The sequence below is a fragment of the Gymnoscopelus microlampas genome (genome assembly GCF_963454915.1).
Source record: "Gymnoscopelus microlampas genome assembly, chromosome: 13".
Lineage (NCBI taxonomy): Eukaryota > Metazoa > Chordata > Actinopteri > Myctophiformes > Myctophidae > Gymnoscopelus > Gymnoscopelus microlampas.
The window spans coordinates 41,190,477-41,262,565 of record NC_139950.1 but is presented as its reverse complement, the minus strand read 5'-3'; the positions used below and the strand labels follow the sequence as shown (position 1 = coordinate 41,262,565).

The following is a 72,089-nucleotide window of genomic DNA, read 5'->3' as shown; positions in this document are numbered from 1 at the left end:
CACTTCATTATTATGGAGGTTTATTTGTAGTATCATGTCAGAAGGCTGCGTCATAAATGGTAAATGGTGCATTTATATAGCGCTTTTATGCAAAGCACTTTACATAGATTGTGCATTACATTCACCCATTCACACACACATTCATACACAGATGGCGGAGGAAACCATGCAAGGCACCAACCTGCTCACCGGGAGCAATTAGGGGTTCAATGTCTTGCTCAAGGACACTACTTCGACACTAACTCTGGGGGAGCCTGGGATCGAACTGGGAACCTTGCGGTCTCCAGTTCATTCTACCCAGCCACTCTACCGCTGAGCCACTGCCACCCCTCATACAGGGCCTATTCTAAGGTCAGGGCCCAGTCTAATGTCTATTTAATCTCCCTTAATCTGACGGGACTATACTGACATGGCCATAAGAAATGAACTGTTTCCCTTTAACTCTGGTCTAGAGAAATGTTAATTATTTGCATGTATTAAACCTTTTCCTATCATGCTACTTCCTATCACTGCTTCTCCTGTTCCTTTAAGTGAACTTACTAGGTACATTATGTAACTGCATGAAAGACAGACAGAAAGACAGAAAGACAGAAAGACAGAAAGACAGAAATCTAAGTAAGAAAGAAAGAAATCTAAGAAAGAAAGAAAGGAAGGTCCTCTGGTTAATCAGATGGAGGTGGTAGCTATTATGAGGACAGATAACACATGGGAGCATGTGGAACAAATCACAAACACAGAGAGCAACACACGCAAGTGCAGGAACACAAACTTCCTGTCACAAACACTTGTTCCGCGCATGTACTCACGCAATACGAAATCAAACCCATCCAAGACCATTCATGCTCCCACCATAAACAGTAAAATCTCCCCCCAAAAACTGCTGTGGTCAAGCATATAATTGTGCCCAAAACTTAAAATCTCTCAATAGCAACCCTTGGGACAAACGCTCACATGGACACATGCACACACATGCACACGCATATACACACACAGGGCAGTTTTTCTCCTGCATTGGAGCATGGACAGGGCAAAAGCTCACTTTTCAAGAGGGGATGCTTGGAGTTCCAGAGGGGTGCACATGAAAGAGCACCACACAGTATAAAGGAGTGCCCAAGGATACACTGCAGTGCTGCAATGTGAGGACAATTTAGCCCTGATGGAAAACCTGGATCAAAGGCCCGGCCTCCATAATTGCACATTCCCCAACAAACACCGTGCCATTTGAAGAGTGGGCCAGACCTCAGGACTCCTGAGACCTGTGCCTGCACTCCACAGAAACAAGCAAAAGCCCCATTCCCTCTCCAACCTGCTATGTTCAGTTCCCTCTCTATCTCAATGCGTGCTAACAGATTAGAGAAACGCTATCATTCCTAAACGCCAACATGGCTTCCCTTTGAATGTCAAGATACTGTCTGCCTACGGTGCCTTCAAAGTCTCTTTGTGTATTACTCCTTTGTTGCAAGGAACAAAGGTCGTACAATAAATTGTACGAAGAATTTAACAATATGAAGTTATCGAATTTGACATCAAATACCAAATACTTGTGGCCATGACTCATTCAGAATCAGAATCACATTATTTGTCAATTTCCCTATATGAAATATGAAATACCGTTCCCCCTCAGCCACTTTCAGAACAACATAAAGCATCAAACCATCTAAAAGAACTTCATAAAAAGATCAAAACATTGACAAACATTTTTTAAGAAACTCCAATATGTATGACGTCACGTGCAGTTCATCTAAAAGTTACCAGCTCAGCACATATTATTAGGTAAAGTACCATGATGCAATCCTTTAAAACGTTACCAGCACAGTGTAGTAAAGTGCCGTTGTGCATTTCAAAATGTCCAATTAAGTACAGTCCAATCAGTTTAGGTCAGGTCATTCCCACCAGGTTTCATGAAAATCCACCTACACTATACATTCTTGATTTTGACCAAATGTGAATTGATTGTGACCATGACCTTTGAACCTTTTAGTCCCAAAAGTATTTTTTTTAAAGGTATAGCCCCTCGCCTCCCACCTCATTTCATGAAATTCCACCCATCCACTTCTGAGTTTTTTTGTTCACAGACAGAATTAGCAAATTATGACATAATACGAAGGCACACTGTGACATCACAGCAGTGTTGATTTCATCGACTAAAACTATGACGAAAAATATTGGTCGACTACCTTTTTTCTCTGACGAAAACGAAATAAAAACTAAGCAACGATGACTAAAACTAAGACTAAATACATTGACAATTTCGTCAACAAATAAAAACTAGACTAAAGGGAGGGACGAGTGGAGAAGAGATCCAGATGAACTAGAAGACAAGCCATTTTATGTTTGGTTGCACTCGAGTGTTGCGCTCTGAAAATAGCAGATCTACAAGCTCACAACGCGTCGCGCTGCGACGCGTTGTGAGCTTGTAGATCGGCTATTTTCTGCATGCAACCAAGCCAAAATACATTTAGTCGACTATATCAACTGTAGATTTAATAGACTAAAACTAGACAAAAACTAACACATTTCAGATGACTAAAATATGACAAAAACTAAATGGAATTTTATTCAAAAGAGTATTGGGTGTGACTATAGCGCCGGTCCCTCTACTCACGCTGCAGCTTGGTGGTGCGAAGGCTCTTCTTCGGCCTCTCAACCTCGTTCTTCAGGAAACGGATGTGTCGCATCATGTTCTCTGGCGAGTCGATCTCCATGGACATATCTCCGGGGGAGGGAGGAGCCGAAACGGGCTGGTCCAACTTCTCCTGAAGGATTCTGGAGGACCAAAGAAAGCACACGCACAAACACAATGAATGTGGCGAGTCGGGCGAAAACTAAATAAAAGAAATCTGTCAAAATCAACACTGCATCACAGACGGCAAATGATTAAATCATTTGATTTCATTTTCCCATGAGGAATCCAATGCATCAAACCACATCTTACTTATTTATTAATTATTACAGTACGTCTCTCTCCATTCCTGAGGTCATCTTGACCTTAGCCTCGGAAACCCAGCCTTTTTTTTTGTTTCAAAAGAAAAAAGTCTGGGCGAACGGTGCAGGAACGATGGTCTTAGGACCTTGTTAACTCCTAACCAACCAGAGTGCAGAGGGGCGTCGCTCTAAATTTGGTGACGTCAGCCTGCTCCGTGCACAGACCGGGGGGGGGGTGGAGGGGGGAGGGGAGGGGAGGCGGGGACATAGATTGGTGAAGCAATCGGAGGACGCGGCTGCTCCGGGCGCCTGGGTTTGGATCCGCCCTTCGAGACCATGGATTGCTCTCGTTCTCTCAGTCTATCTTGACCTTAACCTTGATTTTGACCCATATATATTTCAACCCAATAGTCAATTGTCTCCTTGGGGGCAGCCAGCCTGATCATTCCCACCAAGTCTTATGAAAATCCAGCCATCCGTTGTCGAGCCTATTTAACTCACAGACAAGAATGATTACAATACCCTGCCACACAATTGCTGTGTGGGTAGGGTAAATAAGTGCTTGGTTTCATATCTTGGTCTGGAAATTATCTTTAACTTCCTTGTTGATGTTCAGTTCCTCTTTAAATGCTAATGTTATTATTCTAGACAATTCACAATGAGCCTGCTGGAGCATGTAGGGAACATTATCTGTATCCTCACTGTCGGGTGGGAACTTGTATATTTTTTAACTCTATGGGTAGAAACCTTGTATGTCCAAAAATGGTAGTAAATAGTAAATATTCCAAAATTGCAGATTGGTTATTTTTGCACGTATAAGATAGGTAGGCTAATTCATTTACGGAGGAAAGAAACAAACATAAAAAGACGACATTATGGAGATACAAGGTTTCTGCCTGACAGCAAGGATATGTTCCCTAACAAGAGAAGGATAGTCAGACATGCCATTCTTTTTAACCCATTAAGACCGGGAACGCAACTCGTTTTTTGATTTCTTCGGCTATTCAAAAATAGCAGATATACAAGCTCATAGCGCGGCACCGAGTGCCGTGCTATGAGCTTGTATATCTGCTATTTTCTGGAAAAATCGTGGACATTTTGTGCAAATCTTTGAATATATATATTTTTTTTTTTAAGCGAACACTTTTAACTCAAATCTTTGCTTCTGGGCATTCTACAAATATCTTCAAAATCCTAACAGCTTTTTGAAAAAAAATGTCAAGGACCACCCAAAATGATACGTATTTGGCCGTGGACCCCCATTTCAAAATAGTTTGTGCCAGGGACCCCCAGAAGTTGTAACAGAGTTAAAAATGTTCGCTAAAAAAAACAAAAACATATTCAAAGATTTGCACAAATGTTGTTCAAAAACAGCAGATCTACAAGCTCATAGCTCTATGAGCTTGTATATCTGCTATTTTCTGAATAACCCAAAGAAATCTAAAAATGACACACAGATGCGTTCCCGATCTTAAAGGGTTAAAAGGAAAAAGCTTTTTCTCTGCACATATTTCCCACTCCTTGAACATGCAGGTCCAGTCATTGGAAACACAGATTTAGAGCCTGTAAAAAATAAAGAGTTTGGATTTCCTCCCGTTACTGCAGGTGGGGGACCTCTCTCTCTGGATATTGAAGCATGTCTTGGCATCAGCAAACGGGGGAAACCATCAGCAATATAATGACTATCTCTGAGAGTTGTAAAAAAGTCACAAGGGGGCATTTTCCATGAGAGGCGGGCTTTACTGTATGTTAACACGTGACCACTATAGCGTCCTTATTCTGGGGGTGAACAGTAAATAGCAGATCTACAAGCTCAAGCACGATGTGGGCTTGTATCGGCCAATTTTCTGCCAAAGAGATTTGGTGTTGAAGGGGGGAAAAAGGAGTGGACCTAGTAGTATAGAGCCCTGGGGGGGATTCTGGTCAAATAAGTACAGTACATGGGGTTTAAGTGGTTATAAAACAACAGAAATTGGGAACGGGACAGCGTTTTTTATTCTATGTGCACATACACATACCAAAGGCCTCCTTCAGTCAGATGTAAAGGAGCTAAAGGCCTGTCTCCTTACTGTCTGTCTCCAAATCCCCCCAGGTCCAGAGACTCTGCAGACAGTGTGTTTAACTCATTAAGACCGGGAACCGCATCTGTGCGTGTCATTTTTAAGATTTATTTGGGCTATTCAAAAAATAGCAGATCTACAAGCTCATAGAGCGGCACTTGTAGATCAGCTATTTTTTTTTTAAATCGTGGAAAATGTGTGCAAAACTTTATTTTTAAGCGAACACATGTAACTGTCAAATGTCTCAAACAAATGTCTTAATTGTTCGGAAAAACTATTGTTGCTATATCAGTTGTGCTCAAACTTTTTTTTGTCAAGGACCCTAAAAATGATATGTATTTGGCCGTGGACCCCCCCATCTCAAAATATGTTGTTCCAGGGACCCCCCCAGAAGCAAAGATTTGAGTTACAAATGTTCACTTAAAAAAATATATATTCAAAGATTTACACAAATTTTCAAGATTTTTCAAAAATAGCAGATCTACGAGCTCATAGCGCGGCACTCGGTGCCGCGCTATGAGCTTGTATATCTGCTATTTTTGAATAGCCCAAAGTATAAAACAACGGCTATAATGACACAGATGCGTTCCCGGTCTTAGCGGGTTAAGCACAGCTCGTATTGTTCAATCTGGTAGACCGCTCGAGTGACCCCGGCACGCCATATTTAGCTTTGGTTTTTATTTGTCCTCTCCTTGTTCTCGGTATGATATATCTGGTTAAAGTGACTTCCTTTGCTCCCGTCGTCAGCGATTAGAAGAGAACTGTATTGATGTGTGCACTAAATCTCCTCCTAACACGGCACAGACAGCTATAGCGGGTGGAAAACCAACCCAGGGGGTGGTTGAATGAAGGAGATACTGACAGTATATATGCTTGTCCATGAGAGAGAGAGCAGCCTGTGAGTGCTTACACCAGGACTTCTCATGGCTTTATGTAGCGTCTAGACTTTAATAAGTGGTTGTGTTTTTTTTTTCCTGAAATCACACCCCTTTCTCTCTCCCCTGCGAGTCCAGCGGTGATGCTTTAGTAATGAAATCCTATATGCAATGTGTTTGTTAAAGCCGGACTTGAATAAACACGGACCTAATAGAGCCATGTATAGGCCGGTTAGAAAGGTGTCACCAGAAATATCACTCATTCACTCATAGGGGTGTGTGTGTGTGTGTGTGTGTGTGTGTGTGTGTGTGTGTGTGTGTGTGTGTGTGTGTGTGTGTGTGTGTGTGTGTGTGTGTGTGTGTGTGTGTGTGTGTGTGTGTGTGTGTGTGTGTGTGTGTGTCTGACACATTTTGAGGTTGGAATGTAGAAATGTGTCTTCTGTGTAGACAAGATAAAAAGGAGCAATACAGTAATTGCATATCAGAAAATTCCTTTCCAGAAAAAACACTCCTAAACTAAGGCCGCTAGAAAGGTGTCACCAGAAATATCACTCATATGGGTGTGTGTGTGTGTGTGTGTGTGCGCGCGCGCGCGCGTGCGTGCGTGCGTGTGCATGTGTGCATGTGTGCATGTGTGTGTGTCTGACAGACACATTTTGAGGTTGGAATGTAGAAATGTGTCTTCTGTGTTGACAAGATAAAAGGAGCAATGCAGCAGTAATTGCATATCAGAAAATTCCTTCCAGAAACAACACTCCTAATCTATAATACCGTAACAACTGACCTTAAAAACAATATCGTTTTAAATGCAAGGGGCAAGCATAAATTCCAGTAGTAGGTATTTAAGCCTTGGAGGTATTTTGTTGGCATGTGAAATGTAACTCTGGTCATGTGTCTACTAGTCTATGAATTCCTTGATATGAAGTGTTATATAAAAGGGAAAAAATCTAATTTAACCCATTAAGACCTGGAACGCATCTGTGTCACTTTAGATTTCTTTGGCTATTCAAAAATAGCAGATATACAAGCTCATGAGTGCCGCGCTATGAGCTTGTAGATCTGCTATTTTTTTTCAAATCTTGAATTTTTGGGGATTTAGAGAACATTTGAAATAAAACCTAGCTGCCCTGAAAACATACTCTGTGAAATGTTGAGGCCATTAAAATGAAGATACACTGATAATATATGTAAATATCCACATCTCCCATCTGTGGCTCACCTGTGTGCTCTAGTCTGATTATACCTGCTAAGCAGATGGACCATCAGATAGGACCTCTCTCTGGGGACTGGGTAAGTGCAACAGGCCCAAATCCCCCCCATTCACTGGTGACCTTCCGCTAACCTGGAGGAGATTTTCTTCAGTTTGTCGATGAAAACCATCCAAGTGGGTCAGAGATCCAATTTCGATCCCTCGATTTTTTTCATCTGCCATTCAAGTTCAAAGCAGTCGCATTCAGCTATAGTACAACCGTCCAAGATAATAACTGACGCTGAGATGTTTGTTTTGACAGGTTTTTACAAAAAAAAAGGATGAGGAAGAGGGTAATGAAACAGAACAACGTTTGTATTTAATTGTGTTCTAAATCTTATTCAAGTATTCAATGTGTTGTGCTCCAGCCTTAGTGAAAAAATAAAAAATAAAAAAGGTGTTAACCCATTCAAGCCGGGAACGCGTCTCTGTCATTTTAGATTTCTTTGGCTATTCAAAAATAGCAGATATACAAGCTCAGTATGAGCTTGTACATCTGCTATTTTCTTGGAAAAATCGTGGACATTCTGTGCAAATCTTTGAATGTATATATTTTTAAAGCCAACATTTGTAACTCAAATCTTTGCTTTTGGGGGATTCTACCAGTTTCTTCTAAATCCTAACAGTTAAAAAAAAAAAAAAGTATGTTGCTGTAATATCAGTGGGGCTCAAACATTTTCATGTCAAGGACCCCCAAAATGATATGTATTTGGCCGCGGACCCCCATCTCAAAATATTTTTGTTCCAGGGACCCCCAGAAGCAAAGATCTGAGTTACAAATGTTCACTTTAAAATATATATATATATTCAGAGATTTGCACAAATTTTCACGATTTTTTTAAAATAGCAGATATACAAGCTCGAGTGCCGCACTATGAACTTATATATCTGCTATTTTTGAATAGCCCAAAGAAATCTTAAAAATGACACCGACACGTTCCCGGTCTTAGAGGGTTAATAGCTAGGACACAGACTGTCCCACTGATGAGGTTTTGACAAGGTCCAAAAAGTCTCCGTTTCATTCAAGAGGGCAAGAACACCGTGGAGATGAAAGCCGGGGAGGGGGAGCGAGGACCGAAGCCTTTGGTGTTAATCAGGTGTTGATTGGCAGCATGGGAGCCCTTTAAAGAGGTTGGAAAGGGGTTGGTAGACCGTAGAGAGAGAAGGGTCATTATCCCACAAACACCATCCCTGCTGTTTCCTCTTCTATATCACAGCTCGGCGACTTGCAGAGGGAACCGGGTCACAGATCTGGTTTCATGTTTATCCTCCCAGGCTCCCACCAACCTTTAGAGAGTCAAGCTGCATCTGTCACTTTGTGTTTGCACGTTGTCCCAGAAATCCCCTCCTCTAACCGATAGCTGTTTGTAAACCGTGTCGAGTTTGTATCCAATTGGCTCCCATTTACCACAAACCTGAACATTAACCCGTTCAAACCGGGAACGCATCTGTGTGTCATTTTAAGATTTCTTTGGCTATTCAAAAAATAGTAGATGTACAAGCTCCTAGCACGGCATACAAGCTTGTAAATGTGCTATTTATTTTTTTGTGAAAGATCATGAAAACTTTGTGCAAATCTTTGAATATATGTTTTAAAACTATAATTTTTAACTCCGATCTGTGCTTCTGGGGGTCCCTAGAAAAACATATTTTGAGATGGGGGTCCGCGCCAAAAATACATATAATTTTGGGTGGTCCTTGACATGGAAAAGTTTGAGAACCGCTCATATAGCGACATACGTTTTTCAGTAAACTGTTAGGATTTAGAAGACATTTTGTAGAATCCCCAGAAGCAAAGATTTGAGTTACAAATGTTTGCTGAAAAATGACACCGATTCTTTCCCGGTCTAAATAGGTTAAACAGCGGTCTTCCTCCGTGCAACAAAACCAACCAGTTCCACACGCAACGGTGTGTGTGCTTATCTATGCCTTTTATCTGTACAAACAAGTTACACGCAAGTTCTGTTCCTTTCACAATCAAGACATAAAACTGCTGTGCTGTGCAAATGACTTAAGGGACATATTTTTGGTATTTGCTCATAATAAAAGCCCTTCATCTCCATAGTATGTTATGCCCCCACAGCTCAACGGGGAAATGGGGACACAAGCTGGCTAATTGGAAGGGTGGCGGGGTTAAATACTTCCCTCACTGTTACAATCTGTCACTCCACACACAGACCCAGGGGCTGAGGGAGGCCGGGGACTGGACCTATGGGTGTGGAAGAAGTCCGACAGAGAGCTCTATACCAGCGCAGAGACTTGCAGAGTCAGACACCCCAGAGAGGCCGCCGCAAGAGAGAAACATAGAAACCAGCTGTGTGCTGTTAGCCACCCACTCAACCACCCCCCCCCCCCACCCCCAACCAGTGGTGGAAAAAGTACTCAAATTCTTTACTTAAGTAAAAGTACCAATACTGCAATATAGAAATACTTTGTTACAAGTAAAAGTCCAGAATAAAAAAATTACTTGAGTACCCAAAAATATTGGCATCAAAATGTACTTAAAGTACCAAAAGTAAAAAGTACTACAATGTTTGAAAATAGCAGATCTACAAGCTCACTTGTAGATCGGCTATTTTCAAATAGTCTAGGTATAAAATAGGGCTGAAGTGGTTAATGTATGTTTTATAATATCATAATTTATGTCTGAAAAGTAACTTGTAACTAAAGTTTTCAAATAATTGTAGTGGAGTAAAAGTACAATATTTGCCTCTGAGATGGATGAGTGGGGTAGAAGTAAAAGTATTGGAAATTGGAAATACTCCAGTAAAGTACAAATACCTCAAAATTGTACTTAAGTAAATGTACTTTCCACCACTGCCCCCACCCCCGCCTCCCCACCCCACCCAACCCAATCCATCACCTCAGCGTACACCTTGCCTGCCGTCTCAGACATTTGTCATTTTGTCAATTACTTCTTCCCCTTTATCTCAACATCTCTCACCTTTCAGTTCCCCAAAACCTGAAATGCATAATTGTAATACATGACATGCTGTAGGTGATACGTGTATCGTGTAACGAACCCGTTGCCCTCTGCCAGAAAAGGTGATCAGTGGTGGAAACAGTACTCAAATGTAAAAGTATCAATACTGCAATGTGGAAACACTCTGTTACAAGTAACAGTACGGAATTAAAAGTTTACAGGAGTAAAAGCACAAAAGTGTTGGTATAAAAATGGACTTAAAGTACCAAAAGTAAAAGTACTCATTATGCAAAATGTCCCATTTCACAAGTTTTCAAATGTATAAAATGTATAAATATCTTTTGAATATATCAGATCTATGCGACACATTGTGAGCTTGTAGATCGGCTATTTTCAAATGGATGTCGAAATGTATATCGGGCTGAAGTATGTTTTCTGATAATAATCAAAATCTACAAAGTAACTAGTAACGTAAGTTGTCAAATAATTGTAGTGGAGTAAAACAATATTGTCTCTGAGATGTAGTGGAGTAGAGGTAAACGTTTTTTATTTGAAATACTCCACTTAAGTAAAAAAAAGTACCTCAAAATTGTACTTAAGTACAGTACTTGAGTAACTTGTAAATGTTAGTTACTTTACACCACTGAAGGTGATACTGCGGTGTCTGACCCATCTGACAACATTACAAATACACAGATAGAGACGGGAAACATCACAGACAGTACTAACATTTGAGAGAAAAATCCCCCAGGACAAAAGAAAAACCCATTTACTCATTTTAAGTGTGGATTTACTCATTTTTAATGCAGAACTGAGAGTCACTCAGTGGCGCATTAACCGTAAATGTTAATTCTTACAAAATGCAGAACAATCCCACCTCGACACTTTCAGCTTATAATTTCCTTCAAAACTAATAACTAACCGCCTGCAGCGAATTCCCCCGTTTTATCCTATTTGGGCCTCACAGTGATTGAAGTGTCATACATGTTACTGTAGCTTAAGTATGGCTGTTTAACCCCAGGCCTTGACAGGATGAGGAATGAATTACATGCACACACACCGCACTGCTTAGATTGTGATCTTTTGATAATATACAAGGCAATTTTCACCCAGTTACATAGCTGATTGTTACTCAACTCAGTTATAGGAGCAGACCTGGTGGGCTGCTTGAAGTATAGCCCCGTCCCTCCCTGCCATGAGTGGCGAGCCAGGACCCTATAACCACTTTAACCTGGCATGGACAGACTAATATCACAGCGTAGAGTGTTCAAGGTCATTATGATTATGCATGCACTTCATGGTATCACAACACCTCCAAGGCCTTAAAAACAAGGCTCCAAACATCCCAAAACAAACTTGTAAGGCTACTACTTGGCCTCAATCACAAAACCCATCTAACCCCTGCTCATTTTGCTAGGATTGGATGGCTTAGGGTTGAGGACAGAGTACAGCAACTTGTTATGGGCCTGGTCTTCAAGATACACCACAACATTGGGATCCCCCTGTATTTGTCAAAATACTTCCAAAATGTTAATCAAGTCCATGATCATAACACCAGAGGCAGATCCACAAATCATGTTCAACCCAGATTTGGCTCAACAAAGGGAATGAACTCGTTCTCATGCTATTCATCAAAAATGTGGAATGCCCTACCAAAAGGAGTAAAGGAGTGTAAAACCCTACTCACTACTACTTCAAAACTGCCCTAAAGATACACCTTCAGGAGGCTGCAATTCAAAAATGGCCCCTGTCCAAGTCCTAACCTACCCCATGTCCTAACCTAACCTACCCCCCTACCCCCCCCTCTCTTTCTTCTTTTGTACATATTTTTCACTCTTCATACCAGTAACCTGTAAACTGATTGTGTGACATTCTGTATAGTAGTGTGTATATCTGTCTGTCTCTTATATGTCATTATGATTTGTGTGCATGGGGATCTCATCTTAAACAAGCTTAGTGCTTAATGAGCTTTCCAGTTTAGTAGACCTTGTATTGTGAATTTGTACTTCCATGTACTGTTATGTAGTGTCCTGAACTGTTCTCATGTCTTACTAAATAAAGTACATCAATCAATCAATAGATATTAGTCAAGCTCACAACGCGTCGCCATGCGACGTATTGTGGGCTTGCAGGTCGCCTAACCCTATAGGAAATAAAAACCTTACAATGATATACAGTAGGGGTAAAGGGGTAAAGTTCTTGCCCACCACCGTGGAGACTGCGGGTTTGAATCCCTCACAGTGCCTATGTGGCTTGGCTGGGAGCTCCAACCATTGGACACATTCGAGCGAGGGAAGCCGAACGGGGAGAGCGATCTGTGTCACTGCACTATAGCGACTCCTACGGGTTGGTCAGGGTGGCTGTTCGGCAGAGAGCAGAACGGTGAGGGATAGCGTGATCCACCACATGCACTATATAGGGTGCGGCCAATACAAACTAATAGGCGAGTGCGAGTGCGGACCGATCTGTCCGTCAGCCCCTCCTCCTCCCCAATGTGTCGCATTGAGAGCTCTGACGTCACAACATTTGTAGCGACGCCCACTGCACTCTGGTTGGTTGGGGAAATGAAACACTTCCTATTCCAGGAACGTCAACAGGCTGGTCCAGGCTTTTATTTTTTAGCAAAAATAGAAAATAAAAGCCTGGAGATCGAGGCTAGTCCTCCCGGTGACAACTCCTCATTGTCAGGTGAAAAGAAGCGTCTCCATGTGTATCAGAGGTGCCACAAACTCGTCCACACCCTCTCCCACATGACCAACTGTGGGGTTTTATTGTGTTTCTTTTTTTAGCACCTTAACTAACGTCCACAAGTATAGACGAATCCACAAACGCGCTGCCTGCAGGCAATCATAACTGCGGTGTCAAGCGGCTGCCGCTCGGAACCGCGACACCGCAGTTATGATTGCCTACAGGCAGCGTGTCTGTGGATTCGTCTACATCAGGGGTTTTCAACTGATTGTGAACCAGGGACCACCACCCTGACTAAGAATCAACCTGGGGACCACTGTTGTGTTAGGTGGGGATATGAGCTAAGATTAGTGCTTTGGTAACACTTGCTATGCATCCGTTGTCTACATACAGTACCACTGTTTCTCAACCAATGGTCCGAGGACTACTAGTGGTGCAGGGTATAATTAGGCCTGCAAGTTGTCAATGGGAAAATGTTTAAAAATGTAAATACAAAAATAAAATACCTTTGTTAAATGTATCAAAATATGTTTAAATAATATTTCATAAGTCCATCAAAAACATTTGAATTAATAGGCGCGGTGTGGGGGAAAAAAGCTTGAAATTAAATAATGACTGTCCAGCCCAGGCATTATTTAACTAAATAATATGAAATATGTCAGTGGTCCAGAGCTATAAAAAAAAAGGTTGAGAACCATGTTCTATTCCTATCACAATTACCCGTATTCCATTCTCTTGCTTTATCCAACCTTCCACTCATGTTAACCGATATACTGATTTGTATTTTATGTATGAGTGCGCAGACACATGCAATTACATGGGAACGTTTCCTAATAATGACTTAATCAGGCAATCCGGTACAACTTCCCCTTCTTGAGATTCTAAATCCCTTTTCTGTTTCCCTTTCTTGACCTCCCGACTTCCCAACTGTAACTGACTACATTGACATGTCATCATAGGTCACCCTGGGTGACATTTATGCACTGTTCCGTGGAACAAGAAGAAAAAATGTGTCACTTTCCTACATTACTAAATGCATGGTCAGGGACCACATGCAATACCTTCCACGGACCACAAGTGGTCCCCGGACCACCTGTTGAAAACCCCTGGTCTACCTCATGCACAGTATACGTCTGCTGCTGTGCTTACGCACGTTTATACCTTATCTCAGGTACCCATATGTAAATATGTAGATAACTTTTGATTACGTTTGATCTCCTTTCCCCCTTGGTCACCCCCCCCCCCCCAACACCCCCAACACCCCCCTCTTCTTCCCTCTCTTTTTTTCTTGGAAATAACGATACGATGGGAACTATGCACGAAAACTAATTTCACACACTTTTTAAACCTGTGATGTGACAATAACGCTGGTTCTGATTCTGTGGGAGTTGGCATAACAACTAAATTGGGACAAAAAAAAGGGGGGGGCGGGGTCATCATAAGAAAGATAAAGCAAAAAGAAACCTTGCAACTCTAGCGTAACCCTCTAAAGCTACATCACGCTTGATTGTTCACAGAAACCGTCCCGCAAAGACATGTCTCTTCCCACGGTTTTTAAAATTAAAGCAAACAAATAAACCACCAACACACTTCCTCACACTTGCAATTGTGGCTTTTAATGTGTAATTTACATTCATATTAACTTTCCATTGCGATGTCACTGCGTGCAGCGATAGGGGGGTCATATATAATATTATTTGTGGCTGTCTGTCAGCACTCTCAGGGAGGAGCTTTTTACGGTTTTAAAGGCAGTGTAACCACTAGTATGGAGGGGACTCTACCCATTGGCTAAGTCCCCATCTGTCTGTCACATTCCTCCATTAATCATCATTTCATATTACTTCAAATTGCCTCCCCTGAGCAATCTTATGACAATTTAACGTTGACATATTGTACAGTAACTCGTTTTTCTGCCACTGATGTATTCCATTGCTTTATTACATTGATCTACTGTAATTCATTTTTGAACTAAATTATTGCTCAATTTTAATATGAGAGTTCGGGACGCATCCTGGTTACAGGAGTCTGTGGAGATAGTGAAGGAACACTGACACGTCGTAAAATCGCGCGGGTGTTAATCCAATTGTAACTGAAGAGAGGCTACAAATGATGGTCACATTTGTACCCTCTGTTAGTTAAATTATCACTGAGGATTTCACTGGTTTCACTGTCTGAGGCTAGCCTGTGCATAGTCTCACACATGGTGGAAAAAGTACTAAATTGTTTTACTCGAGTAAAAGTATCAATACTGCAATGTAGAAGCACTCCGTTACAAGGAAATGTCCGGAATTCAAAATTGACTTGAGTAAAAGTACAAAAGTATTGGTATCAAAATGTACTTAAAGTACCAAAAGTAAAAGTACAAAAATGTTTGAAAATAGCAAATCTACAAGCTCACAACGATGCGACGCGTTGTGAGCTTGTAGATCGGCTATTTTCAAATAGCCTAGGTATAAAATAGGGCTGAAGTGGTTAATGTATGTTTTATAATGTAATAATCTATATCTGCAAAGTAACTAGTAACTAAAGTTTTCAAATACTTGTAGTGGAGTAACATATTTGCCTCTGAGATGTAGTGGAGTAGAAGTAGAAGTGTTGACAATTGTAAATACTCCAGTAAAGTAAAAGTACCTCAAAGTTGTACTTAAGTAAATGTACTTAGTTACTTTCCACCACTGGTACATTGGTTTGACTGTCTGAGGCTAGCCTGTGCATACATATAGTCTCACACAGCGGAGGGACCTGGTGGGCCAGGCCAGCTGTGGTTGTGAACCAGGCCATGGTTGTGTGTGTGTGTGTGTGTGTGTGTGTGTGTGTGTGTGTGTGTGTGTGTGTGTGTGTGTGTGTGTGTGTGTGTGTGTGTGTGTGTGTGTGTGTGTGTGTGTGTGTGTGTGTGTGTGTGTGTGTGTGTGTGTGTGTGTGTGTGTGTGTGTGTGTGTGTGTGTGTGTCCAGACACACAGATCAATGTTAAGGAAGGGTTCGCTGCTGTGAGCGCGCTCCACCTAATCCCTGGCTGCATTACTCAACCGTCCAGGCGAACGGTGCACAGACGCGGGGACTTCCCCTTTCCCTTTCTCTCTCCAAAGAAGTACAGGAACACTGTATTGCCTCACAGCGCTGAGGTCATTACATCAACTCAATTGGAAGTAATGCTAAGTGAGTCTAACATGAATATCATGTTAAGCCCAAATTCTGTGAGAAACCCTGCATGCCAGCAGCAATTTTTCCCCCAATAAGATTTTGGAGGTAGTAACTCGAGCAGAAACCTTGGACAATGGCAGCAATGCGGGATTATGAATCTAATTTAGTGACACAGCTGTCCCCTGACAGTGTTATTGCTGCCTATTGAGACGTCACCGCCTTAAGCTAACCTTACTTTGAGTCCTGCCACATATCCACTCTCCAGTAATACTTATGTAATTATTTTCCTTAACACGTTACGACCGGGAAATTATCTGTGTCATTTTTAGATTTATTCTTTGGCTATTTAAAAAAAAAGCAGATAAACAAGCTCATAGTGCGCCACCGAGTGCAGCGCTATGAGCTTGTATATCTGCAATTTTTTTTAAGAATTGTGGAACTTTTGTGCAGACCTTTGAATATATAATTTTTTTAAGCAAACATTTGTAACTCAAATCTTTGCTTCTGGGGGATTCTACAAATGTCCTAACAGTTTTAAGAAAAAACATATGTTGCTGTAATATCAGTGGTTCTCAAACTTTTTCATGTCAAGGACCACTCAAATTAATATGTATTTGGCCGTGGACCCCATTCTCAAAATATTTTTGTTCCAGGGACCCCCAGAAGTTGTAACATGAGTTAAAAATGTTCGCTTTAAAAAATATATATATTCAAAGATTTGCACAAATTTTCACGATTTTACAAAAATAGCAGATCTCGGTGCCGCACTATGAGCTTGTACATCTGCTATTTTTGAATAGCCAAAAAAATCTAAAAAATGACACACAGATACGTCCCCGGATTGAATGGGTTAATAGGCTACCAATTAAAGTCTCTCAAGGTGGGGGAAAAAAAGTAGTGGCACCTAGTGTCTCTTGCACGCAACTCTGTGAAATGACTGGCTTTTAAACTCACTGGCACCCTCATCTCTGCACCTAGAGGGGGCTGGAGGAGAATGTCACTTTGAGCCGGAGGGTATAACAGTGTTCATATCTGTTGGGACATGGCTTTAAACACCTAACACCTCTAATCTTCACGCAGTTCAGAGAGGCTTAATCCTAAACAAGCATGTTCCTTTGGCCCGGCTTCAGTTTAAGGAGCCACCAAGCAGACGATCATAAGTGGAAATATTGTGAGCATGCGTATCACATTTCAACAATTAGATGAATTAATCCCTTAACATGAAGACATTTGTGCAACACGAAACCTCATGATGATAATGTTGTGGTTTTAAGTAATTCGATCAACCAACACGGTGTTCGAGATTAGAATTGAATCTCTTACCCACGTATAACAATAACCATCAACCTTTCCCATCAACCGCAAAACACAATTGTTTATTGCTGATCGGTGTCTCTCTGGATGGGACGAACAAAGTGTGCGAAAGTGCAATTTGGCTCAGTGCTGACATATTTCCCACATTGGATAAATATGAACTTGAAGCAAAGTGTTGGGGCTATCAATGAAAACAAACAGGGCCATATATTTCACTTGGAACAACAAGGATCAGCTGTGTCAACACTGATCCACCTACTGCAGCCCAGCCACCTCAACTGAGAATAGTCTGAGAATCTTCTGAGTGCATCTGATCAATGGCAAAGGCAAGGCAACGTCTCCTTTCACATGGGTAACTTAGAAGTAGTTTGTTATTGCAAATAATCAGCAATCTGCTGTTTAGGCCGCAGCTTTGTAGCATTTTAATCCATTTAGACCGGGAACGCAGCTGTATGTCATTTTAAGATTTCTTTGGGCTTTTCAAAACTAGCAGATGTAGATCTGCTATTTTTGAAAAATCATGAAAAGTTGTGCAAATATTTAAATTGTTTCTTTTTTTTGGCAGACATTTGTAACTCAAATCTTTGCTTCTGGGGGTTCCTGGAACTAAATATTTTACAAATGTTCGCTTTAAAAAATACATAATCCAAGAATGTGTTACGAATTTTCACGATTTTTCAAAAATAGCAGATCTACAAGCTCATAGCGCGGCATTCGGTGCCGCGCTATGAGCTTGTATATCTGCTATTTTTGAATAGCCAAAGACATCTAAAAATGACACACAGATCTCGGTCTTAATGGGTTAATACAATATGTTCCCGTAGAGCCAGGGTAGAATTTGTTGCAACAACACGACGGAAAGCGGTCGAATGTAAAACAAAACAGGCACAAATGAAGAGCACATGGACTATTATGATTTAATGGCAGGTATTATCATAGAGAGGGCCTGTCTTACTTTGTACCGGCGCATAATCTGACTGATGTTTGCGTTGGCACAGCTGTTTGCATTGCCTTTGTTCAGCTGTCTGAGAGCTCTCTCCCTCCCTCTCCCAGAATGATAACATAATTATACTGTGAGCATGTTTCCAGAGAGTGATAAAGGGAGAAAGCGGCGCTATATCGAGTCCTTTGATTGAGGATTGAGCAAGACCCAATTTCGTCGTGTGTGACGTTCAAGCATTTTTTTCGCGTCGCTGCGTCTTTCACACTCTCACACAGACTAGAATATCCTGAGGACTATAGGGCCAAAAACAAAACCAAAACTTTAACCTAATTTCAAGCAGATTTCAGAGTTTTCATTCAATAATATAACACGTCTCTCGCAAAGCTAGAATCAAGAGAACTGAGGCTCCTACTTGCAATCATTCGGTTTTAAAGTCTGACGTAATTTATGTCAGAACACGTAAATCTTTTTACAATAATCTCTTTTTTCAGAAATGAACCATTGAGGGTTAAAAAGGTTCTTAATGCTAATATCATAGACAGTAAAAAGTAGGCTAATATATATATATCTATCTATATATACATTTCTAAACCCAAAACCCCCCAAAAAAAACTGCCACTGTGTGGGACTAAACACAAAAACAACATATCAATGTCACTAACAAGACACGCCACAACGTGCAGAATTACTACGCGCAGTCTGTAGGCCACTTCATACTGCTCAGCACACATCTGCCCCCTCGCAGCATAATTAATTGCAGCCAACACAAACTCACAACATTACAGTCGGCCATGTTGTTCCTTAGCGTCATCGCCGACCACCGCCCAACGAGACCCAAGTGAGGTCAGACAACACACTCCATATTTGGGCATAGCTCCATTGGGAACATCTCCTATTATGGCTTTATATAACCGCCCAACGAGACCCAAGTGAGGTCAGACAACACACTCCATATTTGGGCATAGCTCCATTGGGAACATCTCCTATTATGGCTTTATATATTATAGAGACCAACAAACACAAAGCCCCGCGCAGCGGCTAGGGGGGAGGGGCGCGCAGCGCCCCGACCCTCTAGTTTATATACATATGTATTTATTATCAACATTATAATATTTTGTTTTTATATTTATTTATATAAATCTATATTTATATATAAAATAATGATTTCCTCTTCTCTTTGTCGTTGCCAGGAAAGCGGTAGAATGACACTTTAATCGTTATTTTAGTCTCAGATCTATTAAAACAGCGAGGGACACAGCAGCACTGCGCATATTGGCAAAATACACACTTGGACCCGGAAGTTGTTCTGACAGGGCGCATACGTCACGGCTTAACAACAGAATCAGCAGATCAGCTATCAAAGACCCCCGCCACCTCAGCCACGGACCGTCCCAGAAAGCTACCACATGGCAAGCAGTGTTGCATTCATTCACACTAGCTCCAAGACCAAAGGCAGTGAGTGGGCTCTGCAAATGTTTTACTATTGTGTGGTTGTTATGAGATGTTAACAAATACAAATCTTGAATCATAATTTGCTGGAGATGGCTCCATCTACAATGAACAGCTGGCGGAGAGACTTTGCGGACAAATAGAAAGTTTGTTTCTACTTCTTTGCATTCCGGATCACTTCTCGTTTCATAGTAGTGGGAGTCATACCCATGCACCAGGAAATGTACACTTGACTTGACCCCAGAGAAATCACTGCCACGCTGTCTATGAAGTCAGGCTCCCTATTTGTTTTCAAAGCTCCTGAGCCTGAGGGGGCAAAACTTATTTCTAGATTTGGGAGAGACTTGTTCATGCTCACATGATCTAGACACAACACAAACACATTGGAGAGAGAGAGAGAGAGCCCCATGCACATGTGTGAGCTGCAACACTCATACTGTACATGCACACACACACACACACGCCCATGCACGCGCATGCACACACGCACACGCACACAGTGGTGTAAAGTAACATTTACTCAAGTACTGTACTTAAGTACAGTACAATTGTGAGGTACTTTTACTTTACTGGAGTATTTCCAATTGTCTATACTTTTACTTCTACTCCACTACATCTCAGAGGCAAATATTGTACTTTTACGCCACTACAACTTTAATTACTAAAGTTCCTTTGCAGATATAAATGATTACATTATAAAACAATACATACATTGACCGCTTTAGCCATATTCTATACCTAGGCTATTTGGAAATAGACGATCTACAAGCTCACAACGCGTCGCATCGCGACGCGTTGTGAGCTTGTACATCTGCTATTTTCAAACATTTTAGTACTTTTATTGTTGGTACTTTTAAGTACATTTTGATACCAATACTTTTAGACAAGTATATTTAGAATTATGGAATTTTACTTGTAACAGAGTACTTCTACAGTGCAGTATTGATACTTTTACTAAAGTAAAACATTTGAGTACTTTTTTCACCACTGCACGCACGCACACACACACACACACACGCACACACGCAGACATTACAGTGCACTTAGTCACAGTGCTGCAGGCTATTGTCTGGAGGGACTCTGTGTTTTGTTTCAATCATCAAAGCTATTGGGTTTAGGGTCCCCTCTCTCTCTCTCTCTCTGCCTATCACTCAGCGGCACTCATGGTTGCCTCGGACCCTGAAACTTTACCCCGGGGTCTCTGAGTGGAGCAGCGGCGGCGGGTGGAAAACTGAAACACACGTCTACCCTGGCCTTGCTCCGCGCTGCCGGGGGTCACCCTGCCATTCTTCTGTTACACAAAAGACTCCTTCGAGTGCCTTGTGTCACAATGGCCTTCAGATCGATGGGGCGTAATGATCGCTGCTTAAATGTGAATGCACTCTGTATTAATTGAGCCCAGAATTAACCACTTAAAAGCCCTACATACTTTTGTTGTATGACCAATAGCAAAAATAGACTCATCTCCAAGCTTAACAACGTGTCGCGCCAAGAGGCTTTTTTTTTTAACTGCTTGCTTGCTTTTATCAAGGAGCCACACAACTCGAATTCCATTGCTTTCTAGCATTGTCTTATTTTTTCCATGCCAGACCCCTAGGTTGCTTCTGAGAAGAGGATGACTGTTGCAATTCCCAGACTGGATCGCATTCTTAGCCTGTTAACAAGCAGAACTTCACACACGTTCACCCCGGTGACCTAACAATAGACGCGTACAATAGGCGTGCACAAACCACTGTAGGGCCACAACAGGGAGTAATGTATCATTCCACAAGATATGATGTCAAAAATGAATGCATTTTACCAAACAATAAGGAATGTCGGCCACACTCACCCGCTCACATGATGATTTCATGGGCGTTCTGTCATTAATTTAAATAAAGTACAAAAAGCACTGAGAGAGAGAGAGAGAGAGAGGGGGGAGATTCCACAAGATATGATGTTAAAAATGAATGTATTTTACCAAACAATAAGGAATGTCGGCCACACTCACCCGCTCACATGAATGATTTCATGGGCGTTCCATCAGTCATTAATTTAAATAAAGTACAAAAGCACTGAGAGAGAGAGAGAGAGGGAGAGAGAGAGAGAGAGAGAGAGAGAGAGAGAGAGAGAGAGAGAGAGAGAGAGGCCACAACACATTAGAAATGTGCTCAGACACACACGAATTAGATCCGATTGAAACATGCAACAGGAGTGATATTAATCAAAACAAGGTTGAGATACATTATTGGACTACTACCGGATCACTTTTTTTATTGTTAGCCATCAACATAAACCATGTCTGTCGGTGAATTAAGAAAACACAGCGAGCCCCCGCTGCTGCGGTGGCCATGTTTTTTTCAGACGCCATGAGATCCCTGCCAGCGGTTTGATCTCTTTCAGCACAAGTCTACTGGGCCAGTGAAAGACAGGCACCCAGATGTCAAAACACAGTCTGTCTGTCCTCCCTGCGTGTCCTCCTGTCTGTCTGTCTGCTAGCCTAGAGGCCTTCCGCCAACCAGGGGAGGAGGCTGCGGGCATCTCAATAATATCGCATATCTGTTAGATATGCAAGGATACATTCTCACTGGCACAGCAGAGGCAAATAAGCAACGTAGCCCAGTCAAAACAGCTAAAGATCACGTCGCTGTTGCTGAATATTTTCAGTATAAGCTCCTGCAGGTACAGTCAGTACAGTCAGTGCATGGTTCCCGGCATGACCTCTCATGTACTCCACTTTCCAAAGATCACTTATCAGTATCGTTCATGCATTTTAGAAACTCTTCAGTAATTCTATCACCGTGTTCATTTCGCCTGGGTTGACTGCACTCTCACAGCCTCTTATCAATATTACTTTAGATCAAATGCTTTTTTTCCACTTCTTTTATTTTGTTTATCTCCCTATTGGTTTGGTTTGGAATGAAAACACTTGCTTTTCGTTCTGGATCGTTTACTGTGGCGCAACATCGAGAGAATACACAGTAAAATCCTCAGTGTTAATTTAACCCTGATAATAGCCGATCTACGATCTCAGAAACGCATCGCATAGCAATGCGTTGTGAGCTTGTAGATCGGCTATTTTCGGCACAGGATACGTCGTATACAACGAAATATAAATCAGGCTTTTTACGGGTCCATTTGGTTCCATTTTTACACTCTCAGGGGGGTCAAATGAACACCCGGGATTTTACAGTGCAGAACCTGGCAGAGAGGTCAGTTGATTGGGGAGGCTGGAAAGAGGACACCTCTTCAAAGGGATGTGTGTGTAGGCCGCAGCCCGGCAGAGGTATCCTCTTTCTGACCTACAGTTCAAAAGGCGAGGCTTGGCCTCCCATTTAAATCTGATTGGGTGTTTTGCATGGTAACCACCTGCTCCTTGACTGTGCCGCCACCGTATACACTTCCTGTTCCACCCAAGGGGCCAGCTTGAGATTTTTACATTGACTCCAATACGGAAGAGACAGTTAAAATGAATGGCCTGTAGTTTCGCTGTTTTACCCCTGCTGGTGTCAGAAAGAATTTGTCTTAACGCAAGCGGATGGGTTTTTGACAAACTAGATTTTCTTACCTTAATAAAGATTGTCATAAATACTATATCCTTCCAGTCGCTAGTTTAAAGTCTCCATTCAATCATCATGATAAACGTTTTGGTAAATTATGGTCCCATTTATTTTTAAATTGACGATAAAGTAGGTTATGCTCTAGGAGGGGCGGGATGATTTGATTGACAAGCTACACAACCAATAGCATTCATTCCCCGCCCCCGCTCTTGATTGACAAGCTACCCAACCAATAATGGTCTGGTGGCATTCTGCAGGATATGACGCGATATGACGCGATATTGAAAGATGGCGGATTTGAAATTGCTGAACAATCGGCTTAATTTTCGGTCTGTAGAAAGCAGAGGTGTGGCTTTGTCCATCTCTTTTATACAGTCTATGGTTCCACCGTGCTTCCCTGGCATTCGATAACAAGCGAGAGAGGTTGCACAGAAGCAAACACATGGTTGGATAACATGCAGAGATAATCCAGCAGCATTCAGATCCATAATCCAGAGAATTGTGTGTGAACGGATAAATGTGTTTTCTATGACATCCATGCATGCAAACGTCTAAACACTATTTGTCATCGTCATGTTCCATGGAAAATATTGCCGCTACTGACAGTTTTATGACCACTCGACTCGACACAGCATTTTGAGGTTCATGGCCAAGAAAAGAAGGGTGGGTAGTAAAACGGAGGAGTAAGCATCTCTCAGTAGCAAAATCGGCATGGTATAAACACTCAAACGGCACGTTTCACATGGGTTTTTGAGGGGCTTCGACCTTCTGTTAGGTCTCACAGGACACTCGACCATGTGAGAAGGACCAGCCTCAGCTATTTAAGAAGCTAAGGAGCCTAAAGGTCACTGCGTAGGACGACACTGCAAATATGCTGCTCTAAGAGCTGCTTTTCTTAGATTTCAATCTTTTTTCATATGCAAAGTGTCTGGGATTGTGTAATTTCAGGGGAGGTTTCTTCCATAAGTCCTTAGGGGGTTTAACGCCTCCTGTACCTTATCTGCTCATGCATTTTTTTCTTTCTTTTTTTCTGATTTTAACTTTCTTGTGCCAATAAATAAACCCCAAAGCAGCCATATGTCACTCCACAATGAAGACTTAATATGTACATGGCAATGGTTAGTTTTATACGCACACACGCACACACACACACACACACACACACACACACACACACACACACACACACACACACACACACACACACACACACACACACACACACACACACACACACACACACACACACACACACACACACACACACACACACACACACACACACGCACACACACGCACACACACACACACACACACACACACACACACACACACACACACTTCAGATCTCATGGGGTCACTCAAATAGTTAGGGTTAATCTTCCAGGGAATAGGAATGCCCGGCCCCTCAGTAAGTTTCATAGCCTTGTATCAATCTGCCCATTGGAATTTGAGATAGTGGAAGTTTTGGCCTAATGGTGGCGCTAGAGGAAAGACATGGGTTATAATTAAAAAAAATCATTAGGGTTCATCCTCTGGGGAGCATGAAGGGGGCACAGTAAATTCCTTGGCAATCCAGCCAGCAGTGGTGGAAAAAGTACTCCCATGTTTTACTTAGGTAAAAGTATCAATACTGCAATTTAGAAGTACTCTGTTACAAGACACAAAAGTATTGGTATGAAAATGTACTTAAAGTACCAAAAGTAAAAGGTACTAAGTCCTTAGTACCTTAGTACGTCCTTAGCGACGCGTTGTGAGCTTGTAGATCTGCTATTTTCAAACAGCCATGTTTAGAATAGGGCTAAAGTGGTTAATGTATGTTTTATAATGTAATCATTTATATCTGAAAAGTAACTAGTAACTAAAGTTTTCAAATAATTGTAGTGGAGTAAAAGTACAAAGTTCGCCTCCGAGATGTAGTGGAGTAGAAGTAAAAGTATAGACAATTGGAAATACTCCAGGAAAGTAAAAATACCTCAAAATTGTACTTAAGTACAGTACTTGAGTAAATGTTACTTAGTTACTTTACACCACTGCCAGCCAGTAGCTTTTTGAGGTTGTTTGGGGCCAAAGTGGTGGACAGACAGATGACGGATGGACTGACTGACATGTGACATCGTCATCCATATAGAGAGCCGCTTGCTGACAGATTTGTGTAGGCGAAATAACACAAACTTTGGCTTCTATAAACATCCTCAAAAACCCATCATTCTATTAATTTAGGCAATTATGTTCCAGGGCTCACACCTCACTCAGCTAAAGGGTTTCGAATGAAGGAGCGATTCTTTATGGCTCTATACATCATAAGTGAGTTTGTTGTTGCTGTCAGAGCTGTATTAAAGCCAGAAGCGTACTTCATATATCCCATCTGAATAAACACATTTTTCATGGACCTGGCAGCACGTTGTGGTCAATGCACTCACCCACATGCACGCACACACACACACACACACACACACACGCGCGCGCACACGCAGAACGTGATGTATGTAATGCACAGTCAAATCCTCAGTGTTAATTTATTCATCTGTAACTCAATCTCAATCTGTAAAAGTGTATAAATGTAAACAAATGGGTCCATTTAGTCACATGTGTACACTCTCACAGTGACAGATGGATAAATTAACACAGGATTTGACTGTGTACCTTCACCAAACAAGCCTTTGTTGTAATAGTTAACCAGTGTTGATTTCGTCTAAAAAGTAAAACTATGACGAAAAATGTTCGTCGACTACCTTTTTTCACTGCCGAAAACTAAATAAAAACTAATTAAAAGCTATTAAGCTATGATGAATAAAACAGACATGTCATTTTATGGTTGGTTGCGCTAGGGTGTGCATGCTGGAAATAGCAGATCTACAAGCTCACAATGCTGCGACGCGTTGTGAGCTTGTAGATCGGCTATTTTCAGCTTGCAACCGAGTGTAAAATCAGGCATTACGACGCCCTCAAGGCACCGCCAAAATACATTTTATCTCGACTAAATCAACTGTAGATTTAGTCGACTATAATCTTATAATATTTAGTCGACTAATACTAGACTAAAAGTAAAACATTTCAGATGACTGAAATATGACTAAAAGTAAATGGAATTTGATTCAAAAGACTATGATGCTGTCAAAATCAACACTATAGTTAACCAAACTCTTACTTAAACTTATGTCCGATGACAAAGACGCCACAGCATTTTAAGCAGCATAACATAGAAGAATATGTGATAAAAGAGACTATGGAGACTGAGCCAACACATGCAGCCATACTAGTCTTCCTTATTATTATGCCATTACACTAGTATATGGTGATTTACGTCAAATCTTAACTGAGCAGCACAACCACAATGACAGGGAAAAGTAGGCTCATTAGTTTAACATTAACAGGTAGTTGACATGCTTCAATGAACTAGAGCCTTCCAATATTCTACCTTGGCATTACACCAGGGAGGGAGAGTTGCTCCCAGCTATTTGCATGTTCTAGTATATGCATGCTCCACTGGCCATGTCTACAGTTCCCTTACCTCCACTTGCACATGGTTCTAGGCCTATGCTTTTGCCCTGGAGAGTTAAGTATTTGTTTTAAACTCAAATTCTGTATATTTATTGACTCAATGTTGATGTTGGGTCTCGTCGATAGGATATAATAGGATAGGATATCCTTTTATAGGATATAAAGAAATTAGTTCATTGTTGTTAAAGATCGACTTGCTTGAAGAAATCACGTTTGAATACAGATAAAGAACAAATGTAGTGACAACCATCTTTCGGCATTCTTTAAAATAAACCAATTAGCTTAAGTCCTGTTGGTCCTACAGTATGTTCATGACTTCCTAACGAGTCATGATCATTCTTTAACATCACATTACCGGGCCCACATCCATTTGCCTAAAGACAACATTGTGGCTTTCAGACTGCAAACTTAGGAAAACATTATAAATTCAGGCCGCCCGCTGCCTAATACATTCCTCGAAGATTGAGAAGATTGAACATGAAAACATACATCAGCTCAGCAATTGCCTGTTCTACCTCAAGACGCTGTCCTGGTGTGTGATCATACGTTCTGTATGTGTCTGGGAGAGCCGATGGATTTTGTTTACTTTAGGAAAGCTGAAATGCCGTGGTTGCCTTTATTAAAACTGACAAGCCCATTTGGAAACAATCATCAAATGTGTCATGGAAAAACCGCTACGTCATGCCGCTAGCGACTTAAAGACTTTGCCAGTATCAATATTTTCACTCGACGCTGGCAGTGGCTGTCATTTTGACTAGGCCTACATGTTGAAGTTTCTCTCTAACATGCTGCACACAGATCATTCTGCTTAGATGCACAGATTACAAGATTGTGTGTGTGTGTCTAAGAAAAGTCTCCCTCTCTTCTAAGAAAGGTCTTTCTCTCTCACACACACACACACACACACACACACACACACACACACACACACACACACACACACACACACACACACACACACACACACACACACACACACACACACACACACACACACACACACACACACACACACACACACACACACACACACACACGTGTGTGTAAGTAACATGATGAGGGAAGGGTATTATCAGTGTCACCTCCTCCAGGAAATACAGGTAATTATCCTCGCTTACCCCGCCGCTCAAGGGCCAATATCCTGTTAAAGGAGGATACTGTTCTGACTCGTTGATCCTATGGGGCGGCCCGTGGACTTTTCCTAATTCTATTGGACCTCAAGTCTCATGGTGGTGAGATGATGTGCACAGGACCTAATCGTTGTGCCTCGGATGTTTTCACCCACCCCAACCAGTGCCATTGTCACATAGATCAAGCAAGTAAGTGGCGAGCGCATTCCTGCCTCGCATTCCAACTCATTCTGGAGCTGTCCACTCCACTGCAGAGACAAATCTAATCAAATGCATATTTACCCTTCACAGTAAAGCAACTGTGCTATCGCTATCGCAAACTCCACACATGCGCACGCCCACACGCACATAGCGTGTGTGTCTGTGTGTGTGTGTGTGTGTGTGTGTGTGTGTGTGAGAGAGTGTGTGTGTGTGTGTGCGTGCATGCGTGTGTATAATCACATGATCAGGGTCAGTTCAGGAGTATGAGGGTTGTGTATTGTTAGCCAGGTGGAAATGGTGGTGAGCCCTAAAGCAGAGATAATCAGATTTGTTTCACTGACGACAGCCCCTCCGCCCCCCTCCCCCTTGCCGGATCAAACATTAGGTGTGAGGACAGGACACCCACAGGCAGGCAGATGATCCATTCACAGGTTCTCTCTGAGGGGCTTTACTGGTTTAAGGCTTCCAGTTCCCACACACAGACACACAACATACATGCTGAAACATACACCCACACCCACACAACGCTGATCCAGGCTCCTCTGTTGACAGTGTCGATGTGGCCCACTCCTTGTACATATTTAAACTCATATGACCCATTTCACATATAGAGCCCCTATTATTGTCTTGATGGCTACAACAATATTTTTTTCTGGCATATATAACATATATACGACATAAATTATAAATCATAACAATTTGCCATTTTAAGCTTGTAATGTAGGACTATGTTTTATAATTTGAATATAACACATAGTAATAATTCTACCAGGTCTCTTATAACTTTCTGTATGGGAACAAAAGAACAGACAGATCCTCTATAAATAAATGTTCTACCAAACCCCAAATAGCAGCTGGACTTCCTTCGCAGCAACTTCATCGAGCGTCTTACTTCATTTATACTTAGACATCAAAATAACCATCACCTCGCAGAGCTAGCCTTTGGATAAATGTTGAAAATAACAAAGCGACCGACCACCTTTACAGTGGAAAATAATATTTATCCCAGAGTGGATCGTTGATACCATCTGTAACACATTCTGTAAAAGCAGCTCTAATAAACATGCCGTGTAAACAGTCTGTACAACTTTTAAATAGGCGAAGATTGAACTTCAGAGATCCACTCCCTATTGCTCACTCACTCAAAATCCCCAAACGGCGATGGGTTTACACACAGAAAGTGCTCTGTCCAGGATCAGCCATGCTAGAACACCCATCTTCTCTTACTTCACCATACAGCACGTCTTTGACTCACATGCGGAGATACTTCGTAAAGTGTCTTCATGCTTTCACTCCCCTGCCCTCCCTGATGACTGTGTGGCGTAATGCAGAGTGCATCAATATGTTTACTGTCCACAAAAGGGCTTATTGTTGAAGCAACACTGGCATATCACTTCTACCCATAAGACACTGCTGGCTGACCTAACTATCTTTTATTTCAAAAGGATGGCATAAATAATAGAGGGCATTGAATGTAGCATAAACAAACAGGCAGCACTAATGGCAAAAATTATCCTTCTTCATATGACAACGTTGCTTGCTGAAAATAAATGACTTTCTACACACGTGACACACTGCGTTTCCCATTTTTAGTACGACAAAGTACACATTTTTCAGGAGAGAGTAAGGCCTGCACACCAGAATTCAGCAAAAGTAGGGGGAGGGGAGTGCTCATTAAGCACATAATCCTCCACATTCTTGTTAGGGGTCCGAGTCTGCATTCAGGCAAGCTTCAATGCCGTGTGGTGTAATAGGAGGGGTTGCAAAAGGCTGAGGTAATTGGATTGGTATACGGCATTGAGTGTCAGACAACAAAAGATATCCATCTCTCTCGTGGCCGCTGAGCCCCTTTTGTTGCTGGATGGAATTTATTTGGTCATTCACTCTACTCTTCCAAGCTCAGCAAGGACAGAACAACAGGAGCAGGCCACCAGGACTGGCTTGTGCCGAAAATAGCCAATCTACAAGCTCGCAACGTGTCGCGGATGTGATGCGTTGTGAGCTTGTAGCTCTGCTATTTTTTGGGTGGGTGACACCGTCATACGACCGAGCATAGGTTAGGCATCATCCTGGTGTCTAGTGTGCAGGTTGAGCGGAGTCACTGCCTATGCAATGGCCTGTGTTTGGATGTGTGAATCACGGATCCCCCAAAGCCCAGGGGTCATTTGTGTGATCATTACCATAATCACATTAAGGCTGGAGGAGATTAGCACCCTGGCCTCAGAGGAGAAACACACAACTGTCTCTGCTCCATGACGACTATTGAGCGTGCCCGGGCCGGGGGCACACCATCACACACAGAGCATGCTCCGAACACCACACTGTTCAGATAGACATAAAGCTAAATGATTTGGATGGAAAAGCAGGACTGACACAGGAGGACGCAGGAACATCCTAGGGCAGCGCAATTAATCAAGAGGTAAACGAGAGCGGTTTGATTGGTTTCACAGTTATGTCATCGTGAAACTTCTCAATTAATTTAAACGTTTCGTTTGGTCAGCTGTTGCACCTTGCACTCAGCCCACCAATACGCCCAGGTTAATAACCGGAACCTTGTACAGCCCATCTCCCCATTCATCAGGCTCAGAGAGGCACAATAAAAACACAGAGGCCATTACGTACTATAAGATCAAAGATAAGGCACTGATAAGTACAATGTCTGTCTGTCTGTCTGTCTGTCTGTTCGTCTGTCTAGACTGTCTATCTATGTAAACATCACAAGTGTTCCAAATCTCAGAGCTATTCAAAAATGCAATTACCTGCAATGTTGCTTTCGGCTGTATTATTGCACGTCAACAATAAACCACCTTGAACCTATGTCAGATATTTTCCCCATAGCAACGTAAGAAGCTGACAAACTTATCTGGCCTCTCTTCAGTCCATATGATAGGACTTTAGGCTCAGATACATGGCATTCTTTCACAGTCTATTTTGATAGAGTTTAACTATCACCTTCCTCCCCCATCTTCATCATCACTTTCAACACAAGCATCACCTCTGGGCAGGTCAGAGGGGCATGGTCCCATCAGGTCTCTCTACAAGTTCTACTTTACAAGTTCAGAGACATTGCTCAATTTGGTCTACATCATGAGGGCAAATGGTAGTGTCCCACGGGTTAAAAGGTTCTCCCAATTAACCCTAATTACCCCAACAAGGAACATTTAAATAAGGTCTGTAACTTGAGACGTCTATGGGATGGAATGACTGAGAAAAAGGTAAGATGGACGGCAGCCACAGGAAACATCATCATCTGGATTTGGTGGCCACAAGGCAAATGAAATATGAATGTCTGGCACAAAATGACTTAAGTCATCAACATAGATAAATATTGACACCTGTTAAGCCATGACATGATTTCAGAGCTCCATAAGACAAACCTTGACCTTCATGAAACAGGGTGATATTTTGAGCACGTAATATTTTGAGCAAACAAAACAAACAGGGGGGAGGGGGGAATTTCAGGTATTTTTACAACTTAAAGGGATATTTCACTTTCAAACATGTTTGGGGTCATTTTAAACGCCTACTCAGGCTTTTGTGAGCACCCCAGATAAAGTTTTTAAGTTGCTTGATTCAGTATTTAAATATTTGATATGCATTATCAGACACGCCCCCTTCCTATACAAACCCATTTTAACTTAAAACAGCATTTTAACCATGCTAGATTAATTGAAAACACCCGTCGGTTCTGGTGACTGATACTGTAATTGGCCTTCTAGTGTGTGGGGGGGCTGTGTTTTTTCAATGACCGTCTTCATTACTTAAATTATTAGAAGGACAATATCAGTCACCAGTACCAAGAACAGGTGTTTTCGATGAATTTATCATGGTTAAAATGGAGTTTGCAGTTACAATGGGTTTGTATAGAAAGGGGGCTTGTCTGATTAAATTGATATCGAATATCTAAATACTGAATCAACAACTTAAAAACTGTCTGGCGCGCTCACAAAAGCCCAAGTATGCGTTAAAATGACCCCAAACATGTATCCCTTTAAGCACAATCACAGCTCTATCGGGTTGGGGAACTATACATGCTCCCCTTCTTTTCCCTCTACAATGTAGAGTCTACAATCTACATCAACTCTCTTCAGTGAAAATCTACAAGCTTACAATTTATGAGCTTGTACTGTGTAGGGATCTGCTATTTTCACGGAATGTTTGCCTATATTCTCCCTGAATGATCACCTACTATGACATATCCAGACCAGGCACGCTAAGCAGCCAATCCAGAAGCTACTGTAGGCCTGGTCCGCTGAGACGACTGACATCCACAGATAAGATAAGGACCTCGCCAGGCTTCTCTAGAGTTGAAAACAATGAAGTGCGTAGACCTCTATCACTACTGAGCTTTCTCACAATAATTGTGTTGAAACACCACACGTTTCTGCTTGTCAAATGGGAATGCATGCATCCGAGAAATGTGTGACACCCTCATAAACGTCTATAAAAGATGATGATGAAACATTTTGCGGTTACTGATTGATACGGCCTTTCCTGCAAGTGCAATGCAAGAGTTCCCAACCGTGTTTCCATGATTGTGACCGGAATGACCTGTGTAATTGCTCCACGCAAATCACTAACTACAGGGACAAATGGGTCCCCACTCCCCATCCTCTTGTTAGTGCATGCGTGCGTGCGTGCGTGCCTGCGTTTGTGTGTGTGTGTGTGCGTGCACGGTACCTTATCGCAGTATCCACTTTATCCTGGAGGTAGGCCTACATCTGGGTGCAAATGCTGTCCTGCATTAGGGGTAGAGAGAGAAGGTTATTGAGGCCATTACATTATTTTTAGCAGTCAGTCATTCTACACTTTTCATTGAGTTCAGCATGTCATGCATATCCTGGCATTAGATATGACCATAAATACAAGGCTGATTATTAGTTGTAACCAGCAGTTTATGGTGGCATGCCATAAACATAAATTTTATCTGACTACGGGCAGATATAAAACCTGCAATGCACATGTTACTAACTTTGAAGTTAGGTTGCTCATTCGGTATCTGATTGATTGATTGAAATCTGACGTTTGACACACTGACACAATAACACCCATACAGCACACGCGTCAACTACATGAATTGCATATTTGACTTCTGAAATTTAGAAATCGTGATCTGGGAATTGCAAAATTGTTGTTGTTTTTCCCCAAGACTCAAGGAGGGCGGGGGTAACAGCCTAACCTTAGCATTCCATGAATTTATTGAAATTCCACTGAGAAATACCACTCAGCCACTGACCTTGATGCAATCTGATTCAGCGTTATGGTTGATTATAATGTCTGATAGTCATAATAAAGCATTCACATACAGTGGTGTAAAGTATCTAAGTACATTTACTCATGTACTGTACATAAGTACAATTTTTAGGTATTTATTTTACTTTACTGGAGTATTTGCAGTTTTCAGTACTTTTACTTATACTCCACTACATCTCAGAGGCAAATATTGTACTTTTACTTCACTACAATTATTTGAAAACTTTAGTTTCTAGTTACTTTGTAGATTTTGATTATTATTACAAAACATACATTAACCACTTCAGCCCTATATAGGCCTACATTTCGGCCATTTTCAAAATATTTGTATACATTTGAAAACTTGTGAAATGGGACAGTCCGCATGACTACTTTCCACTTTTGGTACTTTAAGTACATTTTTATGCCAATACTTTTGCCTTGACTTACTTGACTTAAGCCCTTTGCTCCTCCAGGGTGCATAGGCCGTTGACAAACAAACCTCCATTTCACTCGGTTTTTAGCGGTTCTTTCAGGTCTCCCCAGACAGTTGAGCCCGCTTTTTGTACTTTTACTCAAGTCAATTTTCAATTTCAACAGAGTATTTCTACATTGCAGTATTGATACTTTTACTTATTGAGCACTTTTTACACCACTGCTCAAGTCAAAAAGAAGAGACAGAGAGGAGGAAAAAAAAGAAAAACCATGGGCGGGATTGTCTTGTGCCTCGAGCTCATGAATAATGAACAGCGCAGCCAACACAACCACGCCTTCGTGTTGAACTTGTGTAGCTGGTTCGACTTCGACCAAAGCAGCAGTCAGTTGTGGAGGACTCGGGCTGCCGCATGGCTACTGTGTGTAGTAGACCTTTATCTTCGTGTAGATCGGGGAAGCTGTCGGATATATAAATACGAGAAGAAACGATCTCTACTTTTTTTTTTGTGAAAAGTTTGAGGGAATATACCATACTTTTTTTTCTCTATGAATCGGGGACATCTAATGCTCTGCCAGTGCTGATATAGATCTGATCGTGCATGTTTAAATCAGAGGAGTACATTTGTGCCGCAGTGTGTCGGCCAGACAACTAATATCAAAAGTGATCAGTGGCAACGCAACACCACAGCAGTGCGGAGGCATGATTTTGAGACGGGGCTCAGTCGTTGCTGCCTTTTTGCTTTGCTTTCTCGCCAAGGTATGTTGTTGTGTGGATTGCTTTACCTTTTTTTAAACAGGAACAGGAATATGCAAACTAGTAAAGGATGCACCTTGCATGTTGTCTAATAGCCTTCTTTACATGTATGGCTCACATACATCATCACATGCAAGCTGTGTGTGTGTGTGCTGTGGTGTGTCGACAGTACACAGCCAGCTGCGGTGCATGTTAAAGCCGAATTTATAGTGTGTCGTACGGCGGTGTATGGTGCATACATTAAGCATTAAGCAAGTATAACGTATTCGGCTCATGGACACTGGAAACTTTTACTAGGGTTGTCTTTATATATTGTTGTAGCGACCCCACAAAAGACCGTAACTTGCTCCTCCAAGAGGAGCTATTATAGCTCTCTTGGCGTTGCTTGTTACCTGGCTGCCCGGGGTCTGTCGAGTCGAGCTGGAGAGACCCATGGTTCGATTCCAGCTTGGTGCGAAAACAACGTTTTCAAAACGTTACATTGGTGTCAAAAGTGGGATACATACAATATTTAATATCTGCATAATCGTCAATGTCCCCCCCCCCCCCATCCTCCTCCCCCTTTATTATTCAACTTACGGGTTTGTTTGTTTGTCAACAGGTGTCAGGATCGGGGCAATTCGAGCTGCAGATCGTGTCTATGCATAATGTGAACGGGGAGCTGCTGAACGGCCTGTGCTGCGACGGCGGCAGGAACGCGGCGGATCGAACGTGCACGCGGGACGAGTGCGATACGTTTTTCAGAGTTTGCCTGAAGGAATACCAGTCGCGGGTGTCCGCCGCGGGGCCGTGCAGCTTCGGCACGGGATCTACGCCGGTTCTCGGGGGGAATACGTTTTCTTTGATGAAGACGGGCACTTCTGCTGTTGCGAGGATGAATGAAAGATCCAGGATAGTTTTGCCGTTCAGTTTTGCCTGGCCGGTAAGTTTGTTTTTTTTGATGATGATGATGATGATGATGAATGAAAAAAAAATGAGAAAAAAAAATCTACTGCTCATCTCGTTAAGTTTTGTCTGGCCGGTAAGTTTGACGAGTACAAAAAAAAGAAAAAAATCTGCTGCTCAGCGACTTTTCCCTGACGTGCTTGTCAAAAACTTTGGGGAAAACACCGGGCTTGTTGTAGGGCAATTCTCTGCAATTACTGGTCATCAGTCTCTCCCCCCCCCCCCCCAAAAGGAAAGACACAAACAATGAATGAATCTTTTTTTTGTTGCTGCTGTCAAAGCCTCTTGATAGACAGCCCTTCATGAATTGTCCTTTGAGTAAAGAGAGCCCCATGGTCACCCTGATTACCTCAGGCCAATTAACCACTTGCAGGTGTTTTTGTTTGTTTTTCTTTAGGTCTACTTTTTTATTTTATTTCATTTTTCATTTTCCCTTCCAATAGGCCATAATAATAATTATCTCAGTAAAGTAACGTTTTAACTACTTAAAACCCCATATGGTTGAGGCTAGTCCCTCAGGGCTCTGTACTAGTGTCTTTTCTGTTATTGTGGGGAAAGCTCTTGCTGAAAATAGCCGATTGACAAGCTCACAACTAGCTATTTTTCAGCTAAAGCTTTCTCCACAACTCTGGAGGATGCTGGGGTTTAAGTGGTTAAAGTTACACAGAACAAGAAGAAGAACGGCCGCCATAAAAACCAGCAGCTGAATTAATATTTTACCCCAGCAACGACATTTTAGGGTGGGAGTTGCACACTAACTTTTTTACGCCCACTTCCCAGTGAAATAATCCTTCTATCCGGAGCCTTAATTCCTCATAATAGAGTAAATAAACGGAGCTGACAGGCCAATGGGAGGGATGTGGGTTTGTAAAGAGATGATTTGTCATGCTGGAACATATGTAGAGGTAATGAAAAAGTGGAAGTCACTACGGCACAGACAGAGTGGCCCCACCATAGCTCTCTGGCCCACAATGCTCTATACGTGACTGATGGCTGAAAACGCACAGTTCATTTGGTATGCACGTGTCCAATTACATTTATGCTATTTTTATCACAACCTGAATGGAAGTTCTTGGCATTATTTCTCGAGTCTAGAGTGCATTTATTATCTTAAACCCCACGTGAAGAAGAAAGAGTTGGCTACATATGAGCAAGAAGAACATGAAACTTGAATTGTGATATCTGTCCATGTTGTCCTTTTTTATGGTGTGTAGGCCTCTCTTAGATTCCAGGGACTCTCTCTGGGTTCCTTTAGGGGGGGGTCTAAATGGACCCTTACAAGTTTGTAACTCTGACAGCGTACAAATGGCACCAAATGGACGCATTAGGGTCCATTTGGTGCCATTTGTACACTGTCAGAGTTAAGGGGAGACGTTGACATTTTTAAGTTTGAGAACCATTGTCTTAAGCTACATCAAATTGGTTGCATTATTTAAATAGGCTACCCTTTTAGGGACAGTCATGGCAGTATGCAATTTGATATGCTTCTTTGTTTTAGTTTTATTGCCTCATCATTTTCAAAGCACAAAGGTTGCTATTTATGTACATGTTATTGCAAAACCAAACCAATCAATACATTTTTCCAGTTAAAAATAATTCACCAAATTGTCAGAAAACTACTTAAAACTCAATCCATGCCCCATTTACAATTATAGGCTCCTCCTAGTCTTTCTCACATTGCTGGTCTAAGTTGTCAACAAATAGTGATGCAGTACAGTGAAATGGCCCCATGTCCATCAGCCAGTCTGCTATGAACCTCAACCAGTCATAGCCTTTTTGTATTACAGCCCATTCAAACTAGCAAAAATGTTTATGGAGACCAGAGTACATCAGTCTTGCTGACGTTTACCACCACTAAATACTGGTATTTGTTATTCTTGTGTCATTTCTGTTAATAGAGTGGTTTGGAAATCTCATGTAAAGACAAAAGCATTTAAATATAACTGTACTGCAGAAAAGAGGAGGTCTAATCACATTGGCAGAAGTTTAGAGGAAGAACAGAGGCTGTTGTTTAGAGTTCCCCCTTCCCCTCACTTGTAGCGCTCTACTTCAGTGCACATCAACAATCGTCAGGTTAGTTATGATATCAGTCTTTGTACTTCGCATAAGTTGATTGGCTGTTGTGGACAGATGGCAGTGCGGGGAAATTGGGTTGTCGGGTGCTTCGAGTTCATGGAAGTTTTTTTTATTTTTTATTCCTCCATCCTCTCTCTCAAGAGCTTGCCTGAAGTTGGCCTCATGTCCAGGCCCAGGGCTTTGTTTAAGTCACGCTCGGTTGGACCCGAGGCATTTCATCGCTTTAACCTTGCCACCCACAGTAACTGCTGCACTTAATGAGGCAAACCACATGTGCTTAGATCAGGTAGGGCGCGAGCTAGACATCAGCTGAAATGTTTCAGCCTGGACATGTTTAGTATCCGTGAATATTTGTTTTTAGAGCTCCGTATGGATTCACAAACTTCCCGTTTTTGCAGCTAGCCCTTTTACAGCTATGTTCAGGGATCCGTGCTTTTATTCCACAGAAAAGTGTGGGCCCAGCCACCCAGACTGAGGCAGGCCCTCACAGCTTATCAAGCAGGGACAATGGTGTGCCGACTGTGACTACAGTGAGGATTACAGAGCATAATGGAGGCAGTGCAGATATAATGCCAACACAGGGCAAGCAACAGGAAGCAGCAGTAGTAGACTCAGCAGTGGCGAGGTTGGCTCTCAGACAAACCCCAACCTTACTTCTCTATGGCCCCCTCACTCAGCATGTTTGCTGATGACATCCCCTCCACCATGGAAGTAACAGTTATAGAATAGCAATGACTGGCTTTGTGGAATAGTTATTTTTTTCTTTATAAACTTTGCTCTGGCCAGGTTTCTGCATATTACAAAAGTTTCTTCTTGAGCAACGTCCTGCCTCACTTCTGGAGTCCTTAAGCTTAATTTACACGTCGTCACACACGACTGTGGCACTTGACGAAAATAACAGATATTCAACTGTAAAAACATGTCACGTTTTTTCGGTATAAACGAGCCATTAGTTGTTCTGGCAGTCAAATCCTACTCTGGGTTGATTTTTATATTCACCATATTTCCCTAGCGTTCTTTTTAACACGAACCTGGCATGCCTCCCCCAGACCTGGGATGTGTCAGCATCAGAATGATTGATGACTAGTTGGAATGGTCAAAGAGCTGGGGGTCAGGTGAATTGTTGAACAACGCTCGGCTCAGCCTTGAGGGTAAGCGCCGCCAGCGACTGTGGGGCTAATGACATGTTTGCTTTATATAGTCTGCTCTGATGTGGCAGTTAAGTGCAAATTACTCAAGTGAAAGAGAAAAACGTGTTCTTCTCCCCCCATCTCCAGCAGTCTGCTTTAACAAGGGAGTGCTTTTTTTATGCACTCATGGTGGTGTTTCGGTTTGGTGTTATGTGACAACTTATGAAATGTTATTGCTGGACCATGGTTAGACACATAACGTAGCCTATATTATGTAAGCATTATGTTTGAGAAATGTATTTTCATTGTTGCTTTTCCAACAACACTCGAGTCACCCTTTTTAAAAGAAGGTAGCAGTCCTTTCAGATGAGAGAAAGGTTGGACACCTTTTCAAGTTCAGCAACGAATGCACGTGTGATTGTTTTGTTTTGCTTGGCCCTTGACCTGAGTAATGATCTTGATCTTGTTTGATTGGCAAAGGTTCCCACATCTCCCAAATGGTGACTTTCTTTTGTTAGAGAAAGATTGCACTTCATCCTAAGTGCCAGAGAAGGATTCTTTAAAAGGCTCTGATTAGGAATTAGGATGAGTTTGTGGCAAATAATGTTACTTCTTCCCAGCTCATCAGTGCCCTGGTTTTTAAGGTGGTTGCAGTTGTCTTTTCTTGACCAAGTGTTATGGAAAACGGGTCAAGTTACCTAGCAGTCTAATGGCCAGATCTTACTGTTTTAAGTGGTTGACTCAGGAACGGTGATACAGCAGGTCAACATCCTTTTGATTACATTGTTTACGTTCCCCCCTTTTGCTTGCTCGGGCTATGCAACCGTTTTGCAAAGACTTTATTTAGGGCACATGGCTGTTTCTTTTACTTAATGGTAAAGAGGGACATTCCCTCTCTTATTGAATTTGAATGCTTTGGAATGGCACATCAATTGGCTCCATTTCCAGTCTGGTATAGAGTGATAGGGCTCTCTGTGTGCAAGTTCGGTGAATTCCCCTCGAGTGAATCCAGTAGTGTTCTTTGGCAGGTCGGTGTGATTCGAACTGGAATGGTCTTTATCAGTTATGCTGTCTGTTTGTTGGACAGTGTCTGGATTACCAGGACAGATAAGAAGACATATGGCCACATATATTTGACTTTGTGTGTGCGTGCGTGCATGCGTGCGTGCGTGCGTGTGTGTGTGTGTGCCTGCCTACAAGTGTGTGCGTGTGTGTGTGTCTGCCTACGTGTGTGTGTGTCTGTGTCTTCGGTAGTTCAAAGAGAAGTTGTGAGTCAGCTGGGAGCCTGGGAAAAGTGAACCTGGCAGTGGCACACAATTCCAAACTGATAACCGCCCAGGAGTTATGGGGTGTCGGGGAACGAGGAGGCATGCAGTATCTCACTTTTTGGAAGCAATTACAAGGTCTAAGGCCCAAATGTTTTAACAGTACCGGTTTTGCTTCATGTTTGATCAAGACATTGCCTAGCACTGACGATGAGGTCACGTAATACAAATCCTTTTTAATCGGTAGGCTCAGTTTAAGATTTTAACCATTTGATGTAGAACAAATTGAACAAAAAGTGAATTGTAGGTCGTCGGTTACATAGTACTATTTGTGGTCAAAGCTGCTTCATTTTATTATGATCATTTTCAGCCAAACGTGTTAAACGTATGTTAATGCAGGATGACTAATATATTCAGTTGGATCAACCAATGATGACGGCTGCTGCAATAGTTTCCATGTCTAGGCGAGTCCAAAGTGCATTATGGATCGGAGAATTTTCCCATAACACATTGCAGGTCTGTCCTCCTCCAACAACTTCCTCTCCCCATTATAATTTGTCAGCTTCTCTTAGGACAGTTATCCCAAAGAGTGATTTGATTTCCATTTATATCCACCAGTCATGGATGGCTCAAGAGAACTGATGTAGACATGTTTTAGCTTTGCCTTTTTATAAATGCCAGGGAACCTTGTGGTGCAGATTCAGATTTCTTTCCTTCATAACAACAATCAGATTCATTTGAGACCTGTTTGGCAAAAAAAAAAGGCCCACATGTGCCAGCCAGGTCACCAGATGGGGGGGTTTATCTCAACTGTAGTAAGTTTAGGACAGATTCTCTCTAGCTTTTATAAACAATACCTCCCTGACCTCGAGTGCAGGGACACAATGGCTGTTCAATCGATAGATAGAATATGCACTCTTGTTAGTTTGTGTCTCGTAATCATCTTTGTTTTTACTTGCAAAATGCTCTTGTCCTCCTGTGTGGCGATCCTGTGTTTTTGTCTCTGAAAGTATGACCTGATGAGTCGACCAGCAAGACCTCAGACAGTGCATATAATTAGATAAAACGTTAACTATGCTGCTTAGGCCTCCACTAATGCATGAAGATCTGTCACAGACGAGCTAATGGATGTGTAGGCTATCGATTTGACATGGATAGCTGTGTGTAGCCTGGTTTGACGCGGTTAGATGGCTGGGTATCACATTGCCACTAAGGCATTTTGTCTGAGATTAATTGTTGCGTGTACTAGCGATTAGTCTTTCGATAAGCGGAGGTGTTTTCTTCTGTTGTGAGACAGAACATGCTGCAGGGGCTGTGTTGTTGATCAGTGCGCTTGTAAAGAGTGTCACTCCAGCTGTGGATTACATAGCCACAGACATACTGTATGTCTGTTGGAATGACATGGCATGGTAGTTTTATCTGATGAGGGAAGGTGAGGTCTTGAAAGTCGAAAATCTAAAGTTTAATTAATTCTCCATCACATAGTGGTGTCACTCGCCGGAAGGAACAGATTTTCAAGCCGCTGCGTGTTGTTGTTAGGTTAAAAATCTGTTATTTTCGGGCAAGAGACACTGACTGTTGTGCGATGGAGTATAAATTAGGGCTGTGCTGTACCCTTCTCTTGGAAAGTGAATGAGAGGTTCTTCTGGATCCAGTAGGCGTGTTTACGATGAGGTCACCTCATGGTGGTGGTTAGAGCAGTAGTGGCCATGTAGAATTTCTGAAATACCTCCCAGCTCTGCTGTCAGGGATGAGGGTGTGTGCGAATATAACAAGTAGGTGTTTCTAGTGGATGCTCGAGCGCTGTAAGTGGATCTCTCTCTCTCACACACACACACACACACACACACACACACACACACACACACACACACACACACACACACACACACACACACACACACACACACACACACACACACACACACACACACACACACACACACACACACACACACACACACACATCTGACTTCTGTGTTGTTGCGCACACACACACACACACACACACACACACACACACACACACACACACACACACACACACACACACACACACACACACAGTGACATTACTGTCCATTCCCCCGTGGCTGTGGCACAGACCTGTAGGGATGTGTAAGCTGATACTGGTGTGAGCGCTACTGACCCTGAGTCAGACAAAGCGTTTTAGGAGTGCTGAAATCAAGACAGGCCCTCCAGAGATCCCCCCCCCCCCCCCCCACACAACCTCACCCCAAACTGAGTGAAACACTAGGGCTGAGCATCTCTCTCTCTCTCTCTCTCGTTGTCTCTCTGTCTCTGTCTCTCTCTCTCTGTCTCTCTGTCTCTCTGTCTCTCTGTCTCTCTGTCTGTCTCTCTCTCTCTCTCTCTCTCTCTCTCTCTCTCTCTCTCTCTCTCTCTCTCTCTCTCTCTCTCTGTCTGTCTCTGTCTCTCTCTCCGTCTGTCTGTCTATCTCTCTTTTGTCTGTTTGTCTGTTGCTCTCTGTCTGTCTCTCTGTGTTTTCATGTGCCTTTACAGTAGGTCCTTCCGACTGGAACAATCAGAAGGATGTGGCATTTTGCTGGATGTCTGCGATATATTTAGCATGTTATTGAGATTTATCTGTTTAAGAAAGTAGGTAGCTGATATATTGCACTTTTACCTTAGCGCTAGGTAGGTAAAAGCAACTCTTAGTTGCTTGTTTTAGAAGAGAATGCACTGAAGACTTCGGGTGATTAGTAGTTTCGTTCCCTACCTATGTTGAATGCACTTATTTTAAGTCACTTTGGATAAAAGCGTCTGCTAAATGACTGTAATGTGATTTATGTATGTAGTGCAAAACAGAAATGACTGTGTGCTCACTCCAGATTGGCATTTATTCGCTGACCTGCCTGCTGAATTAAACAAATGTGGCCTAAGTGATACCTGTGGTTGAAGCTGATCGAAGTGAGCAAAGTCAAACATGCCGTGATCTAGACATATTTTTTTGTATTTGAATTGATGCTTTCCGCGCGGGTCGTTTTTAAATTATTATTACTATGAAATCAAACTGGCCCCGTGTCCTGAGCTGCCCTATTCTACCCTGCTACATTATGGCGCGTCAGACGCCCTCCTGCTGGGCGGATGTCTCAACTAAGACCAGACCACTGCCCCATGCGTCTGCCATCCTAATAATTATGTACAGCGCAGACCCCTGAACCACCACATAAGCTTAGCCCCTCTTAAGAAGATCAGCAGAACTGTTGTTTTAAGTCTCATTTCAAGTTAATCCCATGAGAAGGAGATGAAGCTTTATTAGCAGGGTTCCCTGCAGTCAATAGAAAAGCTGGTAAAGTCATTGGACATTATTGGGCTTATGAAAGTTGAGGAAAAACGATGGAACATCTAAAAACATAACATTAGAGTCTAATAATAATGACATTGGCATCCCTGTCTAATATTTAGCCATCAACAGCAAGTCAGTCACTTGCTGGGCAGTTCATGAATTCATCTGCACAAATCGCAATGCATTCGGCGGCAAATTCCGCTATACGTGAAAAATTGGGATGGCATTGTTCCTGCGTCAACAGACTGGCTGCTTGTGGGCATGTCAGGGCATGTCTATGTGTCCTATGGCCAAATAGACAATGACAATCTTTTCACAAGAACAATGTTTGTGTAACTGAAAGATTTGCTGAAATATACTGTCTATATTTTACCATGTATCCATGTATAGATGATTAACAGCGATACAACTTTTAACGCCTTTCACAAGTTTCATCTTTGCATCTGTCTCGTGAAATCGCACACTTAACTGTGTGTTTATTCTATTTGTTTGGGGACATAAATGCATTCATACATACATACAGTACAGGCAAAAGCTGTTCTTGACAGCTTGGCCGAAAAATGTATTATAAATGCTTTTCTGTTTATTGAAATCAGTGAGGTGTTTAATATATACAGTAGATGTTGGCTGTTGGTAGATCTGATTTTAATTTCGAATGACTGAATAACACAAATAACAATGTTGATGTGCCACTGATTCATGCACTGCAAATGTGTAGGATCATGGCTCTCAAATATGTCAGTAAAGGGTGATCTGTACTTAGTTGCGCACCAGTGCCATGCACTGAAAATAGCTGATCTACAAGCTCACAACACGTCGCTCTGCAATGTGTTATTGTGATAAAAAAAAACATGTGATATTCTCAGTGTGCGACACTGGAGCGCAACCAAACGTATATCAGGGATACGGTTCCGTTCATAGAAGGATTTAGTACAGATTCGACACAAGGTTCTATACTGTCTTAACTACCGTACTCATCCTTGAACGTTAAACCTTGGCAACTATTCAATGCTCTTTCCCTTTTGATGTATGGTGTTTGTTGTGCCTGACACCGCTTGTATCTCTGTCTCCCTCAGAGGTCCTACACTTTGATTGTAGAAGCCTTGGACTTCAACAACGAAACCAGTGGTGAGTATCTGTCCTTCTGTCCTTCTCTGGCATTTCCATCTTGTTCCTCCTCTCCTATATCCCCTTCCCACAGGGCAACTTAAAGGGAGGATGAGTGTTGAAGGTCAGAAACGGACATTTATTCATCCCTCAACCCTCTGCCCTCTCCCACATGGCCCCCGTCGTCTGTGCACGCACGTGCGCGATCACTGTATGTGTATGTGCGTGTTGTAGAAAGTGTGTTGACAGGTGCCTGTAACAAGGGAAAACAGTACAGGGAAGTAAGGGGGGGTGGGAGCGGAGCGGAGGGGGAGAGAGGAAGAGGCAGGGGAACAAAGCAGCGCAGCAGACGGGGAGAAGGAGGAAGTATGGTGAGGTAGAGGAGGAGGAGGGGGTTGCTGTGGGTCATGGGGCGGCGGAGGGGAGGAGAGGGGGGAGGGGAGGGGAGCACGCTGCCCCTCTATGAAAATGTTTTCATTTGGCTGATGACTGATGGCAGGTGCTGCTAGCCGGGGTCAGGGTCACACGGTCTCACTGTCACTGAGGCGTGAAACATGCGAGTTCATCCGGCCACCCCCCCCAGCAGCCCGCCCCTGCAAACGCAACCTGGCTCCGGTCGCAATGTACAGCCAATGAGGCCTTTGTGCTACGCTGTCCGTTTGGTTAAAGTTACCTCAGGTACAGGTGTGTGTGTGTGTGTGTGTGTGTGCGCGTGTGTGTGTGTGCGTGCGTTTGATGCAGGGTGGTTGGTTGCCGGAGCCTGCAGTGTTCGGTCATGTCGGACAGCGTGAAAAGGTGAAGAGGCTATTTTGTATACCGTCTGGAGAAAAGTGTTATTTCTCTCCGCCAAAGAGGCTCTAAGAGTTTTTCACAGTGATATCAAGTTGCATCTGTACTCTCTGGTCTCTGGGTTTGGGTTGTACAGTTTATGGCCCTGGATTCCTGCTGGTTTGTGGTTAGATTGGCAGCGGTGTGGTGATTCCAGCTGAGGGCAGGCCGCACCTCTCCTCTCTCCGTTATGCCGTGCTTGTTTATGAAGTAACTGTTTGAGGTCAACAAGGTTTCGGTCTTTTCTGCTGTATTTGCCGCTCCCCAGAGAGCTATTAGGGCATTGGTGTGAGAAGCCCCCTGAATGTACACACTCGATGCCTGTTAAGCCCCTCTGAGCTCAACCACACTGTAAAAGCCTGAGTGTCAACTTAACTCGGAGTGCAAGAATGTTCAATTTTTACTCTTGAGTTAAAATAATACTCAGGATTTTACAGTTTAGGCTAGCCTGGGGCTCTTGTTTGCTTGACTTGCCATTACTAGCGTAGCACTCAAGTGCCGTAGGGGTCAATTTATACACTCAGTTTACGTAGCACTCAAGATTTTACAGTGTGGGCTAGCTTGGGTCTCAATTAGCTTTACATGATCATTACCAGCATAGCACAATTCATTAGTAGACATATCCCTGTTAAGAAAATACACTGACACTTTTTTATGTGTCATTCTATGCTCATAATGTCAATGGGCCGGGCATTTTCACATTTTTAATCTAGTCGAGCTGCACTTGCCAACTTTTCAGCGAACGTTTCATATCTATCTCACCAGTGAGAATTCTAACCACCTACCATCACTTAACCGCAGCCTATTTTCTCCCCTACGAGAGTATTTTGGTATCTCTGGGTCTGCGAGCGTGCCCGTTATGGGGGGTTGTGCGTTTGATTTATGCTCCGCTCCGAGCCAGGCAGCAGGTAATAAGGATGTGCCACCCCACACGCTGCAGGCCGGCAGCCGGTAGAGAAATGCCACATAGCTGAGCTCTGGATTCCAGGCCACTGTGAAATGTTACTGCCCACTGTGATTTCAGCATGCACCCCCCCCCCCCCCCCCCCCCCCCCACCCCCACGTATAGTAAATAAATGACAGTAGCTGCTGCGTTGCATCATACTTCACAGAGAGGCGATTCGGTGAAAAGGCCAGCCACCTCGTATTTTTTCCAAGGATGGTAAATAAATCGTCCGACACGTTTCTCATTCTCTCTCCCGAGTGCAGATTTAGTTATAGAGAAGCGAGCGCTTTATATTTGCGTGCAAGTGGATCCGTGTGCAACGTTTTACAGCAACAAGTCATTGCCCTGGCCTGTACGCAAACATGCACATGTGTGTACAGTGAGTGCAGCTGTGTTGTTTGCTCAGTACGAGTGTGTTTGCTCTGCGTGTGAAGCCCATTAGAGCCCTTGGCTCCCAGGCCAGTCCTTGCCCTTCTGACAGACCCATGACCCGGTCTGTTTGACGAGGCTAAGGGAATAAAGAAAGGAAAGCAACACAAGCCTCTGGTTGTACTATCCGCTCAATGATTGCACAGTCACCTCCGCAGGGCTGACTGAATTGCAGACAGATACTTTGTGAAAGTGTGTTTCACGAAAACATAAAGACTCTGAAAAAGCCTGGGGGTCAGCTTTGGATCTCTGCTGTGTCTCAAGTGTCTTGAGAACACTTGTAGTGATTTTGGCACTATAATAAAATTGAATTGAAATTGACTCAAGACCCGTTTCGACTGGATTTTTTTATACGTGTTTGTGCCCAAGAGAAAAAGACTTGAGAGGCCTATTCATACTTGGTTGTGTGCCGGTGTCATGCTCCAAAAATAGCAGATCTACAAGCTACACACAACACGTTGCAGTGTGTTGCGTTGTGAGTGACGTTTGTAGATCTGCTATTTTTTTGGGGTGTGCGACACGATGCGCAACCCAAGTATAAACCAGGCATAAGGGAGGGATAAAAAGTGCTGATGGCGCACTGGCAGGCGTCCCAGCAGCCACTGGTGGCGTTGGTGTCCTTGCACGCTGTAATTTATGGTGGCTGTGGTTCTGTCCTCGCCGGAGCAGATGGAGAGGGCAGCATCTGAGCCCAGTAATATCCTGACGCTCTCCAAACCTGAGAGACGGAAACCGAGCCGGGAGAGAGAGAGAGAGAGAGAGAGCGTGAGAAAAAAGGCAGCGAACAGTACTCATTACAGTCAGGCTTTTCATTTTTCTGCATTTCCGCCTTGCACTTTCCTTCCTCCCCAGGGCGCACACGGTCTTGTAATTACATAGCATTCTGTGAGTCAGTGAGATCTTCTGCAATTTGTGTCAGAAGAATGTTTTGGGGACATTTGGGATCCTGCTGTGTTGTGTGATCATCACATCTTCTACACTGGAACTCCCATGAACAAGCACAGTACAGTAGAGCACAGTGGTTCTCAACCGGTGGTGCTGGGACCACCAGTGGTCCTTGGGGGGCGGTACCAGCGGGTCCCCAGTGAAATTAGTTAACATAGCGTCACAATCACTTTAAACCACTTAGTTTTGGCTATTAAAAAATAGCAGATATACAAGCTCATAGCGTGGCACAGAGTGCTGCGATATGAGCTTGTAGATTTGCTATTTTTGAAAAATCTTGAAAATTTGTGATCTTTGAATATATATATATTTTTAAAGCGACATTTTTTAACTCAAATCTTTGCTTCTGGGGGTCCCTGGCACAAAAAAAATCAGATGGGGGTCCGTGGCGAAATTATATCAATGTAGGGGTCCTTGGCATGAAAAAGGTTGAAAACCACTGCAGTAGAGTACAGTGCATGACACATGTTTCCTGTACTGTCCTTTAGTCCCGTTCCTGTACTCAAACATTATGATAGATACCTGCCTAGTTTTGTTGATTTTATACTTTTTTCCCCTCTGAATTACCTCATCCATAGAGGTTGTGGACACTGACCGACTGTGTTGAAACTGTTTTTAGGTGCAGATGGGCAGGTGATAGAGAAAGCCTCTCATTCCGCCATGATCAACCCCGGCCCTCACTGGCAGAAATTAACCCACAACGGCCCCATAGCCCAGTTTGAGTACCAGATCCGGGTCAGCTGTGACGAGCATTACTACGGCTTTGGCTGCAACAAGTTCTGCCGGCCCAGGGACGAGTTCTTCGGACACTACAATTGTGACTACAATGGAAACAAGACCTGTCTAGAAGGATGGTCCGGAGCAGACTGCAACACAGGTTTTTATCCGTTTTGTCATTTAATTTGCATGTTTGAAATAAACGTTCTCAAATCCTATCAAGTTCATATCAAGGTAGGACGGACCTGAATAAAGTTGCAGCATGAGGTGTGAGACAGTAGTAAATGTTTATTGTCAGTTTATTATTGTAGGGTAAACGGTACGATGGCTGTATAACGTAGGATAAACTATTGTTATAAAATGAATCATGAATCTGAGTACCAGGCAAGTAAACAGATTGTTCTCTTCTCTCCTGTAGCTATATGTCGACAGGGCTGCAGTACTGAACATGGATCGTGCAAAGAGCCAGGTGGCTGCAAGTAAGTTATCATGATTTTTCACTCTCCTCTCTTATTTTCAGCATTATTTATCAGCCTGTGATTCATGACCTGACAAACTGGGGTTTTATCATGTGAGACGTATTAGGACCGCTGTTTGGAATTGGAAAGTGCAGTTCAAGTGTCTTAACTTATGATGCCGGCCCGTGCCAGAGGCCTGTAGTGCTGTGTTCACTCATGTAGGGATTGGATCCAAGCACCAGTGTTTTAACATAGATGCATGCTGCGCAGTTCAGGAAGCTGTCCTCTGCAACTACGGTCTGGAGCTTGCTAGCTTGCTGGCTGGCGGGCTAGGAAAGTTCTTGAGAGAGAGAGGAAAGGCTAAACGGCCCAGCCTCCCATGTTTGAAATTGCGGGCTATATGTATTCCCCCTAATGAGTCGGGCTTTATCAGTCAAATTGTGTGTAACTCTTGGATGAGCCTAAAAGTGCACTGTTTGTGCAGCTAATGGTTTCCTAATGCCGTTTCGTGAACACAGCCTGAAGGAAAGCCAGGCTGCAGATGCCTATCAGAGCTGGGGTATTGTGCACAGTTCTTCCTAAAACCAAAAGCAATCATATCCTCATCCTGTAAGAGGCCCTACAGTGGTAGAACTCTCAGCGATTGGTTGCTTTCTGCCTGTCGGGTATGGCCACAAATCAGGCTGCTCCTTGATCAAGTTTGTTTTTCTCCATTGCGGCTGCATTGTTTTCACAAGCGTTTTGACATCATCAGTTTTCTTATGATGGCTGGCTTTGCCAGAATGGGAATGTTGGCCTTGTTCTCGACACAGGTGTGGTTGCGTTTCAAACCCAAGGGCTTAAGTTGTTTAGATGCGTTCAGCCAGCAAACCGTCTTGGCAAATGCTGGTGCTTCCCTTGGTCTACGTCGTAGAGAGTTGCTTTCTACGAGTTGCTTTCTCATCACAGGGCTTTATTGTAGCATTATACAACAGCGGCTCTAAGTGCTGTGAGCTGCAGGCCAGGCAGGGGCAGTCGCTAATCTTATGTCTGCATAGTCACTGCTAACGACACTCCCTGGGGCATTTTAGACTGGACTTTTTAAAATGGTTGTTATTCAACTATGACAGTGCACCAAGGGAGCAAGATAGCCACAGGATCAGACAAGTGTAAGAACCACTGCCTGTACAACTACGCACATGGATTAGCTCTTTGAAACCAAGCCCGTTTTCTGTCTAGAACTGAAAATGTTTCTGTGCTCACATTGCGCTTCATAATGTGTCGTCCACTTCCCTGGCACTTTAGCACCATGTAACTAACTAGTGACAATTTGGGATCCCACTGTGGAATCCAGTTCTGCTTCTCATGGAGAGGATTAGCACACTTTTAAGAATAGCCCATTTTAATCACAGACTGGTGTTTACTTAACCACGCGTTTATTTTTACAGTCCGTCCGTTTCTCGTGGCTAATCAGCGTGCTGTTCCCCCAGAGGGACACTGATTTCCTGCCACCGTGCTCCTGAGGAGCACCGTATCGCCACCCTTTTTTTTTAAAGAGCCCAGTTATCAGTCAGTGGCCCAGGCCTGAATTACCTTTAATTACGGAGCCCAGGAAAGAAGGGCCAACTTTTATCAGCGTAATTATGGACCTGGACGTCTCCGTGGTCAGAGAGCTCTGTCCTTGTAGCAGCCCCGAGGCACAGAGCTTGACTCCTGACTCATGGGAACCAACGATCAAGAGCTTTGGAGGACCACTACTACTGCTCTGTGTTCTCAGTAACAGCAGCGATTTAGAGAGTGGGCTGAACACTCCCCCTGCCTGGCAGCCGCCGCTGCCAAGCCACAGGCACAGTGTTGTTGCAGAGAGCGTCTGGCCGCATGCTAATGTTAGCCATGCTAAAGGTCCCATTGGAGCCGTAATTTAGTGTTTTGTTTTTTTGTTTGGTAAAAGGCTAAATACTCCTCTGTTGTTTGCCCCCAAGTATTGTTGAAGAGCTGTTGCATAAACATGCCTACTACTTAAGATTCATTTGTGGTCTTTTAAGACATAGCGCAGTTGTTAGGGCAAGAATAGCGCCTTTGTTTGTTCATTTGCGTGGCTCCATCTGTGTATGCTAATTCGTAGTTCATTAAGTTCAGATTATCACAAGATTGCTTTTAAAAAGGAATTTAGGTTAACCAAAAATATTCAGATACTGATATTACCACATGGATTATTTAACCCAGACTTGATTGCTCTGAATTTGTATGTCGTCCGTCTGCATATGTGTGTGTGTGTATCTTGTGTTTGTGTAGATTTTTTTTTTATTCTAGGTTCAGTTGAGGCTAAATATCTGGTGGCTCTGTGTGTGTGTGTGTGTCTTGCAGGTGTCTGTATGGTTGGCAGGGCCAGTACTGTGACAAGTGCATCCCCCATCCTGGCTGTGTGCATGGGACCTGTGTAGAACCCTGGCAATGCCTGTGTGACACAAACTGGGGCGGCCATCTTTGCGATAAAGGTTAATTTACTTTCTCAATTTATTTTTTACGAAGTCTTTGGTTGCAAAGCTTGTTTGTGTGCACGTGTCTTTTTTTCCCCCCCAAGTTGTGTTGCTAAATGTCAGTGGTGGAAAGTAACTACGTACATTTACTTAAGTACTGTACTTAAGTACAGTTTTGAGGTATTTGTACTTTACTTGGAGTATTTCCAATTTCCAATACTTTTACTTCGACGCCACTACATCTCAGAGGCAAATGTTGCACTTTTACTCCACTACAATTATTTGACAACTTTAGTTACTAGTTACTTTTCAGATATAAAATATAAAATGATATAATGAAACATACATTAACCACTTTAGCCCTATTTTATACATAGGCTATTTGAAAATAGCCGATCTACAAGCTCACAACGCGTCGCGATGCGACGCGTTGTGAGCTTGTAGATCGGCTATTTTCAAATATTTAGTACTTTTACTTTTGGTACTTTAAGTACATTTTGATGCCACTACTTTTGTACTTTTTTCCACCACTGCTAAATGTCAAACTAAATGTCAAATGTGCCTCCCCTGACAGATCTGAACTTCTGTGGCACTCACCAGCCCTGCCTCAATGGAGGGACATGTATCAACACTGGACCAGACAAGTACCAGTGCTCCTGTGCTGAGGGTTACTCTGGAGCCAACTGTGAGAGGGGTAAGTTCCTCAAACCTATTGCCAGGTTCAATGCCAAATTCTTACTGGTTACGGTAAGAACGCCATAAGCATTTCCGTTTCTTTGTATCCAAGTGTCACTTGGGTGCATACTGTACAGTACATGGCACTATGTACTATGTATGCAACTTTGGACTTAAAATGTTTGACACTATCTGTTTTTGACATTTTATTTAAGCCCCTACAAAGCATTTCAATCTCCAGTTTAATTTTCTTTTTCATCTTACTTTAAGATTGGTGAGACAATAAAACAGCCAGAGCTTGATTCATTCAGTAGAATAAAAAAAACTGATCTGTAATGGGATTCGAAATCTAGAACAAAAAAGGGAGTGACTCTGGGCCTTGATGAGCTCGTAGAGGAAAGGGTCAGGAGGTCACCTGAGTTTGCAATCAGAGGAGGTGGTAACTCGGCCCTAATCTGTTTCCACTGTGGCCCCCCTCCCCCCAAGTCAGGTAATCCAGTGGTTTGATCCGCACAGGGTCGGTCATCGCTCAGCTCCTCAGACACTTGAGACAGATGGGCACGGTGCTAAAGTTCAGCTGCTGGGAACACTTACCATGGAGATGATGGTTTTTTCCTCATTAAATCTGAGCCTCGCGGGGCGCTGACAGCTTAACTGCAGAGATGTCAGGAAACCGTGCCCTTCTTAACAGGAGGTCCACAGACCAACGGATTGGCCAGGGCTATTGTAGCGGGAGAGGCCCCCCAGTGCACCCCTGCATCCTCTTCCCCTCCTCCTCCTCCCACCCGCCCCTCACCCCCCCACCCCGCCGCATTCCAAGAACTATCCGCCGGTCACCTCCAGCAAGCCTGGTGACTCTCTCCCTGGTGAATCATTCATTTTTGATTCATTCCTGGACCCACTCATCCTTAAATCGGACCACAAAAGAGAGACTGGGTGCCGGAGCCTTTTCCCTCTCTCTCTCTCTCTCCCGCCAGTCCTCTCATCTCGTGCCGCCTTTCTCTCACAGGAAGAAAGAATGGCGGGGAGACAGAAAGGGAAGTCACGGTGCATTGGTCAGGTCAACTTAGCATGAAAGATGATTTCCTGTCGGTGTGGTCCGCCGGCCGCGCGGGTAATAAGAGCAAGACAGGGATCTGAGCGGGATGTAGAGGGGCAGAGTGGGGGATGGGGGGGGGCGTAGGTATAGGACAACCCAGCTGACAATAGGGTGGTCCCAAGGAGGGTGGGATAGATGGGGCCCAGTGTTGCCAGATCTGCTTATTATAATTTCCCGCGCAAGATTTTATTTGAAAATAGCCGATCTACAAGCACACAACGCGTCGCATCGCGACGCGTTGTGAGCGTTGTAGATCTGCTATTTTCAAATAGCTGATGTATATAAAGTGCACATGTGGCCCGTAGTCGCTTCTTTTGGGCTGGTTTTCCTAGACCTGGTTGCTTGTTTCTCTCACAGAATCTGGCAACACTGGATGGGCCTGTATTATCAGAATGAGCTGTGAAGCATCGAAGCAAGAGTGACATAGCTTATATTCAGACTGGCGTCCCAAATGCAATTTTTTGGCCTATCCAGATTGGCATCAGATTGGCTTTTATTTATTTTTATTTGGTTAAGTATCTGAAACACTAAATAACTGCATAGAAACTGATTCTCTGCAAAGCACATTTGAACCACATCCTGTGGTGGTTTGAAAATCTGATTTGGCTCAGTCAGGACGCTGACTGGAAACTGGAAGCCTGATTCATACTTTGTCATACAAGGGTGTCGCTCGTCAAACATGGCCAATGTACAAGTTGCGACGTGTTGTGAGCTTGCGGATGGGCAAGCAACTTCGTCGTGTTACAGAGTAACGATAAATTAAGCATTATTCATGCTTATGTCATTACCTCGTTTTACCACATCAACCAATGCAGACAGCTTGACGATGTCTAATTACACAAATCCAATCTGATCACACGCAAATAACAGTGTGGACAGTCAGTCAATCATAGAGATCAGATCTGAGAAACAAATGGACTTTGCCAACAGTCTGAACAAAGACTCTAAAACAGTGGTTCTCAAACTTTTTCGTGCCAAGGACCGCTAAATTGATATGTATTTGGCCACGGACCCCCATCTCAAAATATTTTGTCCCAGGGACCTCCCAGAAGCAAAGATAAAATATATATATATATATATATATATATATATATATATATATATATATATATGTTCAAAGATTTTTGAATATGTTCAATTTAAAAAATTTAAAAATTTTAAAATAGCAGATCTACAAGCTCATATGAGCTTGTATATCTGCTATTTTTGAATAGCCAAACTATAAAATATGGTTAAAGTGGTTTAAATGTTTAAATGACACTATATTAACTAATTTAGCTGGGGTTTATTTCTAAAACTGTTTTTCCCCCACCATCTCCTCAACAGCGGAGCACGCCTGTCTGTCCAATCCCTGCTCCAACGGCGGTAGCTGCGCAGAGACCAGCCAAGGCTATGAATGTCAGTGTGCCCCAGGGTGGAGTGGCCCATCCTGTGCCATCAGTAAGTAACTGCTAACACAAAAAACTACATCTATATCCTTCACTACAAAAAAATATGATGTGGTGGATCATCTGAATTTGACCATGCTCTCCGAACTCTCTCAGATGTCGACGAATGCGGTCCAAATCCGTGTAACCACGGAGGCACCTGCCAGGATCTGGTCAACGGCTACAAGTGTCACTGTCCCACGCAGTGGACGGGCAAGACTTGTCTCATAGGTGAGCTCTCTAATCTCTCTTTTGCCTCACGTGGCTAGGCCTGTCACACTCATTGCATAATCGTCTCATTGCAATTATTTGAGATAATCGCAATTATTTTTGCATTATCGTTTCCATGTTGAAATATTTTTAACACATTTTCAAATATTAAATCAAGCAGAAATGGTAGATCACGATGTCTGCTTTATTTAAAAGCAGAAATAGTGTCACTTATAGCTTACAACGCGTCAAGATCAGCTATTTCTGCTATTTTTACATGAATAAAAATGATTAAATATGTCAATAATTTCTTAAGTTATAAGAAGTTAATAATAATGAGTTATTTGTCATATCTGCCCCATGTGCAATGTTCCAATGTTCAATGCCAAACACACAATTAGATTAGCTATTCGCAATTATTTAACTTAACTTAACTTAAATGTGTAATGGTGACAGTGACAGCCCTACTCACGTCTCGTTAGTCTCAATCGCATCAATAGCACACAAACATGATGGCAAACAATGACCAATTGGCCCCTTCCCTTTCTCACTGTGTAGATGCCAACGAGTGCGACAGCAAGCCTTGCGTCAACGCCAACTCGTGCCGCAATCTGATTGGCGGATACTTCTGCGAGTGCATCCCTGGTTGGACGGGGCAGAACTGCGACACAAGTGAGTCGATTGGCTGTCGGCTTCAGAGCTGTGTAGTGTTGTCTGCCTCCTCTCTCTCTCTCTCTCTCTCTCTCTTGCTCTCCTTTCTGTTCTCTTGCTATAATCTCACTCAGAAGCACTAGGCCTCTCACAATTATTACATCATTGTCTAATCGCGATTATTTGAGATATTATTATTTTTGCATTATCGTCAATCGATATTCACACATTTTCAAATATAAAAAATAGCAGAAATAGTTGATCTACAAGCTTACAACCGTTGTAAGCTTGTAGATCAACTATTTCTGCTATTTATAGCGGTGCCAACCGCTCTATATCTGACTTTGTCCGTGTGTCTGTCCGGGTGTGTGTCTGTCCCATAAACAAATATTGATGACAACATCAATACGGGGCTCATCAAAGGCACCGCTTCCTTCACACAGGGTGTGATTTTTTTTTTACATAAAAATGATTAAATACATCAGTAATTTCTTTGATTACGAAGCCTGAAAGGCTTCATATGTTCCAATGTTCAACGCCAAACCCACAATTAAATCGTTAATCGCAATTATTTGAGCGACAATTAATCGTCAACTTAAATTTGTAATCGTGACAGCCCTAACGAGCACATGCATAATAACTTCTAATACAAAGACCCAGAGAACTGGACAGTTGGACGAGGCTCGGCTGGTCTTGTCTTACGGTGTAAATGATCTACCTCGAATCATTATTAAGGTCCGTGTGTGTGGCCAGGGCTATGGTTATTAGCACAAGCTAAAAACAATCCTGCTCTGGTTTCACTTGGCACCGTGCACCGTCGGTATTGCCCAATACGCAGTGTTGCATTCACTCTGTACCCATATTATCTGAGGCGGAATGTTTTCCAGCGCCTGCGAAGCTTTACTCAGGCCCCTTGCAAAGGGAAAAACATGAGGTGGAGAACTGGTTTTACAAATAGGGCTGTTAAGCTAAGACATGCAACGTTCTGAGCATTAATCCGGAGATCTGTTTTTCCCATTTTAGATATTAACGACTGCAAGGACCAGTGTCTGAATGGGGGAACTTGCAAGGTATGTATGTTGTTGTTGTTGTCAGAACCATTTCCGTGCTGTCTGGTCTCACCGCTTTGTCTGCTTGCTTCCTTGTTTGTTTATATACTTGTCTTTTGTTCCTTGTTTTCAAGTCCGTCTTGCTGTAAACCGTTCTCTTCCAAACCCAACAGTGGAATTGTTGTGGAATTCCTCTCTGAAATCAAATCTGACGGGAGTGGGTTCAGAGGGGTTTGTGAGGGAGGGACATAGAGGCTCCTTGACCGCCATCAGATTGAATTACCATAAACATTATTGTGTTGAGTCGGAGCCAGGAAAATGTGTTGAAATAATTGTGGAGCTGTGATAATGCACCCCCCCCCCCCCCCCCCCACAGCCTCTCCCTCTCTACTCTTCGTTCTCTTCCCAGTTTGACAGTTATTGTTCAAGACTCCACCCTTTCAAAGTGATTACTGAATTCTTGGCAACGTGAGGGTAACCCTCTTTGTTTTTCTCTCTCTCTCTCTCTCTCTCTCTCTCTCTCTCTCTCAGGACTTGGTCAACGGCTATCGCTGCATGTGTCCGCCCGGCTACGCCGGGGAGCACTGCGAGAGAGACATCGACGAGTGCGCCAGCGCTCCGTGCCTGAATGGCGGGCGCTGTCAGGACGACGTGAGCGGATTCCAGTGTCTGTGTCTGGCCGGCTTCTCAGGAAACCTCTGCCAGGTGAGAGAGACCCCTGAGCGAAATGGCTCCAGCGTCTGTCGCCACGGTCATCACTCATGCAAACCGTTAACCGCACACAGAAAAAAAAAAACGCACACATCACCCTTCTATCATTTAGCATCTTAATCTTGTCCGCTCTCCTCTGCCAGCATTGTTGGATCTTTGGGGCTCATTGTGAACGTTTTTTCCTGCCCCACCCTCTTAAATGGCTCTTGTTCCACAATCCTCCTTTTTAAAGGCAGCGCTTTGTTGAAGCTGCTCCTGGCTACAGAGGGATGCATTCCTCAGCACTGAACCCCAGACTCAGAGGACGGCTCCTATGTCTCTGCCTTATTTTTCCTTTCCTAGGGAGTGCTCTCTGTGTGTGTGTGTGTGTGTGTGTGTGTGTGTGTGTGTGTGTGTGTGTGTTTCCTGGCATCGTCTGCAGGGAGGATGCTGTGGGTTGTGCTCTGTTTAGTGTTGCAGAAAACTATGTCAGCTATCGGGTTCATCGCTCTTCTTTTCAATACCTTTTTTTCTTCTCTGCCTCAGCTGGATATCGATTACTGCCTGCCCAACCCATGTCAGAACGGAGCGCCCTGCTTCAACCTGGCCACGGACTACTACTGCGCCTGCTCGGAGGATTACGAGGGCAAGAACTGTTCTCACCTCAAAGACCACTGTCGCACCACCACGTGCAAAGGTAAGGCTCGGTTTATGCTTCACAACGCGTCACGCTGTGAGGCCTTGTGGGCTTGTAGATCGGCTATTTCCGGTGCACAACACCATAACGTCTCCCCACCTCCCCAACCGTGGTGTGCGGCACCATAACGTCTCCCCCCGTCTCCCAACAGCTACAAACTCCTGCTCTTCTCGTACCGTACGAAACTTTCCAAGCGCTTTGCGTAAGGCGATACGCGTTGCGTGCCGCGACGCAGCGCTGAGCAGTGCTCGAACTTCAGCCATTCGCCCCGAACGCTTTGCCCACACATTTCCCATGGGAGCAATACCTAAAGTTTCAGTTTCAAAGGCAAAGCTCCATAGGCCAAGGTGGGCTGCTTTCTGAGTCGAGCTTCCTTGATGGATTGCCCCCCCCCTCCTCTTCCACCAGCAGAGTGTTTTCCAAAAAGTTTCCCCTCCTCCGAGTCTCCTGAAAATCTGGCAAAAGCCTGATAGCGCTGTGTGTGTTCTTGGTAATGACTTGGTGGGCTACCTCGACTTTTTTTTTCTTTTCTCTTTTTTCTTTTTTTTTGTCAATGAGTGTGCACATTTTTGTGTGTGTGTGTGTGTGTGTGTGTGTGTGGACCAACCACGGAGCCCGATACCATAGACCGTGTGATTCCCTTTTCTTGGCAGGAATTTAGTGTTTACAGGGGAGCTAATTTACCCCCTTGTCTAACCAGATCAGACGCGGGGGAAAAGAGAGGGATTTCAGCATAGAGTGAAAAAGATCAGTCCGAATTGCTCATGAAAGCCCAGTTTATTGCTGTTGCCTCTTCTGATTCACTTTTTCCATCACGTTCTTCTTGACAAAGACTTGTTTTTCAACCAGCAGCTAGAATTCTGATACAAAACAACATTGTACGATTCACAGTGATTGTTTGTCCTCCTGAGTGCGTTGTTGTGTTCACGTCAGTCGGCCCCTATATACTGTCACCTCAACTCAAGTGGGTGTCTCTCTCTCTCTTCCTCTGGTTCACAGTGATTGACAGCTGTACGGTCGCCGTTGCATCCAACAGCACGCCGGGAGGAGAGCGCTACATTTCATCCAACGTGTGCGGTCCCCACGGTCGCTGCCGGAGCCAGGCTGGGGGCCAGTTCAGCTGTGAATGCCAGGAGGGCTTCAGAGGCACCTACTGCCATGAGAGTAAGGGCGAACGAACGCAAAGATTGCCTTTCCGATGCTGAAAGCAAACGGCAGCACATTCACAATGAAAGAATATAAAATAAAAGCTGTAACTACAATAATGTGTTTCTGTTTTTTTTTCTCTCCCGTCTTTAGACATCAATGACTGTGAGAGCAATCCGTGTCGCAACGGAGGTACCTGCATCGACAAGGTCAGCGTGTACCAGTGCATCTGCGGAGACGGCTGGGAAGGCGACCATTGCGAGATCAGTGAGTCGGATTCCTGGCATCGTATAATCTATTCACATGCTTAACTGTGCCAACTCTCTCACTCAAACATAGCTGGTTCGTTTCAAGTGCACCCTACTGCTTGGCGGACGATTTTGCGTGTTAAACGCCGAAGCATAAATCATGCTCGTCTCCTTTTGATGTTCCTCTCCCAGACATTGACGACTGCAGCACCAACCCGTGTCACAATGGGGGGACGTGTCGAGACCTGGTGACTGACTTCTTCTGCGAGTGCAAGAACGGCTGGAAGGGAAAGACCTGCCACTCCCGTAAGAGCCTCCCTTTTTTCTTTTCTACTTTAACGCACCCGCCCAACTCATGTTGTCTGTCCGTGCAGGCTCGTGGTATGTGCTCATGGCTGTATGCAATTATTACTGATCTGCTGCATGTGTCTCCATATGCAAAGTCTTGTGTGTGTGACTGTGTGTACAGCTGAAGCAATCCTAATATTTCAATGGTGCCCCCATTCTCCCCCCACAGGCGAGAGTCAGTGTGACGAGGCTACGTGTAACAATGGAGGCACTTGCCACGACGAAGGAGACTCGTTCCATTGCAAATGTTCTCCAGGCTGGGAGGGGACCACATGCAACATAGGTAAGTCACAAAGAAAACTTCCACTGGGTATTTGGTGAAAACACACAAAAAACATGCCTACGTTAATACATAGTTTTAAGGGAGAGCTCTTTTTTTTCTTATCTGCCAGATCTGTGAGGTCTGTCATCGCGCCCTTCCTTCCCATCTCCCTCCACCGTTTTTTTGTTTTTTTTTCCTCGGTGTTGACAGCTCTCGGCTCAAGAACCCCCTATTGCCACTGATAATCTATTTCAAGGCATGCGGAATGCTGACTTCCCCTAACGGAGAAATAAGAACCCGGCCGCCATCGACCTAACCGACGTCGGTTTTCTCGTCATGTAACGCTAGCATTTAAGACGCTTGATTTTGCCGATAACCTGTAATCATTGTAATATAAAAGTAACCCCCCCCTCCTTTTCCCCCATTTCCCGTTTCAGCCAAGAACTCGAGCTGCCTGCCCAACCCCTGTGAGAACGGTGGCACCTGTGTGGTGAGCGGCGACACCTTCACCTGCGTCTGCAAGGAGGGTTGGGAGGGCCCCACCTGCACCCAGAGTGAGTACCAACTATACCAACACACACGCGCCTCCAGGCTAGGAACACCCGTTGAGGTCAGGGTGGGAAGTAACAGTTAAGCGATAATAAAAAGAAAAAAAGAAGAAACGTTCCCTGCCTAAGAACAGTCCCAGATCTCTTGTCAGTGCCATGTATACCTTTCATCTCTCCGACCCCCCCCCCCTCCCTCCACACTGTGATCCTTACCTCTGCCCTTCTTTCATCCTCAAACCCCCCCCCCCTCAATCCCCCTGCTCGCTCGCTCGTTCTCTCTCTCTCTGTCTCCACCTCACTCTGGCTGCAGGCTGTTGCCGGCCATGAGAGAGAGAGAGAGAGAGAGAGAGGGAAGGAGGGAGGGAAAGAGAAAGGGGTTTAAACTGAGGAAAGTGGAGACAGATGTTGCCCCCCCCCCTCCACACCACCAGTCTCTCTCTCTCTCTCCTTGTGCATTCCTGTCCAAACAGTGACATGTCGGCTTGTTCTGCAGCCCTCTTCCATTTCCCTGGCTTCGCCGGGATCCCTGCCCTTATATGCGTGTACTCCAAAACATAAATTCCCCCTCTTCTACGTTTTATGACAGAGGGAGAGAAGTGTCGGGGTGGGAACTGAGGAGAGGGGAGGGGAGGGGACGGGGGGGTTATGGGGGGACAGGGGGGGGGTTCGCTGGTGTGGAGGAGGAGAGGGGGAAAAGCTGGAACTCATTTGGAGGGTGAGAGACGCCGGCGTTGTTTGCTCTGCGTAGTTAATAAGGCAGAGTAATCAGTCGCTGTGGAGCCCCGACCGGCCCAACACGCCTCTGCACACGCAAGCTCAGACGTGCTCTCTCTCTCTCTGTGTTGTCATCTAGTCCTAAACACTCCAATGCATGTGAAAAATAACACACTCTCTTGTTCTTTCTCTCCCTCCCTCCCTCCCTCCCTCTCTCTCTCTCTCTTTCATTCTCTTTCAGATACCAACGACTGCAGTCCCCACCCTTGGTAAGTGGAAGGCAAACATTTCCTGTAGAGTTAGATTAGCGTAAACAGGGTGCAGGTTTCTCACCTGCAGGCTCTCTCTCTCTCTCTCTGTCTTTATCTCTTTCTCTCTTGCCGTCTCCACTGGGAAACAGGCACACACCCTTCTCTGTCATTCCTGGGGTGCAATCAGCTAACCCTCTATTGTGAGCTCCCAGGCACCGCTTCAGTTAACCACACTGCTCTGGAGGAGCTCACTCCCAAACCCATACATACTTGTGTCCATTAAAGAGAACAAGCCTGATTGCCTAAAACCAGAAATGGTTATTATATGTTGATTGGAGGAAAGAAATCCACCCCTGAAAATGGTTTTGAATGTGAAAGTGTTAATCGCATAAATTAGAGCAGATAGATACAGTACGTATATATATCAGCATGTACGCGAGGTCTTTAGGGCAGGGGTCTTCAACGTTTTCAGGCCAAGGACCCCCTAGCTGAGAGAGATGAAGCAGGGACCCCCTTTATATTATATACAATTGTGTTGCAGATTAAACACTTTTTTTTAACTTGGTTTCCCCTCTACACCTATACCTCTTTGCCAAAAATAGCAGCTCTACGAGCTCAGCGAGGCGATTTGAGCTATTTTTGGCTTAAGTTCTCCTCAGAAATGGGACGCTAGTGGTTAATATAAAAAATATCATATCACACAAAAATGTGGCGGCCCTCCTGTAGTAGCTCTGAGGACACCCTAGGGGTCGCGGACCCCCTGTTGAAGACCCCTGCTCTAAGGTATCCTGAGATGTTCCAGTGATAAACTTAAAGGCGCTAACCTCTCTGTTCCACCTCTCGCCCCGCTTGCTTCCTCTCATGCAGCTACAACAGTGGAACGTGTGTCGATGGAGATAACTGGTACCGATGCGAGTGTGCCCCCGGATTCGCCGGTCCAGACTGTCGCATCAGTGAGTATAAACCACTGTATAAGCCCTATTCAAAGATTTTGAAAATATTGCATCGAAGGGGGCATGAGCTCAGTTCTGGGCTCTCCCTAGGCTGGCAGAGGGAGAGTAGCGCCCAGGATTACATAGGCACTGGGTGAAAAAAATTGGTTACAAAAATAATTTCAAAAATAGCAGATCTGCAAGCTCACGGCGCCGTGACACGCTGTGAACTGGTAGATCTGCTATATTAGTTTTAGTAGTTTTTTCCCCTGAACATTTTTGCCTATAATGACATGGCGCTCAAAACTGGGACGCCAGGTCGAAAGTGGTTAACTCCGCCCCCCCCCCCCCCCCTCTCTCCCTGATCCCTGGTTTAGACTGGGGGCCTGATCTGAATGGGACGGTCGCGGCCCCTCCAAATGGAAGGTCTAGCCGGCCAATTATCTGTGCTTTAGGCAGAGGGCCAGGGCCCCGGCCATGTAGATGTCACTCTGTCGGGGCCCCGGCACTCTGCTCTCCGCTAGCCCCGTCCCCGGGGGGGGAAACAGGCTTACCAGGCCAACAGCTAATCAGCCATGCTCTCTGACACTGATTACACAGATTGTTTTCCCTCTTAAAGTCTTTCAGATGGCCACATTCTTTCCCATTCGGAACCCTTTGTTCCGCTAAGTCCAGCCTTTAGCTCCTGCATACCTGCTAATGACGCCGCTTTTAATATCGAGCCGCACAGGGCAAATGGTCCAAGGCTTGATTTAAAGCTTGTTTGCTTGTCTTTTATTAACTGCCGTGGTGCACATAGTAGTGGTGCATATGGTTCAAATGACACATGTGACTTTAGTCAATTGGGTCCTTGAGGAATTTAGATGTGCATGCAGATTTCTGACCAACAATTTTGTCCGCCGTGTTGTAGCTAAACATGGGAGCTGTTTGTTTGTTTGGAGAGCCGTTCCTTACTGGTAGCTTTCCCTCTCTCTCTGACAGATATTAACGAGTGCCAGTCTTCTCCCTGTGCCTTCGGCTCCACTTGCGTGGATGAGATCAATGGCTACCGCTGCCTCTGTCCTCCAGACAGGACTGGACCTCGCTGTCAAGAAGGTAACGCGTCGTCTTCTCAAAGAGCAAATCACTCACATATGGCGCTTTTCCAACTGCAAAGTGAGTCGCGGCTTACTTTTTACTCCATTGGTTCTCGAAGTGGGGTCTGGGGACCCACCAGAGGTCCTTGGAGGGGTTCCAGGGGGTCCCCAGAAAAATCTGTGTGATATAGCATCACGATAATTTTAACCACTTTAACCTTTTATACTTTGGCTATTTAAAAATAGCAGATCTACAAGCTCATAGCGCGGCACCGAGTGCCGCGCTATGAGCTTGTAGACCTGCTATTTTTGAAAAATCGTGAACATTTGTGCAAACCTTTTGAATATATATTTTTAAAGCGAACATTTGTAACTCAAATCTTTGCTTCTGGAGATCCCTGGAACAAAATATTTTTATATCATTTGGGGGGTCCTTGACATGAAAAAGTTTGAGAGCCACTGCTTTACTCATCATAGCGACGTAACAGCCCTCTGCATAGCAGAGTGCATTTCCTGTCTGGAAATGATCTCTATTTCATCTGTGCAGTCCAACAAAAACAGTTCCATGTAATATTTTTAGGTGAGAAATAGACCATGCAATTGCTCAATGTTGATTCATTTCACATTTACAAATGGCTAGTTTAAGTATTTTGGGAGCGTACATTCCGTATCGGGGGGTCCATCGTGATGCAATAACAAGCGTTTTCATGTCAACTTTCGACAGATGTGATATAAAAAAAAAGTCCCATGATAAATTTGTGCTGAAATGGAAAACCAACAAAAAGGCGAGTTGAAGCCGGTACCATGCTGTGGAAAAGCGCCAACGGACACAAACACATGATCTTCATTCAGTTATACTTGAATGCATTTGCTTTGTTTTATACAGTAACAAGACGACCTTGCTCCGTTAATGGACACGTCACCCCTGATGGAGCCAAATGGGAGGATGACTGCAACACCTGCCACTGTTCCAACGGGAAGGTCATCTGCACAAGGGTAAAGGTCACCATACACTATTATGTCTCCATAGAGAGGATGCAATCAAAATGAAATGCGTTTAAACGGAGTCTCTCTGTGCTGGTCTGTCATCTAGGGGTGCCGTTAATTGAACCAATTTAAAACAAAATTGATAATCAATCGATTAATAATCGATCCCTATTGTGAGTGTCCTTATAGGCATAAAGTTTTTTTTTTTTTTTTAAGAGTCGAATGTTAAATTACGAAAATAGCTGATCTACAGATGAGCGTAAAACTATTATAAAATAATGCTTGGTGGTAACCGATTCATTGATATATATATATATATACAAACATTTTTGTAAAAAACACACTTATTGATTACCGGTATTCGATTAATCGATAGAATAATCGCTAAGAAAATAATAAATAGTTGCAGCCCTGCTGTCATTTAGTGCCGTGTGAATATGGCGGCAAGAGATTTATGAAAGTTCTGGTATTGTTGTTTTTATTTTATTTATGGGCTTTACAGAGAAACACAATAGGCCACCACAGGCCACAATGGATTGTGTCATGGGGTGGAGTACACAGGTGTAGAATTCATAGAATTCAATACAGCAATGATGTCAGTGGGTTCAATACAGCGATGACGTAGTGTATTTCCAACAGATACACAAACAATGGTGTTAAAAATAAGAATCAAATGCTGGTTCCTGGATCTCCTATAAATACTTTTGCTTGTTATGATTTAAGAGGACGTGGCATATTGCTGTTCTTTTCAGGCTCATCTAATCACTGGCTGAACAATCGCACCTTTGCTAATAAGAGTATTTTAAACTGTGTGTGTGTGTGCATGAAGGACAGTAGTTGCACTATTTGGAAAACAAAATGAAAATCTATCCAAAACATGTGGTTTGAGTGTAATTTGCTGTGAATTCAAGATGCACATGCAATTATAGTGAAAAATAAGAAATTACGATGTTGTCATTTTCCTGAAGAATCTTTCAGCCGTGACTAACATTAGTATTAAGTGATGGTAGAGTGAAAGCCATTCCAGGAAACGCATCAGAGTCCCCAGGATCCTTGAGTGTGGGAAAATTTGATGGTAGAGGTTCCATCATTTAGAGTTTTCCCTGTTTACCATGCTTTTTTTCATTTTTGTATTTCCATGGTGCATGAATAGTGGGGTTTGACATAATTGCACGTTAGCTATGTACCGGATGAAACACAATACGCGTGCATGCTCCTGACACTTTCTCACCATGGCTTGTTGTTTATTTATTTATATATATTTCATATTTTTTTCGCTATCTAGATGCGCTGTGGCCCAAAGTCGTGCCAGCTGGGTGCCAAAGGTCGTGGCGGGTGTCCCTCGGGCCAGAGCTGCATCCCGATCAGAGAAGGCCACTGCTTCGTGAGGCCCTGCCTGGGCCTCGGCGAGTGCTGGCGCTCCAACCCTCCGCCCCCCTCCGCCAAATGCCACCCCAGCTCCAGTTACCAAGACAACAGCTGTGCCAACATCACCTTTACTTTCAACAAGGAGACCATGCCTCGAGTGAGTTACTGCCCTCCAACAGAGAGAGAGAGAGAGAGAGAGAGAGTGAGAGGAGGAGATTGAATTAAAGGTTTTTGGGTCATTTTTCATGCCTCTCCTCCACCCTGCTTTTCCATCCAGCCTTAACTCAGTCAAAGCTGTAAACTGTGAAAGATCAGGTTTTCAGGGCTGCTCAGACTCTCCTCTCGGGAAATAAGTTTCCATTCTGCGTGTCTCGTGAAAGGTTCAGTCGTGTATAACGTATGAATGTGTTCCAGGATGAAAGGGCGGGGGGGTGGAGGGATTTCTCTTCTGTTCCAGAGTGTCGCTTGTCTGCGTACAGGCTTTGGTAGAACCCCCAGAAACAAAAAAAAACATCTAGCCGTTTTAAGTAATGCCCTAATCCACCCATTAACCACTTAAACGGCCCATTTGACTATTTTTGAAAACGTTGATAATAAAACCAAATCAAATTCAATGTAAGATGTTTTTTTTGACAATGTGCCCCAGTATAGGGACGCCAGAGTTTATGTGGTGAACATGACTATGCTGTAAGAGTAATTACAAGGTCACATGGGGTCTGGGCTATAACAGGATCACTGGGCACAACTGTCACCACATAGGATCATCGCTCTCTCCGGCTGGCTAACGAGCGTGACAGCAGATAGTGACAGAAAGCGAGTGAGCCCCGCGGCGCTTATTCTAAACGAGGCGGACCCTCCAACCAGCGAGGGTGTTAAACGGATTGCCTGGATACAACATATAGCCCTTCCTACTTTTTTTAGGACTCCCCCCTGCATCCCTTTGCCCATCCCCCACCTAGGCCTGTCACAATTATTACATAATCGTCTAGTCGCAATTATTTGAGAAATAGCAGATCTACAAGCTCACAACGCGTCGCAGTGCGACGCGTTGTGAGCTTGTAGATCGGCTATTTCCACTATTATCCCATTTAGACCTGAGGCCGATTCTAAAAACACCTTCTAAATCCTGACCTATGTTTCCTGAAAAACTTCAAATATGTATTCAAAGATTACAAAAAATGTATGTTGCTATATACTGCACATAGCAACAGGAACCCCAAAAGGGGTTCCCGCCTTGAAAGGTATTCTGTAGTTACAAATAGGGGTTCCCGCCAAAAATGGGTTAATGGGGTATAAAGTTATTAAATAGTTCAGTCATTTATTTGTATATTTAGGTTATGTCATATTTGCCATGTGCAGCTTCAAAGCCTAAAAGCCAAACAGAAATGCAAATTTCAACGGCAAAAACAATTAAATCGTTAATCGCAATTATTGGAGTGACTATTAATCATCATGTAGAATGTCATAATCGTGACATTGTGCATTAACGATGAGTTAATTTCTCTCACCGCTGTGTGTTCCAGGGTCTGACCGTGGAGGACGTGTGCAAGGAGCTGAGGCACTTGTACGTGGTGAAGAACCTCTCCTTGGAGCATTCCGTCTCCATAGCCTGTGACCCCTCGTTCTCAGCCAGCAACGAGATCCACGTCTGCATTGTAAGTCATTTCTCAGGGCTGTCCGCCCGCGGCATTTTTGTTTGTCTGGCTCTTACTATTAAAAACTTGTTGGAATTAACATGCCGCTGAAAGATCTCTTCTTATTTAATGGCCTAAGGCTTATTTTTTAAGGAGGGTACAGATTAAGCATGATCTTGTGGGACATGTGGTGGCTTTGGCTATGCTACGCTAATAGCGGTTGACAACAAGCGAAAAAATGCATGCTAAAAAACAAGCAAAAATAATCGGCGGGTGAAAAACATACACGCACGCTAACGCGTTCCAACCTCTTTTTTTTTCTCCTCTCAAAGTCGACAGAGGACCATAGACTGGACAGGAGCCCCATTAAAGAGATCACTGACAGGCTCATCGACATGGTGAGCAAACGCAACGGGAACAACACCATCATCCAAGCCATCGCAGAAGTGCGCGTGCCAAGCCCCAGCAAAACTGGTATGAACCGCCCTCCTCCTCCTTCCAACTGTTGTGTTGATCACTGCTCAGAGAACGTCTTGTTAGGTTTTTCCGAGACTTGCACACACTTGCATGTGTAAAAGAAAGAAGGGTGGGAGGATTTTTTGGAAGAGATCGGGTAAGATGGCGGATGTTAGGATACTGTAGCCCTGAATAGAAACCGCCACACCAGAGTTCGAAAACGTAACACACATACATGAAAAATAACACCTAGTTCTCGCACACTGCCGTGTTGGGCCTTACCCTGCCATCACACGAGAGCGGTAACACTCAGCAGCTACGCTCTACTACGAGTCCAGCCAGGATTTTCTGTGGAAACACTGGAGGCTCTTTGGCCTTCGACGGGCTCGTAGCTGTAGTTTGACTGGCTCTCGTTCCGTGTTCAGAGGCTCACAGGTCAGGTTTTTATATAGTAGAGCATGTTCGCTCAGAAGTGGTTAAAGCCAGTGGTGGAAAAAGTACTCATATTTTTTTACTTTTAAGTAAAAGTATCAATACTGCAATGTAGAAGCACTCTGTTACAAGTAAAAGTCCGGAATTCAAAAAACAAAACAAAAAAGAGATACTGCAGTGATGTCCGTACTACAATAAAGATGGCGGTGCATGTAGTGTCCAATCCGGTCCAATCTGCTTCAAATAACTTAATTGATATTGTCAACCAGTCAGTGTCCCACCTGACGCCAGGGTCAACATTTCTCAATGGAAGAGTACGCTGACCACCTAAAATCACGGTGTGTTGCGATGCATCGTGAGCTTGTATATCTGATCTGTTCGCCCCCAGAATAGGAACGATGGGGTTCACGTGGTTTTAAAATAAGTCCCAGATTGTAGCTTTAAGTAACAGCATTGTTTTTAGGGAAAACATTGAATACAACTCATTCTTTGTTTTCAGTTTAACCTTTCTGTATACTGTATGCAGGGTTCCCACAACTCATCAGGGAATATGAATGATTTATTGTCTCGGCCATGGATTATCATGGAATTCCTGATTGTCAATATTTTTCTTGCTGAATTTGGAAGACACAAAAGAGAGCTCTATACTGTTTGTGTGGTTTAGCTGTTTTTCACTCATAATGATTAATGGGTTTAAACACCATAAGAGCTGATGCTACTGTCATGGTTCTCATGTTATTCCATTTGGATTGGGAATCCTGTGTTAAGCTTAATTATACTCCATCGCGTGAAGGTGGCGCTTGCCAAAAAGAACAGATCTACAAGCGAACAACGCAATGTTGCTAGCGTGTGCGTCTGTTCTTTTCGGCAAGCGTCATATGGTGTATAAATGGGCCTTTTAGCGTGCTAGCATCAATGTGACACTGACACCAACTGTCCCTTGTTGTGTTTCCCACAGACTACCTGGTACCCCTCCTCAGCTCGGTCTTCATCGTCATATGGCTCCTGGTGCTGGTGTCCGTCTTCCTGTGGTGCGTGCGCCGCCGGCGGAAACAGGGCGCGCACGGCAGCGCGTCGGCCGCGGGCTCGGAGGACAACACCACCAACAACGTGCGCGAGCAGCTGAACCAGATCAAGAACCCTATAGAGAAACACGTGGGCCTCACGGTGGCCATCAAAGACTACGAGGACAAGAACTCCATCATTGCCAAAATAAGGACAAATCACCCCGAGGGGGATGAGGACGACAAGGAGAGGCACCTACAGAAGGGCCGCTTCGCCAACAAACAGCCAGCATACACACTGGTGGAGCGCGAGGAGAGGACTCCCATGTCCAACCCCAACTCCACACCCAGCAGCAAACACCCTAATTGGACTAATAAACAGGACAACAGAGACTTGGAGACAGCAAACAGCATAAACAGGATGGACTACATTGTATAGCAGACAGCTGCGTTGCCGTGCAACCAAGCCCTATTTTGCCCTTCGTGCACCCCCGTGGCGGGTCGACCGGGGGAAAGTTTTTTTTGGGGATAACGTAGTTCCTAAACTGTCGTGTCATTCTTTTGACTCCGCAGCTGGTATTATTTACATCCCTGCGTTAATTTAAGTTTTGACAAGCTGGCTTACACTGGCAGGTGACAGTTGCTTTGGTTGGCTGGAAATAATAGGCACCGATATACATTTCACCGCAAGACCTTTTGATGCAACAAGTGTCCTCGAAAGCATTTCACTTCCCGCCGATTTTGGCGGACACATCGAAGGGGCTCCCTGGTCCAGTCTTTGTTTTTCTTTTCAGCGTTATTTAAAATATTCTTTAGTATTACTTCTTGTCGTACAAGTAAAAGTACACATGACATTCAACACTAAAGCTAATTATTTTTTTTAGTATGTGTTTGAGTTCGCCCTAGGTGATGAACAAATAGTTTGGAGAAGTGCCTTTTCAGCATTAGACCTAAGCAACTGTCAAAAAATGAGTAAAAAAAAAAAAAGATCAACTTTATTATTTATTTTTATTTCTTTGTTTGGGGTGGGCGGGATCAATGTCAGCAGTTGCTGCCAATATGAAGAATTTATGTGTCGATTTTAGAACATGTAGATATGTACATTTTTTTTTATTAATCATTGTGTATATTTGATTTATTAACTTAATAATCAAGAGCCTTAAGATATCATTCCTTTTTATTTATATGTTCTGTCTAGAGTTTGAAGGTTTTGATAGCTTGTGGAAGCTTACCGTTTCTTTCAATGACTTTTTTTTTTTTTACTTTTTACTTCTACAAATGCCAAAATTTCAAAGAAGACAAAGGATGGGCACTTTGGCCTGAAAGAAATAGTAATTTTGTTTTTTTATTTTCACAAATCTGAATTTTGTTTTTATTTTGCCAGGACCGTGATGTAAAGCAAGTGGGGTAGGAAATAAACAAAGAAAAGAGAAGGGCTGCTTTGAGGAATGCACAATGATGGCAGACATATTGCTTGCCACAAAAAAAGATAAACACTTAAGGGAACAAAGTCCTTTAGCAGTTTCTAAAAAAAAATTAACCATTGACATGAAAAGGCTGTTAGAATCCGCCAACTCGCAAGATGAATCACGCATCAACATGACACGCCAGAATTCCCATCTGCTTTAAGCCTAAAGCTGGATTTATGCGTGGTTACACACCGAAATTGGCCGATCTACAAGCACGCGATGTGACACGTCGTGAGCTTGTAGATCAGCTATTTTCGGTGTGCGACAAGTATAAATCAGGCATGATTCACACTCCATAGTATGATGTTGCTTGCCCGACGAGAACCGATCTACAAATAAAGCTTGTTGATCAGTTCTTGCTGGGCACGTGACGGCATCGTGCGATTGGAGTATGTAATTATAGATTTAGTCAGCATAATATCATAAGCTAGACCGTGAGTACTTGAACAGTAGGAAAGGCAATGGGAACACTGTAGAATCTGATCAAACACACTGCCTTGCTCTGCAGGAGTCTGCTCTGTTCTCTCTCTCTCTCACTCTCTCTCTCTCTCTCTCTGCACATTCGTTTCTTTTTAAATGAGGCTCTTAAAGACAAACATGTTTTATCTCATTTGTTAACCCTTTGAGATCATGGCAACATTTCGTGTCCTTTTTCTTTTTGACTCTTGTGTTATGAATTGAGAATTATTTGTGTTGATCTGGCAATATATTTTTTTGAAAGTCATATTTATTAAATATTTTGTATGAAAAGAGAATTAAAGTTGTCTTTGTTCTGGAGACCGAGTGAAAAGAGTCTGTCTCCCGATGCTTCAAGCCAAACATGTCACGGCGTATGAAGGGCTTCTCAGAGAAATAGCGTGGGAAAGGCTTTTGGAGAGACATCATACGCTAGAGCAAGGTCTCTGTCCAAATGTGTTTACAACTAATTACGTTGTAGCAAGCAAGCCTCATATTAATCAGCTCAGTCCTGAAGACAGACATTGTGACAGAAATATCCTGGCTCCTCATGATCCACAAGACAATACTGCTTTTGTTACCGCGGCTTGAGCTAGCCGACTTTTAAACAAAACCCTTTCAGACTACCAGACCTGGGAAACGTACATTGTGTTGGCCGCGTTGGACCTGTGCCGCACAACCCCAGAGTCTTCTACAGTATCTGTTTAAAGGGATTAAAGGAAAGGGAACAGATTATCGACACCTCTTTAACACATTAGGAGTTAAAACACTGGGGTCAGTTTCACTAATCCTCCATCTTGTCTCTCCCTTGATAAAGGCAGAATTGGATCAAGAGCCCTCTGCTAGCTAACTGGGATGGCCAGGGGCCTATTTCACGAAATCAGAATTACCGGTAGGGGTTAAACCTGCATTTAACACCTATCCTGGCTTAATTTAGCCAGGATTAGCGATGAATCGGTTTCATGAAATCTGAATTATCTTGCCAGATTAGTTTAGCCAGAGCACCCTGGATAAATGTATCCATGACTCGATTTCACGAAAGAAAATGTACGCAATCCTACCTTAGTTACCATGGAAATTTAGCTGTGAAGTTAGCCTGGTAGGGACCAGGCTAACAGCCAAGTTTACTTAATCCAGTCCCTTGTTCTTCAAGTTTTTCCACAGTTAATTCAACACATGTATTTGTATATGGACTCATTTGAATGACCCTGCATTCAAATAAAATGAAATAAATACAATAAGATATAATCAATTTAAATATATTACTGAAATAGAGTTTTTGACC

The 72,089-nt window shown here is 43.5% G+C and overlaps 1 protein-coding gene across 1 annotated transcript; it reads left to right on the top strand.

The window, feature by feature from the left end:
• Window positions 1–33,993: 33,993 nt before the first annotated feature.
• On the top strand, window positions 33,994–71,140 carry jag1b (jagged canonical Notch ligand 1b). Its single transcript, XM_084076489.1, has 26 exons — window positions 33,994–34,366; window positions 34,965–35,285; window positions 44,163–44,214; window positions 47,961–48,218; window positions 48,477–48,537; window positions 50,863–50,993; window positions 51,550–51,669; window positions 54,076–54,189; window positions 54,294–54,407; window positions 54,945–55,058; window positions 56,061–56,107; window positions 56,618–56,791; window positions 57,323–57,473; window positions 58,473–58,637; window positions 58,773–58,886; window positions 59,060–59,173; window positions 59,385–59,498; window positions 59,915–60,031; window positions 60,981–61,008; window positions 61,858–61,943; window positions 62,904–63,017; window positions 63,885–63,994; window positions 65,271–65,510; window positions 66,877–67,008; window positions 67,320–67,461; window positions 68,834–71,140. Exons 1-26 carry the CDS (start codon window positions 34,310–34,312, stop codon window positions 69,316–69,318), a joined length of 3,675 nt encoding a protein of 1,224 aa, XP_083932615.1. The 5' UTR covers window positions 33,994–34,309; the 3' UTR covers window positions 69,319–71,140.
• The last annotated feature ends 949 nt before the right edge of the window (window positions 71,141–72,089 follow it).

Excerpts from the sequence above, each read along its gene's own strand:
- jag1b (XM_084076489.1), top strand. The coding sequence starts at position 34,310 with ATGATTTTGAGACGGGGCTCAGTCGTTGCTGCCTTTTTGCTTTGCTTT. Across the intron at positions 35,286-44,162 it reads CGTTCAGTTTTGCCTGGCCG|AGGTCCTACACTTTGATTGT; the intron begins GTAAGTTTGTTT and ends TGTCTCCCTCAG. Across the intron at positions 65,511-66,876 it reads ACAAGGAGACCATGCCTCGA|GGTCTGACCGTGGAGGACGT; the intron begins GTGAGTTACTGC and ends TGTGTGTTCCAG.